Consider the following 60998-nt stretch of genomic DNA (forward strand, 5'->3'; position numbering starts at 1 on the left):
CCTTAAGATATAACCCTAGCCTTAAGACCTAACCCTATCCTTAAGACATAACCCTAGCCTTAAGACCTATAGGCCCTCAACATTTTCAAAGACCCCAGCCACCCAAGTCATAGACTGTTCTCTCTGGTACCGCACGGCAAGCAGTAAACGATGCAACAAGTCTGGAACTAACAGAATCCAGAACAGCTTCTACCCCAAACCCCAAACTGCTAAATAGTTAGTTAAAATAGTTAACCAATATCTACCCTCTCTGCATTGACCCTTTTTGCACTATCTCGTAAGACTCATCACATACATTGCTGTTACTGTTTATTATCTATCCTGTTACCTAGTCACTTTATCCCTGCCTATATGTACATATCTACCTCAATTACCTCGCACCCCTGCACATTTACTCAGTACTGGTACCCCGTGTATATTTCATGTTCTTGTTACTCATTGTGTATTTATTCCTCGGGTTATTATTTTTATATTATTTCTCTTTTTTTCTCTCTGCGTTGTTGGGAAGAGCCCGTAAGTAAACATTTCACTGTTAGTCTACACCTGTTGTTTACGAAGCATGTGACAAATAAATGTGATTTGATTTGAAACCCCGGGGGAGTCATATTGGTAGAAATAGTAGTAGGATTTTACAGTAGCCAAACATCTTGTGATTTCATTCGACCATGGTATAAAGATGTTACCAAATGTTATTTTCATACAAGTTTCAAGAGTTACAGGAAAACTATTTATTTTGGTATTTGTTGCATTAGTCCGTTGTTGATATAGCCCCAAAATGTTTTGCGGTCAGCAATCAACTGTTCAAGATATATAACTTTTTGTATTTTGAAAGTTATATATCTTGAAAACTTGATTACTGACGTGCAAAACGTTTTGGGACTATATCAACAATGGACTGATTGTCACGTTCCTGACCTTATTTTCCTTTGTTTTAACTTTGTTTAGTTGGTCAGGACGTGAGCTGGGTGGGTAGTCTATGTTATGTGTTTCTATGTTGGGTTCAATGTGTTGCCTGATATGGTTCTCAATTAGGGGCAGGTGTTTGACGTTTCCTCTGATTGAGAACCATATTAAGGTAGGTTGTTCACACTGTTTGTTTGTGGGTGATTCTCTTCCGTGTCAGTGTTTGTTACCACACGGGACTGTTTCGTTTGTCTAGTCTGTTCGTGCGTTCTTCGTTTATATGTAAGTTCTCATGTTCAGGTCGGTCTACGTCGTTTTTTGTTTTGTAATTTCTCAAGTGTACTTCGTGTTCGTCTTGACTAAATAAATTCATTCATGTCTTCACAACACGCTGCGTTTTGGTCCGATCCCTACACCTCCTCTTCAGACGAAGAGGAGGAAATCAGATGTTACACTGATGAAACAAATACCAAAAGATCGTTTTTAGGTGTAGTTTTCCTTTAACAATGTCAATCCACTAGTAAATAGTTGACTGTGGTTTCATAGCTAATGCTACTCATGTACCCAGAGTTCATTGGAGAAAACAGAAAGCTGAACGCTTCGTTTATGTGGAGAGTCATTTGTAAATGCCAGAGCTCTGGATTTACACTCACTGATTTAAGACGTAAAAAAAACACCATCTCATTTAAATTATAATGATCATAAAACAAATGCCTGTGGCACTGCAGACATATCAAACAACAAATGCCTTGCAATGCAGGCTGGAACAACCAACAAGAAAACAATTATGGTACACGACGTAATGCACGGTAGAAGTATGTCTGTGTAGTGTTAGGCTCATTGAGTCTGGGTGGAAGTATGTCTGTGTAATGTTAGGCTCATTGAGTCTGGGTGGAAGTATGTCTGTGTAATGTTAGGCTCATTGAGTCTGGGTGGAAGTATGTCTGTGTAGTGTTAGGCTCATTGAGTCTGGATGGAAGTATGTCTGTGTAATGTTAGGCTCATTGAGTCTGGGTGGAAGTATGTCTGTGTAGTGTTAGGCTCATTGAGTCTGGGTGGAAGTATGTCTGTGTAATGTTAGGCTCATTGAGTCTGGGTGGAAGTATGTCTGTGTAGTGTTAGGCTCATTGAGTCTGGGTGGAAGTATGTCTGTGTAGTGTTAGGCTCATTGAGTCTGGATGGAAGTATGTCTGTGTAGTGTTAGGCTCATTGAGTCTGGGTGGAAGCAGCGATGTCCTGTCATTTTTGTTGATGATTGATGTATGCTTTCAGGTGTAACACAGCTTTGGATAGCTACACTCAGACCCCCATTAACCCTCAGCTGTACCACGTGCATGTGCACGCACACACACACACGCACATGTACACACACACACACGTACCAATCGCTTTCTGATCCATCAAACAAATCCATCCACTTCACTGAGAACGTTATGATTGCCTTACATCAAACCTAGCAGGCAATTAAGGCAGACAAGTCATCATCATCAGGCCTATGTTTGTTGCCTGGTTTGATGCAGAAGCTTTTAATTTCTCAATGCGCTGGACGGCGAACATGAAAGCTACAAGCTTCAATCACAAATCAATCAAAGCACTCAATTAACCTCAATTGTGGATGGTCCAAAGCACTCTAAAGTCATTCTCCATTACATATGTACGGCTGCAGTTGACATGTATGAATGCAATTGACAAATGGTATCCATACGTACCTAACCATCGAACACACAGAAAAAGTAATATCTTTGGGTAACAATTAACATGTAACTATACTTTATAAAAGGTTTGTAAAGGCATTTATTTTGGATTTGTAAAGTCTACATAAGCACTACATAAATGTTTCAGGAATCCTTTAAAGACCAAGTCATACTACAAAATGTTCCTCCATCTGCTGCTTTCCCAAATGTGGTATAATCCTGTCTGGGTTGGCGCCCCCCCTTGGGTTGTGCCGTGGTGGAGATCTTTGTGGGCTATACTCGTCCTTGTCTCAGGATGGTAAATTGGTGGTTGAAGATATCCCTCTAGTGGTGTGGGGGCTGTGCTTTGGCAAAGTGGGTGGGGTTATATCCTTCCTGTTTGGCCCTGTCCGGGGGTATCATCGGATGGGGCCACAGTGTCTCCTGACCCCTCCTGTCTCAGCCTCCAGTATTTATGCTGCAGTAGTTTATGTTTCGAGGGGCTAGAGTCAGTTTGTTATATCTGGAGTACCTCTCCTGTCTTACCCGGTGTCCTCTGTGAATTTAAGTATGCTCTCTCTAATTCTCTCTTTCTTTCTCTCTCTCGGAGGACCTGAGCCCTAGGACCATGCCTCAGGACTACCTGGCATGATGACTCCTTGCTGTCCCCAGTCCACCTGGCCGTGCTGCTGCTCCAGTTTCAACTGTTCTTTCTGCGGCTATGGAACCCTGACCTGTTCACCGGACGTGCTACCTGTCCCAGACCTGCTGTTTTCAACTCTCTAGAGACCGCAGGAGCGGTAGAGATACTCTTAATGATCGGCTATGAAAAGCCAACTGACATTTACTCCTGAGGTGCTGACTTGCTGCACCCTCGACAACTACTGTGATTATTATTATTTGACCATGCTGGTCATTTATGAACATTTGAACATCTTGGCCATGTTCTGTTATAATCTCCACCCGGCACAGCCAGAAGAGGACTGGCCACCCCTCATAGCCTGGTTCCTCTCTAGGTTTCTTCCTAGGTTTTGGCCTTTCTAGGGAGTTTTTCCTAGCCACCGTGCTTCTACACCTGCATTGCTTGCTGTTTGGGGTTTTAGGCTGAGTTTCTGTACAGCACTTTGAGATATCAGCTGATGTAAGAAGGGCTATATAAATACATTTGATTTGATCATCCTTTTGCATGGCATTTGTATTTGAATGATTTGTGAATGATCTATATCCTAGGCCTTGGGTTGGTCATGAGAGTTTATGAAGGCATGGCTATTTTTAACTGGACTTTATTCATGTTGAAATCCAATGAGTAGTAGAAGGGTTATGGGGTTCTTTTCCACCTGGTGTCCTGCTTGTGTTTTCAGATGTCACTGCTTGTCAGACATCACTGTCTTAAATATGAACTTTAATCCTGTTAGTGTAATCAAAACTCACACAGCACCAGGCCATCTAGGATCACAGTACACACCACAGGTTATACAAAATACACACACGCGCATGCAGGCACACATACACACACACTGCTCTCACTGACAAAATAGCTTGCGGGCAGCAAACAATGCAAAGTGAAAGGAAATTAATATTTAAGTAGATCATTTGCAAGATTTGAGATAATTAGCAGGACATATTCATGTATTCAGGTTGGGGAATATATCACATTGAGACATGTCTGCTTATTCTAATCAGATACATGCAACCTGTCACTGGGTTCGCGTATGCAAATGACCATATGCTACTAATTACCTACGGCTGTCATAAGCTGAGACGTTCCCTCTCCGAACGCTGAAACTTTCTTATTAACTGTTCAACTGGACTCTTCAGATTCAACTAAAACGTTTCTGTCCCTAAGGTCCTATCAAAGCATGGCAGAAATGTGCACATCTCAACCAAACTGCAATTACATCGCTAAATAAAGAGACTCCCAAATGCTTTTGTCCTGGTCGCATTCCAACGTCAAGGTAACAAACTTTTGCCCTGGTCGCATTCCAACGTCAGGGTAACAAACTTTTGTCCTGGTCGCATTCCAACGTCAGGGTAACAAACTTTTGTCCTGGTCGCATTCCAACGTCAGGGTAACAAACTTTTGTCCTGGTCGCATTCCAACGTCAGGGTAACAAACTTTTGTCCTGGTCGCATTCCAACGTCAGGGTAAAAAACTTTTGTCCTGGTCGCATTCCAACATCAGGGTAACAAACTTTTTGTCCTGGTCGCATTCCAACGTCAGGGTAACGAACTTTTGTCTTTGTTAACTAGAGACTTTCATGCTGAGCTGCCAAGCTTATTCCATATACCCCTATTCTGCATTTAAAAACAGTCTAACCTGTCTGTGAAAGGTTAAGTCTGTATACTGTAGGATATCTACACTGAGTAATACAAAACATGTAGAACACCTGATCTTTCCATGACATAGACTGACCAGGTGAATCCAGGTGAAAGATATGATCCCTTATTGATGTCACTTGTTAAATCAACTTCAATCAGTGTAGATGAAGGGGAGGAGACAAGTTAAAGGATGATATTTACGACTTGAGACAATTGAGACATGGATTGTATACTGTATGTGTGCCATTCAGAGGGTGAATGGACAAGACAAAATATATCAGTGCCTTTGAACTGGGTATGATAGTAGGTGCCAGGCCGAGTGCACACCTGTCAAGAACTGCAAAGCTGCTGTTTTTTTCACACTCAACAGTTTCCCGTGTGCATCAAGAATGGTACACCACCCAAAGGACATCCAGACAAATTTTAAGAACTGTGGGAAGCAATGGCCAGCATCCCTGTGGAACGCTTTCAACACCATGTAGAGTCCATGTCCCGACAAATTGAGACTGTTCTGAGGCCAAAAGGGGTGCAACTCATTAATCGGAAGGTGTTCTTAATGTTTTGTACACTCAGTGTATATGTACTGTTTCACACGTGTATTTCATGATCTAGCGCTTCAGCCATGTTCTTCTCTGCAGCAGTCAGCAGGTCAAGAGATAAGAGATGGCAGGAGATGATCAACACGTTTATTTAACTGATCCAGTCTAACTACTCTCCCTTTTCGTCCCTCTCCCTCCCTTTCTCTCTCTGTCTCTCTCTTTCTTTGTCTCTCTCATCCTCTCTCTGTCTCTCTCTTTCTCTGTCTCTCTCATCCTCTCTCTTTCTTTTTCCCGCCCTCTCTCTCTCTTTCTCTGTCTGTCTGTCTCTCTCTCCTCCTCTCTTCTTTCTCTCTCTCCTCCTCTCTCTTTCTCTGTCTGTCTCTCTCCTCCTCTCTCTTCTTTCTCTGTTTTATGACATATTTTCTACATTAGTAACAGAGATGGAAACATTTCTGTCTAATTATTTCCTGTAGTTTACCTTGGCCCGTGTGTGTGTGTGTGTGTGTGTGTGTGTGTGTGTGTGTGTGTGTGTGTGTGTGTGTGTGTGTGTGTGTGTGTGTGTGTGTGTGTGTGTGTGTGTGTGTGTGTGTGTGTGTGTGTGTGTGTGTGTGTGTGTGTGTGTGTGTGTGTGTGTGTGTGTGTGTGTGTGTGTGTGTTAGAAGAGCAGTGTAGGGGAAGCTACTCTAAAAACATAGTTTACCAAGCTAACAATTACTTCCCACTGGAACAAGTTAAAGCTACACTAAAGCTGCCCTTAAGAAATAATATAGTTTACTTAACTAAAGTTACTTTGAAAAAGAAGTTCACTACATCTAAATAAACCACTGATCATATGTACGTAAATCTGTATTGTCAGAAATTATGTCCTATTTCACACCCATTTTATTTGATTTTTGCAAAAAAAAAGTAGTGTGTAGTTCCAGTAGTTAGCTACATCGCTACATGGCTAAAAAGTCATTAACTACTGAAAACACTACCTAGATTTCAACTACCACCAAACGACTGCAATTTGAAGTTCACTACGTGTGTGTGTGCGACAGTGGAGGCCGCTGAGGGGAGGACGGCTCATAATAATGTCTGGAACAAACGGCATATAACACATAGAAACCATGTGTTTGATACTATTCCACTGTATACTATTCCACTATTCCAGCCATTACCAAGAACCCTTCCTCCTCAATGCAGGTGCCACCAACCTGCTGTGGTACACGTGAATGTGCGTACTCTAAGTTTAAACCTAAGATTGGATGAATGAATGGAAAAATTCTAGACTGTAATTACATAGCTTTAGAGAAGATGTCTACTGCTGCTGACAGACTCTAGTTCAGTACATACAGAACATACACACACCACTTCCTGTCTGGGCTCCGCTGGGCTTGCTGCCTCTTCTATCACACATACAAACACACACATACGGTAGTGTCCAGTGGTACTTATTATGCTCGGGTTACAGTTTGGAATACTCTGTGTTTGTGTAAGACATTCATTCTGACTTTATTTTGCTTCAGCCTGATATTTCCCTAAACGCCACCACGATTACGTCTCTCTCTACACCCCTTCCCCTTTTCAATCTTCTCTTTCTCTAAAGACATTCCTTTTTCATGTTTGCCTTTCAGTTTATTTTCTTGTCATTTTCTACCCGCTATCCTTTTTCATTTTGGTCTTTCACGGCACTCCCTTTCTTCATCTTCTCTTACACTGCAACCATTTTTTCTATTTTGGTTCACCCCACCACTTTGATTCACCCCACCCAGAAAACCCCTGTTCATTTCCCCCTACGGCATTCTCCTCCTCTCTAACTAACAGAGTGTGTTGTACAGTACTTTTTGTGGTTGGGCCTGGTTTTCTGTTCCATTATTGGGTAAATGTAAGAGCTGAACCACCATAGACCACCCAGAGACACAATACACTCCTCATGGTGTTTACACACACATCCACACCTACACACATGCACACCTACACACATGCACACACCAGTGGCGCCTGGTGGGAGGAGCTATAGGAGGACAGGCTCATTGTAATGGTTGGAATGGAATAAATGGAACGGCATCAAACACATCAAACATATGGAAATCACATGTTTGACTCCGTTCCATGTATTCCATTCTAACCATTACAATGAGCCTGTCCTCCTATAGCTCCTCCCACCAGCCTCCACTGGAACACACACACAGTGTTGGAAGTGCAATGTGTTTACCCAACTCAAAGTTATCTTCATCAAAACAAATAACAAAGACCCAAAGCCAATCAATGAAATGTATTAATGAAAACTGAAATGCATTTTATTATTTTCTAATGACATGCTTTACAGCTCTTTACAGCGCTCAGTTAGACTGCAGATTAGTTGTTGTTGTGTGTGCGTGTTTGTATGTGCTTGTGTGTCTGTGTGACTGCCACAGTGTGTGCGTCAGTGAGGTTTCATAGCAGTGTTCTCTGGTCTGATACTGCCCCCTATTGTTCTCATCCACTAATCCTGTCACCTGTCTCTGCTGATGAAGTAAGGAAAGGATCATCCTGGAAGTATTCTGAGTACAGTGGATACATCTGAAATAGTCCGTTAACGACAGGGCCCTCAATTATGAACCCCCCAAAATATGAAAAGCTTAATTCCATGTCTGAAATGTTTATATATTATACATTTTTATTAAACACATCTATACCTCTTTTCTATCTCCTCCACTATCCCTTCTATCTCTCCTCCCCTCCTTCACTCCCTCCCTCACGTCTTCCCCTCCTTCGCTCCCTCCATCCCTTCCCTAGCTCCTCCTTTGCTCCCCCCTTACATCTTCCCCTCCTTCGCTCCCTCCATCCCTCCCCTAGCTCCTCCTTCCTCCCTCACTTCTTTCTGAATGGTCAGACACTATGACATTCTAGGCAGCTGCAGAATGGAGAGACAATTATTACTATGGGATAGGAGCTTTAGCTAGGGTGAAACACACACACACACACACACACACACAGGTTTCCTGCAGGGTAGAGGGTGATTGTTTCCTATGATGGATGTCACACTCTCTCCCGTCAAACACTGGAACCCTGCTGGTTTTAATTGTCCAATCAGGGGGCCCTGACATTTGTTATTAAGCCAAATGACACACACAAACACAACCACACACACTAGCGCATGCACACATACACAAACAATTACATACAATTATATCCCTGTATCTTTATCATTGTGATCATATATTGCATCCCTGAATTATTGAATTATTCTCATAACAGAAATCTGATTTTCACCCCTACTCTATACATTAATCTGCCTCTCTCGCCTACAGCCCTCTCATCCATCAGACTGGGAAGCGGTAGTACCATTGCCCTGAGGATGTAATAATCATTTGTGTTCTTTAATACAGTTTTCTGCATACGATGTTTATCATAAAGATGTCTCACACACAAGGTGGGCGCCTAGCAACCAGAGGACGGACAGAAGCCTGAGGAAAGCCTGGTAGTGGCAGGAAGGGATAAGACAACAGGGCCCTCTCCTCTCTCCTCACATCTTCCTTCACTCCCGTTGCCAAGGTGACATGAGACGGACGTTCTTTCTATTGGCCCTCGGGCAGTTTGTCACACACCCCCCCCCCCCCTCCCACACACACACACGCACACTATATGGTGCCATACTAGACAAAATGCACTTGATAAGGTTTTTAGCAATACAGTTATGATACAATGACTACAAACAGAGGGAGAAAATGTAATTTGTGGAAAAAGTGGATATTTTCCCCGAATCATCAATTAATTTCTCTATTCTTTATCTCACTTACGTTCACTGATCATCTTTCTCTCAGCTTTCTCTCTCTGTCTCCCCTTGATACTTCATACCGCTCTATCCCGCTCTCTCTCTCTCTCTCTCTTCCTCTTCCTCTCTCTCCCTCCACCCTCCCATCCCCCTCCTCCTCCCTTCCTCTTGACATGTATGACAGTGTGCTGTGCAGCTCTGCTGGGATAACTGCCAGATTACACGCTGTAGTGTTTCTATCCTGTAATATTAACCAGGAGAGCTTACAGCATCAAGGCCCACTGGAGACACACACACACACACCCCAGCTGAAACATGGAGACTAGTGCTGTAATGTGGCTCCTTTGATCTCCCCTAGCACTCATAATTACCCCGGTTACACACACACACACACACACACACACACACACACACACACACACACACACACTTATCTATATATATATATATATATATATATATATATATATATATATATATATATATATATATATATATATATATATATATATATATATATATATATATATATATGAACTTAAATGGCAGGGTAAACCATGAAATGGTGGGAGTCTGTAATTGTTCATTTACACCATAAGTGAGAGAGAAGTGAGAGAGAAGTTCTGAACCAGGGATGTTGACTGGTGACGATGATGTGTTAATAAGCACACACACTGTCTCTCTACAATAACATTGGTTGACAGTGTTTCCTTGTCTCCATTGGCATAGGGGAGGAGAAGAACACTGCTATGGATGTAAACAAACATCTATATGCCATAGTATAACAGCTGAAGATGCTACTGATGTTTATTTCCCTGTTATTATGTTCCCTCCTCGTGACTTCTGTTGTAAGACAGGACGTAGAGATGCCAGAGCACCGATAGATCCTGTATCCCGTTCCCTTTCTGTCCTCCTCTCCACCTAGATTTCATCTATTCCTACCTCCCTCTTTCTTCCATTCGTCCTCAAATGAAGAAAAAATTGACATTTATGGGGGTGATAGATTTATGGAATCAGCTCTTATAGTATAGACTCGTACACAGGTAATAGTTTAGTATTTAATAGTGAAGTATTAAACAGTGAAATTATATTTAAGTAAGTGGATATGTGTATTGTTTAACTTTGGACCACCCAGTAGCTGCCCTGTTGGGGTGAATAGCATTACTGTATTCCTGTAAAACCATTAGAAAGCTATTATAGTTCACACACACATGTGCACACATGCACACAGACACACACAAACACACATGAAAAAACACAAATGCACACACAGTGAGTACTTAGACTTTCCCCCGTGTGTCAACCTCAGCCCACCCAGTCGCCTCCTCTCCAAACAGAGAAACACGGTCTGAGGGTTTGAGGGTTTGGCTGGGACAATACATACTCATTAACTACAGTATGATCTGTGTGTGTGTGTGTGTGTGTGTGTGTGTGTGTGTGTGTGTGTGTGTGTGTGTGTGTGTGTGTGTGTGTGTGTGTGTGTGTGTGTGTGTGTGTGTGTGTGTGTGTGTGTGTGTGTGTGTGTGTGTGTATGTGTGCATGTTTGCCCTCGTGTGTGCTTGAGTGTGAGCTTGTGCGTGTAGTGGTGCGGACACTCTACCGTAGTGGTGAACTTCAATCCAAACTTGCTTCAGTTTTTTTTTATTCAGTGAATGTCAGAAGCTGTGAGTGGGATTGACCAGTCTGAGGTCCTACTGTGATTTTCAGATTGCTGTTGTCAAGCTGTGCTTCTCAATCACACCCAGCCTTTAAAGTGTGGCAACGGTCCACCGTCTAGCACCATCTATCTCCAACAACACACCCATATTACAAATCAAATATACACACAGGCCTACAGTACATACAGTCCTTTATACATGCGGTCTGTATACACATATAGGCTACAGCTATACGTACATACACACAAATAGGGGCTTTATAAAATACATTTGATTGATTGATTGATTGATTGACAGCTGGGTAAATGCTGAACGCAGGTTGAGATAACATGCGGTGAGTGATGAAAATGCTACTAACAATACTAATTTAGAAAAGCTTAATAAATGCTATTCTCCCCAAAAGATGTGTGCATATACAATGCTTCTAGGACTGTAGGCTATTGGGATGTAGCCAACAAGATTAGTTCAATGCGGTTTCAAAACTTTTCTTTATGCTGCTGCTCCACTAATCTAGTATGCAAAAAGAACCAAATATCAGCTTTGTTCTCAGTTTTCAACAGAAAGACACATTGGGATATTGGAATTTTCTGTCACTACGTCTTTAAAAAGTAATCAATGACATCCAGCGAGACACATGGAGAAACTAAGATGAGACTCAAAAACACCACATAAAAAGTTCAATAATAAATTAAATAACATGACAACCCTTACCCAAATCAACCATAGTTTAAAATCCTTTGTGCCTACCTTCCTCCCTGTCTCTCATAAGCCCCATCAATTACACTTCCTTAAACTAGGATTTGAATAGAATATTAGCATTCAATGTATACCAAAATACCACAGCCAGAGTGTTTACATCTATCAATGTGTGAGCAGCTAGCAACACGGCATGGCGTCCTCTCCGAGGTTGAGGTGCATAACAATCCAGCTAATTGGACAGGTGTTAACAGCCATTATCATATTAAAACGTCATGTGAGATGATTAGCCCGAAACAGCAAGATACCCAGAACCCGCCAAGGATTATCCATCTGTTAAAGATGGAAAATAGGGATTTAGGTCTGTCAGAATGGAGAGATAGAAAGATGAGGGGATGTGGAGAGAAGGAAGAGGGGGAGAGAGCTTAGAGGGAAAGCTCCTTCAGTGCTCAGTAAGCCACAGACAGACAGCTCCCTGTCACAGACTCCCTGTCACAGACTCCCTGTAGACTGCTTCTGCACCCCGAGGTGTGGGCTTGGTGTGTAAATGTGTGTGGGCTTGTGTGCGTTTCCCCACCACCTGCCTCTCTCCCCAGCTGTTATTGGACGAGGCAGCTTGGCCAGGAGATAGACCCTCAATGAATGGATCATTATTGATTTCACCTAAAAGGCATGTAGGACCAATTCAACTACTCACTGCAACATCACTCCTCTCTTCTAGCTCTGTTTCTACCATGAGCACACACACAATCATCCACTTTCACACTCTCGCTGTCTCTCTCTCACACACACACACCCCTTCTCCTCCCCCCAGGCCCTCCTAAATGACTCTGTGAAGTGGGGTGAGCCTCTTCAGTCCGTGAAGATGGTACAACACACGCCAAATATCCTCCTATCGATCGCCACCCCTAAAGGTCAACGAGGGAGAGTTAACACCAAACACTCTGGTGAGCTAGTGACTAGATGAGTTGACACACACACACACACGCACACACACACACTGTAATACACAGCGCTACAGTCAGGCAAGATAATGAAACTTAGCTGACAGAGACAACGGAGAGCACTCGTTTGTGTCGACGTTGCAAAGACAAATGAAGTCTCTCTCTTTCACTCTCTTTAACATGCGTACGTGCGCACATGTAGAGATGGGAAAAAGATACATCAAAATGGGTCTTGTTACAAATACAAGATACTCTTAAAACCATTGTATCAAACTAAAATAGAAAATACTTAAGTATTGTATTGTATTTAGATCAAATGGAGGTATTTTGTCATTTCTGAAATACAAAATGCATTTGCAAGTACATGCCTTCACTACGACAACATTGTAATGGTAACAACAAACGTCTGTACTTGATATGTACTTGTTTATCTACCTTAGTTGTGTCTGCTAAATGACCAAAATGTTCATCTAAATGTGAAAATGCCATCAGACTTCTGATACCAATGCAGAGGGAAAGGGGGCCACAAAACGGTGAACCGCAAACGTTTTTTTAATTATAGAAAAGTATTTTAAAAATATAAATTCCAGGTCTCGAAAGTACCTTGTTACAAATCCCATTGGATTGTAGCTCAGGCCAGTGAAAGACAATTTACAAAATATATTCGGTCACTTTTCTATACAATTTTTTTGTATTTGAAATATGTATTTTGAATACATGTAACAGAAATACTGCCCAAAGGGCAACATGGACAGAGACTTCACGTCATACTGCATGCAGCGTATGTGTCTGACAGGAAGTCTGAGGACATCACACTTCCAGTGGGGACCTAATGAAGGTGACAGCAGGCTGTCAACTCTCTCTTTAATTAGATGACATTACTCTTTGGGGAAGAATGTGTGAATATCAGTCAATTACAGCTGGGTAATTATATGAGGTTGTCAATGTCGTACTGCCAGTTCATATATTTTATATATAAGACACCATGAATACAATCACACGACAGTCTGGTGTATCCCTAACCCTAACCCAATCACACGACAGTCTGGTGTATCCCTAACCCTAACCCAATCACACGACAGTCTGGTGTATCCCTAACCCTAACCCAATCACACGACAGTCTGGTGTATCCCTAACCCTAACCCAATCACACGACAGTCTGGTGTATCCCTAACCCTAACCCAATCACACGACAGTCTGGTGTATCCCTAACCCTAACCCAATCACACGACAGTCTGGTGTATCCCTAACCCTAACCCAATCACACAGTCTGGTGTATCCCTAACCCTAACCCAATCACACGACAGTCTGGTGTATCCCTAACCCTAACCCAATCACACGACAGTCTGGTGTATCCCTAACCCTAACCCAATCACACGACAGTCTGGTGTATCCCTAACCCTAACCCAATCACACGACAGTCTGGTGTATCCCTAACCCTAACCCAATCACACAGTCTGGTGTATCCCTAACCCTAACCCTAACCATAACCATGACCCTTCCATAACCCTAACCCTCTCTACTTCAGTACCCCTAACCCTAACCATAACCACAACCCTTCCATAACCCTAACCCTCTCTACTTCAGTACCCCTAACCCTAACCATAGCCATGACCCTTCCATAACCCTAACCCTCTCTACTTCAGTACCCCTAACCCTAACCATAGCCATGACCCTTCCATAACCCTAACCCTCTCTACTTCAGTACCCCTAACCCTAACCATAACCACAACCCTTCCATAACCCTAACCCTCTCTACTTCAGTACCCCTAACCATAACCCTAACCCTACTTCAGTACCCCTAACCATAACCACGACCCTTCCATAACCCTAACCCTCTCTACTTCAGTACCCCTAACCCTAACCCTCTCTACTTCAGTACCCCTAACCCTAACCATAACCCTAACCCTCTCTACTTCAGTACCCCTAACCCTACTTCAGTACCCCTAACCCTGCTTCAGTACCCCTAACCCTAACCCTACTTCAGTACCTCTAACCCTAACCCTACTTCAGTACCCCTAACCCTGCTTCAGTACCCCTAACCCTGCTTCAGTACCCCTAACCCTAACCCTACTTCAGTACCCCTAACCCTGCTTCAGTACCCCTAACCCTGCTTCAGTACCCCTAACCCTACTTCAGTACCCCTAACCCTAACCCTACTTCAGTACCCCTAACCCTGCTTCAGTACCCCTAACCCTACTTCAGTACCCCTAACCCTGCTTCAGTACCCCTAACCCTACTTCAGTACCCCTAACCCTGCTTCAGTACCCCTAACCCTGCTTCAGTACCCCTAACCCTACTTCAGTACCCCTAACCCTGCTTCAGTACCCCTAACCCTAACCCGACTTCAGTACCTCTAACCCTAACCCTGCTTCAGTACCCCTAACCCTGCTTCAGTACCCCTAACCCTGCTTCAGTACCCCTAACCCTAACCCTACTTCAGTACCCCTAACCCTAACCCTACTTCAGTACCCCTAACCCTGCTTCAGTACCGCTAACCCTAACCCTACTTCAGTACCCCTAACCCTAACCCTACTTCAGTACCCCTAACCCTAACCCTACTTCAGTACCCCTAACCCTGCTTCAGTACCGCTAACCCTAACCCTACTTCAGTACCCCTAACCCTAACCCTACTTCAGTACCCCTAACCCTAACTCTGCTTCAGTACCCCTAACCCTAACCCTACTTCAGTACCCCTAACCCTAACCCTACTTCAGTACCCCTAACCCTGCTTCAGTACCGCTAACCCTAACCCTACTTCAGTACCCCTAACCTTAACCCTACTTCAGTACCCCTAACCCTAACCCTACTTCAGTACCCCTAACCCTAACCCTACTTCAGTACCCCTAACCCTGCTTCAGTACCCCTAACCCTAACCCTAACCCTGCTTCAGTACCCCTAACCCTACTTCAGTACCCCTAACCCTGCGTCAGTACCCCTAACCCTAACCCTACTTCAGTACCCCTAACCCTGCTTCAGTACCCCTAACCCTAACCCTACTTCAGTACCCCTAACCCTACTTCAGTACCCCTAACCCTACTTCAGTACCCCTAACCCTAACCCTACTTCAGTACCCCTAACCCTAACCCTACTTCAGTACCCCTAACGATAACCCTACTTCAGTACCCCTAACCCTGCTTCAGTACCCCTAACCCTGCTTCAGTACCCCTAACCCTACTTCAGTACCCCTAACGATAACCCTACTTCAGTACCCCTAACCCTAGCCTGATAGCTTTACCAAGTCGTTGCATATCAACAGAGTTGCAGTTAATATTTTCTTGAAAGTTTGAGCATATATTGACGTCCATGAGACTAAAAACATCAGTGGCCTTTTAGGTAACAGGCAATATTGAAGAGTTTCGGTAAAGGATCAGGCTCTTCTTTTCAAACCTCCGAAATGGTCATCATATAGCTCGCTACTCTCAACTATTCAACTACAACATCACAACAAAACACTCAGCGATACAAACACATCACCCACTACCAGCGAAATTACATCTTCTTCCATTTAAAAATCCATTAAAAGTACTGAGTTCTGAAGTAGGGGGCTTTGTATGAATGAGATTAAAGGCATGATTCATTTGAGAACGCAGCTCAATTTTTGGGAGAAGATGGGCCCTGACTTGGATGTGATATAGACCATCTTACGGTTCTCAGAAGGAGGGCGAGAAGAAAGGAGAGTGATTGAGAGAGGTTGGAAGGTACAAGAGAGCACTTGAGGAGATGGCTTCCTGCTAATTGTGGGTTTACCTGGCATTTGTAGAAATGCACTCTACACCCTCCATCTCTCTATCTCTCCATCCCTCTCTCTAGCCAGCCCCAATCATTAGGAACTTGCTCCTTCGCTCTCCAAATGGAGGGGTAATTGTTCACTGCCAAAACCTAGCTTTTGTTTATTGGTCCTCTGCCAGCAAAGCAGAGAGGGTGAAGCTTGGTTTGCCATCTACGGGTGATTCGGTCACATTGCGTAAATTGGTGCATTCAATATGCATAAGAAGGACTGGAGTCTTGAGTTACCTGGCTTTAAATTGTGTCTCATCTGGTGAGTTCCCCTCTTTAAGGCCCTTTAATCAAATTAGATCACTCAGGAAGAGATGTGTGGATGGATAGAGTTATAGAGAGAGAGAGGATTACTTTGATGAAAAGATGCGAGAGGGATGTGGCCTCGTGTCAATGTTGAGTGTGTGTGCATGTATGTGTGTGTGTGTGTGTTTGTGTGTGACAGATCAGAGGCCTCACCTCCGTTTGACATCAACATAAATAGCCTCATTAATAGACATGATAAACTAACATAAATATAATGTACAGTACATGTTTCTTCTCTGTTAGAAGAGGCCTTTACTGCTTTAGTATCCTGAGGTCAATGTAAAATAAAGATGTTTTATTGTCACATACACCAGATAGGTGCAGTGAAATGTGTTGTTTTACAGGGTCAGCCATAGTAGCATGGTGGCCATGGAGCAAATTGAAGTTAAGTGCCTTGCTCAATGTCACATCAACAGATTTTACACCTTGACGGCTCTGGCATTCGAACCAGCAACCTTTCAGCAACTAATATGTGCTGAGAGAAAGATAAAAGGCCTCACCTCTATTTAACATCAACTCAAACAGATACTAGTTCATAGAAAGTGAATAGAAAGCCTAAAGGGACATTGTTGTGATGTAAATGTAGATCTGTGTATGTTCCATTAGTTACTTAAACTAAAGGGACATTGTTGTTATGCAAATGTAGATCTGTGTATGTTCCATTAGTGACTTAAACTAAAGGGACATTGCTGTTATGTAAATGTAGATCTGTGTATGTTCCATTAGTTACTTAAACTAAAGGGACATTGTTGTTATGTAAATGTAGATCTGTGTATGTTCCATTAGTTACTTAAACTAAAGGGACATTGCTGTTATGTAAATGTAGATCTGTGTATGTTCCATTAGTTACTTAAACTAAAGGGACATTGCTGTTATGTAAATGTAGATCTGTGTATGTTCCATTAGTTACTTAAACTAAAGGGACATTGCTGTTATGTAAATGTAGATCTGTGTATGTTCCATTAGTTACTTAAACTAAAGGGACATTGCTGTTATGTAAATGTAGATCTGTGTATGTTCCATTAGTTACTTAAACTAAAGGGACATTGCTGTTATGTAAATGTAGATCTGTGTATGTTCCATTAGTTACTTAAACTAAAGGGACATTGCTGTTATGTAAATGTAGATCTGTGTATGTTCCATTAGTTACTTAAACTAAAGGGACATTGCTGTTATGTAAATGTAGATCTGTGTATGTTCCATTAGTTACTTAAACTAAAGGGACATTGCTGTTATGTAAATGTAGATCTGTGTATGTTCCATTAGTTACTTAAACTAAAGGGACATTGCTGTTATGCAAATGTAGATCTGTGTATGTTCCATTAGTTACTTAAACTAAAGGGACATTGCTGTTATGTAAATGTAGATCTGTGTATGTTCCATTAGTTACTTAAACTAAAGGGACATTGCTGTTATGTAAATGTAGATCTGTGTATATTCCATTAGTTACTTAAACTAAAGGGACATTGTTGTTATGTAAATGTAGATCTGTGTATGTTCCATTAGTGACTTAAACTAAAGGGACATTGTTGTTATGTAAATGTAGATCTGTGTATATTCCATTAGTTACTTAAACTAAAGGGACATTGTTGTTATGTAAATGTAGATCTGTGTATATTCCATTAGTTACTTAAACTAAAGGGATGGTTTCCTGGATCCAGATTGAACCGACTCCTGGACTAAAAAGCACTTTGATAGTAGAGTCTCATGAGCGTGCTTCAGAAAGGGATATGAAAGATAGAGGATGAACGATCAGTGGTCGTGTAGTGTATAGGGGCAAATTCATCATCAAATCCTCAAGTGTGAACCACAGTCTGGTTTATCATAACTGGACTGTTACGTCACTGTTTCCAGGTTAGTCATTAAAAACGAACCAAGTGCAAATCATTTACCTTTCAGTGGCATAGCGAAGCACGTCTTGTTCTCCAAATACCTCCAGATCTAATTATTTTACATATAAATTAGAATGGAACTGTCTTCATAAGTACATGTAAGCATGTCATTTATTTCATAAGACTATTTAAGTAGAACTTGGTTCATTATCATTCAGATTTCTGTAGACACACACACACACACACACACACAAACCTGCGTATCATTATACCCCACGCAACAACTTCTGCATCTCAATAGCAGTGAGCGGTGAGATTTAAAGTATAGTGATTTTACACACATGACTTCCTATCTTAACCAAGGTCTTTCTGAGCTCCTATCTGAAGGTTAAGTCTGACTGACTCCTTCGGCAGCTCACTGTGTGTGTATGTGTGCACAAAAGTGTGCGTGTGTGTGTAGGTGCGTGCTCTAACGTGTGTGTGTGTCTATGTTATGTGCTACGTGCTACCCTCATAGCTAGGCAGTAAAAGATATTAAGGAACAATTGGTAAAAGTGACAGGTTTAATAGAGAAAGATTACTCCTCGCTACATCAATTTGAATTGAATTGAATACATTTTCCACCACAGGTCGACCAGTGTTCTTGGATGGAAGAGCAGTCTGGATGTTTTTGTCTATGTGAGCGTGGAGAGGGAGAGAGAGAGAGGGAGAGAAAGGAGAGGGAGAGAAAGAGAGAAAGGAGAGGGAGAGAAAGAGAGAAAGGAGAGGGAGAGAAAGAGAGAAGGGAGAGAGAGAGGGACAGTGTGTCATCGAGTCTCCAGCCTGTTTGTATGATTCCTTCTTCATATAGGTAATACCACCACGGGAGTTAAGGTGCCAGAGGGAGAGGAAAACACAGACAGACATCAATCTTTTGTTGTTTTTTCCTTTTCATAAACAGTAGTGGTTCTAAATGCATTCTGGAATGACAAAAAGATTATTCCACCTTCCGCTGGTTTAGAAGAGAGAGACAGAGAGGAAATCTCTTCCCTAATCTAGAGTTGGTCACACACACCATTCAGTTTAAACTGTACCTATATTACTTCCAAAAAGAGGGGTGGGGGAGAGAAAGAGAGGGAGGGGGAGAGAAAGAGAGGGGAGGGGGAGAGAAAGAGATGGAGGGGGAGAGAAAGAGAGGAGTGGGGGAGAGAAAGAGAGGGGTGGGGGAGAGAAAGAGAGGAGTGGGGGAGAGAAAGAGAGGGTGGGGGAGAGAAAGAGAGGGTGGGGGAGAGAAAGAGATGGAGGGGGAGAGAAAGAGAGGGGTGGGGCAGAGAATGAGATGGAGGGGGAGAGAAAGAGATGGAGGGGAGAGAAAGAGATGGAGTGGGGGAGAGAAATAGAGGGGTGGGGGAGAGAAAGAGATGGAGGGGGAGAGAAAGAGAGGGGTGGGGCAGAGAAAGAGATGGAGGGGGAGAGAAAGAGAGGGGAGGGGGGGTGCATGCTTTTTCTCTCCCCCTCCCTCTCTTTCTCCCTCCTCTCCATTCCCTGAACCATGAATCCAAAGTGTGTGTGTAACATTATCATAAATAACAACCAAATATGAGTTAAAAGTTAAAGGGTTACTAAGGAAGGTAAACTAAGAACGTTGATTATTTCTAGCATGGTCAGATAGTGTTGACTGAGGGTTTCTAGCTTATTCATAATTACCATTATGGAAAGGCAGAGGACAGGCTTCACTGTCATTGTGGAATACTATAGAGTACTACTGCCATCTGGTGGCAGAGTTCTGTATGGCAAGCTTCCCCTTCTGGGCAGAGGAACTGTCTTGATCTGGAAGGATTGGTTGAGTATACCAAACATTAAGAAACACCTTCCTAGTATTGAGTTGCACCCCCCCCCCACCCCCCTTTACCCTCAGAAATGCCTATATTCGTCGGGGCAGGGACTCTACAAAGTGTCAAAAGCTCTCCACAAGGATGCTGGCCCATGTTGACTCCAATGCTTCCCACAGTTGTGTCAAGTTGGCTGGATGTCCTTTGGGTGGTGGACCATTCTTGATACACATGGGATACTGTTGACTGTGAAAAACCCAGCAGCATTGCAGTTCTTGACACAAACTGGTGTGCCTGACACCCAATACCATACCCTGTTCAAACGCACTTAAATATTTTCTCTTGCCTATTCATCCTCTGAATGGCATACATACACAATCCATGTTTCAGTTGTCTCAAGGCTTGAAAATCATTCTTTAACCTGTCTCCTCCCCTTCATCTACACTGATTGAAGTGGATTTAACAAGTGATATCAATAAGGGATCATAGCTTTCATCTGGATTCACCTGGTCAGTCTATGTCATGGAAAGAGCAGCATATATAAAGTATAGAAAAGGATTGAATATGTACATTATAAAATATCCACAGGGGGTATTGGGGAGGGCTTGATTGAAGATTGGGAACTTTTTAATTTAATGTAATTTTCTGCCATTGCCATCGTTCTCACCAAATCCACACCAAGATATGTATGGAAAAAATGTTAATTATTTCACTCCATCTTTCCTTCTCTCCTTTCATCCTTCCACCCTCCTTTCCTCCGTCCTTCCTGTGCAGGTAGATGTGACTGCTGGGTCGTAATACAGAGCTGTCAGTGTGAGACGAGCGGTGTGTGTGTGTGTGTGTGTGGGAGCGTGCGGGGAGGGGGTGTCTGAGATGAGATATGTGACCAGCATGCTAACACGCAGGTTTGTCTACTAGGGCCAGGAGCCAGGATCACATACACACACACACAGTGTCGTCATGCCCATAGAGGCACAATGGCACGTGCCCTGTCAGATTTGTCCTGGTTTTTTTTGTTTTTTTTCAGATGTTAAATTAATAATCCACGGTTTATCATAATTAGAGGGGGCACCCTGACTAGAGAGAGAGAGAGAGAGAGTAGAGTGACACACACATCATTTGATTTTATTTTAGCTTCTGGTAATGGGCTCATGAATGTGATCAAGCTCTGTAGCCATTTGATTACTTCCTGATGAATAAATAAAACTAAAATGTTTTGTTGTTTCTCTGTAATACTAGCCACTAAGCAATTTTATAAAGTTGTCTTTAGCTAACCAGCTAGAAAGGTTCCCAATCTTCCAACCTCATAACCAGCTAACAAGTCATTTTAGGATATCAATCAAGTTAGAGAAAGGAGAGGCTTGTCCAACTATCTTAGCTATTATAAACTGGGTGGTTCGAGCCCTGAATGCTGATTGGCTGAAAGCCACCATGGGTACGACCCAAAAATATTTGTACCGCTCTAATTATGCTGGTAACCAGTTTATAATAGCAATAAGGCACCTCAGGGGTTTGTGGTATATGGCCAATAAACCACGGCTAAGGACTGTATCCAGGCACACCGCGTTAAGTCCTACGTAAGAACAGCCCTTAGCCGTGGTATATTGGCCATATGCCACACTCCCTCGGGCATTATTGCTTAAATATAACCTATGCAGAAAAATGTACATAGATTTGTTTTAGATAGAATTAGGCATCATGATTATGGCTCTAGAAGCTGTTTAGGGTGTTTCAGGCAAAATTCTCCAACTTCCAGGTTCCAGAGAGGGCCGCAGCCATCCCTCCGGACCAACCCCCTCTCCGGACCAGCCATCCCTCTGGACCAACCCCCTCTCCGGACCAGCCATCCCTCCGGACCAACCCCCTCTCCGGACCAGCCATCCCTCCGGACCAACCCCCTCTCCGGACCAGCCATCCCTCCGGACCAACCCCCTCTCCGGACCAGCCATCCCTCCGGACCAACCCCCTCTCCGGACCAGCCATCCCTCTGGACCAACCCCCTCTCCGGACGAGCCATCCATCCGGACCAGCCATCCCTCCGGACCAACCCCCTCTCCGGACCAGCCATCCCTCCGGACCAACCCCCTCTCCGGACCAACCCCCTCTCCGGACCAGCCATACCTCCGGACCAGCCATCCCTCCGGACCAACCCCCTCTCTGGACCAGCCATCCCTCCGGACCAACCCCATCTCCGGACCAGCCACCCCTCCGGGCCAGCCACCCCTCCGGATCAGCCACCCCTCCGGACCAACCCCCTCTTCGGACCAGCCATCCCTCCGGACCAGCCACCTCTCCGGACCAGCCACCCCTCCAGGCCAGCCACCCCTCCGGACCAACCCCCTCTCCGGACCAGCCATCCCTCCGGACCAACACCCCATCCTCACGTACTTACTGCCTCCTCTAAAATAATGGGTGCATGACGTCCCTGCACACAGAGACATGCACACAACTACACACACAGAGACATACACAGAGACATACACAGAGACAGACAGACAGACAGACAGACAGACAGACAGACAGACAGACAGACAGACAGACACACACACCAATACAGCCATGAATGCACACCTCATATCCCAGACCAATACAGCCATGGATGCACACCTCATAACCCAGACCAATACAGCCATAAACACACACCTCATATCCCAGACCAATACAGCCATAAACACACACCTCATATCCCAGACCAATACAGCCATAAACACACACCTCATATCCCAGACCAATACAGCCATAAACACACACCTCATAACCCAGACCAATACAGCCATGGATGCACACCTCATATCCCAGACCAATACAGCCATAAACACACACCTCATAACCCAGACCAATACAGCCATGGATGCACACCTCATATCCCAGACCAATACAGCCATAAACACACACCTCATAACCCAGACCAATACAGCCATGGATGCACACCTCATATCCCAGACCAGTACAGCCATAAACACACACCTCATAACCCAGACCAATACAGCCATGGATGCACACCTCATATCCCAGACCAATACAGCCATAAACACACACCTCATAACCCAGACCAATACAGCCATAAACACACACCTCATATCCCAGACCAATACAGCCATGGATGCACACCTCATATCCCAGACCAATACAGCCATAAACACACACCTCATATCCCAGACCAATACAGCCATGGATGTACACCTCATATCCCAGACCAATACAGCCATAAACACACACCTCATATCCCAGACCAATACAGCCATGGGTGCACACCTCATAACCCAGACCAATACAGCCATAAACACACACCTCATAACCCAGACCAATACAGCCATAAACACACACCTCGTAACCCAGACCAATACAGCCATGGATGTACACCTCATAACCCAGACCAATACAGCCATAAACACACACTTCATAACCCAGACCAATACAGCCATAAACACACACCTCATATCCCAGACCAATACAGCCATGGATGTACACCTCATATCCCAGACCAATACAGCCATGGATGTACACCTCATATCCCAGACCAATACAGCCATAAACACACACCTCATATCCCAGACCAATACAGCCATGGATGTACACCTCATATCCCAGACCAATACAGCCATAAACACACACCTCATATCCCAGACCAATACAGCCATGGATGCACACCTCATAACCCAGACCAATACAGCCATGGATGTACACCTCATAACCCAGACCAATACAGCCATAAACACACACCTCATAACCCAGACCAATATAGCCATAAACACACACCTCACATCCCAGACCAATACAGCCATGGATGCACACCTCATATCCCGGACCAATACAGCCATAAACACACACCTCATAACCCAGACCAATACAGCCATGGATGCACACCTCATATCCCAGACCAATACAGCCATAAACACACACCTCATAACCCAGACCAATACAGCCATAAACACACACCTCATAACCCAGACCAATACAGCCATGGATGCACACCTCATATCCCAGACCAATACAGCCATGGATGCACACCTCATATCCCAGACCAATACAGCCATAAACGCACACCTCATAACCCAGACCAATACAGCCATAAACACACACCTCATAACCCAGACCAATACAGCCATGGATGCACACCTCATATCCCAGACCAATACAGCCATAAACACACACCTCATAACCCAGACTAATACAGCCATGGATGCACACCTCATAACCCAGACCAATACAGCCATAAACACACACTTCATAACCCAGACCAATACAGCCATAAACACACACCTCATAACCCAGACCAATACAGCCATAAACACACACCTCATATCCCAGACCAATACAGCCATAAACACACACCTCATAACCCAGACCAATACAGCCATAAACACACACCTCATATCCCAGACCAATACAGCCATGGATGCACACCTCATAACCCAGACCAATACAGCCATAAACACACACCTCATAACCCAGACCAATACAGCCATGGATGCACACCTCATAACCCAGACCAATACAGCCATAAACACACACCTCATATCCCAGACCAATACAGCCATGGCTGCACACCTCATAACCCAGACCAATACAGCCATAAACACACACCTCATAACCCAGACCAATACAGCCATGGGTGCACACCTCATAACCCAGACCAATACAGCCATGGATGCACACCTCATAACCCAGACCAATACAGCCATGGATGCACACCACAGAACAGTGATAGGAGCAGTCAGGTGAAAGGCCATGGAGCATATGTAAAAATATACTATAAATTCACTCGTACTCTTACAGTTCTATGTTCACTTTATCTATTTTGTATATAATGTATGTAAACTGTGTGAATTCCTCTGTATTCTGTCTCTAAATGTTGGCTATCACTAGCAGCACCATATCGTCAAGTAACATTCTGAGTATGTGTAAATCACAGGAGGTTGGTGGCACCTTAATTGGGGAGGACGGGCTCGTAGTAATGACTGGAGCAGAATAAGTGGAAAGGTATCAAATACATCAAACACATGTCTTCCATTTGTTCCGTTCCGGACATTATTATGAGCCGTCCTCCCCTCGGCTGCCTCCTGTGGTATAAATGCTCTTGGCGAATAAATGTCATTGTTATTTCTATTTAAACCATATGGGGGCGCCCCTTTCCCCTTATTTTCCCCGTTGTGGCGCAATGGATTATGCCGTTTGTGCATTTTATCATAACTTGTCCATGTTCATGTAAGAGCGTACAAAATGCAGCGTATAGCTTAGGTTACAATTCATTGAAAATAGTGTTCTGTTTTTATCAGAATATACAGTTACAAAAAATAGCTTACATTGTCTAATTTGTATACACTATTTGACAGTTTAAAAGGTCAATATAATAGTTCTGACATACAAACAATTGAATTTACACAAAATTTGAACATTTTTATATAATTTCATATTATAACAGTAATCTCAAAAGACTGAAAGACACTGAAAAGTTGATTAGGAACTAAATGTACGGTTAATTATATTTTTGACAAATACAGTATACTCCAGTTTGTGTATTTGTAAAGCACCACACCACAAGCAACATGGCAACACGTGAACATTAATATTAACAGACAATTATGTGTTCCAGACACAGTCCACTACTAATAAGTGCACTTTGAGTTACACATACTGTACATAAAGTACAAGCTGATAAGCAAATCTCTTGATCCATATTCAACGATGAGCCTACAGAAAGCTCAAATACACTCACAATTACACCACAATAAGAGAGGCTCTGAGTTTAGGAATAATCTAATGATTTATAAAGATGTTACAATTTACACCGATTATTCAACTTCAAGACTACCGAACTGGAGTGAAAACCTATGGCACTGAATAGGGGAGGAAACATTGAACATTTTACACCTTTACAAACATAGGGCAGAATGCAAACTTGAGATCCAAATTCAAGTTTTTTCATTTACAAGTTACAGGTGTAGATCTCAAATTCGGATTTGGACCATAGAAAAGGCTTTCTGCAATATTTTTGGCTGCATTCATGGTGGACAAACAGTATGTTTTGTTTGTTTGGTTATTCGGTGGTGGGGGCGGGTGCTGTACACTCAGAGTGGGGATTCGGCGGTATGTCTGTGTGGGAGGGGTGGAGCCAGGAGGAGGGAGGGGCTAGGAGAGGACTTCTCTGCAACCTGAGGCGGAGACGGGATGGGAGTGTCTGGAGACGGTAGAGAGAGAGGGATAGAGAGAGAGAGAGAGAGAGAGAGAGAGAGAGAGAGAGAGAGAGAGAGAGAGAGAGAGAGAGAGAGAGAGAGAGAGGGGGATAGATAGAGAGAGAGAGAGAGAGAGAGAGAGAGAGAGAGAGAGAGAGAGAGAGAGAGAGAGAGAGAGAGAGAGAGAGAGAGAGATGAGCCACACCAGAGGGGCAGAAAGAGTAATATGGAGCACTCATGGTGGAATATAATGAATGCTTGCCTGTCAATGCTCATGAATCTTGCCTACCGGAGAAACAACTGTGTGCATGCTTGTGTGTGTAGGTGTGTATTTTACCTATCTGAGTAGAGTGTGTAGCAGGCATAGTGCTGATGACCAGTGTGTGTAGGTGTGTATTTTACCTATCTGAGTAGTGTGTGTAGCAGGCATAGTGCTGATGACCAGTGTGTGTATTTTACCTATCTGAGTAGTGTGTGTAGCAGGCATAGTGCTGATGACCAGTGTGTGTCCAGTCAGAGGGTCCTGGGCTAACTGGGTGTGGCCTGGGTGGTGCAGGTGGGCGGGCTCTGCCGCCAGACCTGGAGATAAACAGACAAACCAGCCAATCAGGACACAGGAAAATATATTTGCTTGTGTCCACCGTTAATGTACACTCTACTACCCACCTCCAAGTAGCATCATAACATCTATATTGCTTATCAATATTATTGATGTTATGTTATCAGGGTTGGGGAGTAACGAATTACATGTAATCCGTTACATGTAAGGGATTACAAAAAACAGTAACTGTAATCCGTTACGTTACCAGCAAAAATATTGTAATCGGATTACAGATACATTTGAAAAACTATATGATTACTTTAAGTTTGTTCCACCTAAGCGTGTCTGACCACAAGTCAGAGACCACTATGATGATACACCAAATCATCATAGTGTATCATCATAAATAAATAAAATATTTTTGGCTAATCTATACCTCCATATCTACAAGTCCTATTCTTGAAGATCAAGGGGTATAACATTTATTGGAATGACTGGAATTCTAATCGGATTATTATTATATGTAGGGCGGCAGGTAACCTAGTGGTTACAGTGTTGGGCCAGTAATTGAAAGGTTGCTAGATTGAATCCACGAGATGACAAGGTAAAAATCTGTCGTTCTGCCCCTGTTCCTAGGCCGTCATTGTAAATAAGAATTTGTTCTTAACTGACATGCCTAGTAAAATAAGAATAAAATGATAATAAAGAAATGTAATAGAAAGCGATGGGCTAAAAGAAGCCTACATAACCAACTCAGATAACATGTGAGAGAGCAGATGAGCTTAAAAATAAAAAATACATATTTTTTAAAGGCTTAAAAATAGATACATTTAGAGTTAGACAAACCTTTTGGCAGGGACATATACAGGATGCTACCCTAGAAAACATAACCTTCATTATGTCACCAAGACATATACAGGATGCTACCCTAAACAACATAACCCTCACTCTAAATCAAAAATCCAAACCTACAACCTGATTTTGGATGGAATGACATGGAAGGCTTCCTACATTCAAGGATTATTATTCCCAAACTATATATCAAATACTCTGGCAAACAAGCAGGGACCTGAAAACCCCATCCAACCTGGAGCTGAGTGAGTAATACTTAGTCTGAAGCAGTTTTTTTAACTTTCAAAAGTCAAGAAGAAAAATACATTACAATTATATATTTTACTTAATAAGGACTGAATGCTCAGGCTACCAAGCTTTGCTAGGACAAAGAGATACAACTTCAATTAGCACTGACGTGTGAAGTGAGAGGTGTCAAAGCCTTTGAGCCCAACAAATGGCAGGCTACCCCACCCAGATCCAAAGGCCTTGAAGCCCCCCTCCTGCTGTTCAGAGACCATCCACAGGCATTTTCTACAAGAAATCTGCCTCCAGAAATATAAGCTTCTCCCAAGTGGGTGGGACACCTACTCCCATTGCTTGCTGTACTGCTTCTTGGATTCCACCTGTCGATTTGTACACTGTCTGCCCTAGCCTGTCTCCCTCTGTCTTGTACAGGTACACCCCCCCTCAACTACCTCTCTCAAAGAGTGCAATGTATAAAGTCAGAAAATCTGCTCTCAGCCACTGCCTGTCACCAAGGGAGTACCCCAAGGCCCAATCCTAAACCCCATAGCTCAGGCAGGAGGAAGCTCTCTCATAGATTTACAGTGGAGAAAACAAGTATTTGATACACTGCCGATTTTGCAGGTTTTCCTACTTACAAAGCATGTAGAGGTCTGTAATTTTTATCATAGGTACACTTCAACTGTGAGAGACGGAATCTAAAACAAAAATCCAGAAAATCACATTGTATGATTTTTAAGTAATTAATTTGCATTTTATTGCATGACATAAGTATTTGATATATCAGAAAAGCAGAACTTAATATTTGGTACAGAAACCTTCGTTTGCAATTACAGAGACCATACGTTTCCTGTAGTTCTTGACCAGGTTTGCACACACTGCAGCAGGGATTTTGGCCCACTCCTCCATACAGACCTTCTCCAGATCCTTCAGGTTTCGGGGCTGTCGCTGGGCAATACTGACTTTCAGCTCCCTCCAAAGATTTTCTATTGGGTTCAGGTCTGGAGACTGGCTAGGCCACTCCAGGACCTTGAGATGCTTCTTACGGAGCCACTCCTTAGTTGCCCTGGCTGTGTGTTTCGGGTCGTTGTCATGCTGGAAGACCCAGCCACGACCCATCTTCAATGCTCTTACTGAGGGAAGGAGGTTGTTGGCCAAGATCTCACGATACATGGCCCCATCCATCCTCCCCTCAATACGGTGGAGACGTCCTGTCGCCTTTGCAGAAAAGCATCCCCAAAGAATGATGTTTCCACCTCCATGCTTCACAGTTGGGATGGTGTTCTTGGGGTTGTACTCATCCTTCTTCTTCCTCCAAACACGGCGAGTGGAGTTTAGACCAAAAAGCTCTATTTTTGTCTCATCAGACCACATGACCTTCTCCCATTCCTCCTCTGGATCATCCAGATGGTCATTGGCAAACTTCAGACGGGCCTGGACATGCACTGGCTTGAGCAGGGGGACCTTGCGTGCGCTGCAGGATTTTAATCCATGACGGCATAGTGTGTTACTAATGGTTTTCTTTGAGACTGTGGTCCCAGCTCTCTTCAGGTCATTGACCAGGTCCTGCCGTGTAGTTATGGGCTGATCCCTCACCTTCCTCATGATCATTGATGCCCCACGAGGTGAGATCTTGCATGGAGCTCCAGACCGAGGGTGATTGACCGTCATCTTGAACTTCTTCCATTTTCTAATAATTGTGCCAACAGTTGTTGCCTTCTCATCAAGCTGCTTGCCTATTGTCCTGTAGCCCATCCCAGCCTTGTGCAGGTCTGCAATTTTATCCCTGATGTCCTTACTCAGCCCTCTGGTCTGGCCATTGTGGAGAGGTTGGAGTCTGTTTGATTGAGTGTGTGGACAGGTGTCTTTTATACAGGTAACGAGTTCAAACAGGTGCAGTTAATACAGGTAATGAGTGGAGAACAGGAGGGCTTCTTAAAGAAAAACTAACAGGTCTGTGAGAGCCGGAATTCTTACTGGTTGGTAGGTGATCAAATACTTATGTCATGCAATAAAATGCAAATTATTTACTTAAAAATCATACAAGGTGATTTTCTGGATTTTTGTTTTAGATTCCGTCTCTCACAGTTGAAGTGTACCTATGATACAAATTACAGACCTCTCCATGCTTTGTAAGTAGGAAAACCTGCAAAATCAGCAGTGTATCAAATACTTGTTCTCCCCACTGTATATGCAGATGATACAGTCTTATACTCAGCTGGCCCCTCCCCGGATTTTGTGTGACATGCTCTACTACAAAGCTTTCTTAGTGTCCAACAAGCTTTCTCTGCCCTAAACCTTGTTCTGAACACCTCCAAAACAAAGGTTATGTGGTTTTGTGGTTTGGTAACAAGAATGCCCCTCTCCCCACAGGTGTGATTACTACCTCTGTGGGTTTAGAGCTTGAGGTAGTCACCTCATGCAAGTACTTGGGAGTATGGCTATACAGGACACTGTCCTTCTCTCAGTACATATCAAAGCTGCAGACGAAAGTTAAATCTAAACAGGGTTTCCTCTATCATAATCGCTCCTCTTTCACCCCAGCTGCCAAACTAACCCTGATTCAGATGACCATCCTACCCATGCTAGATTACGGAAACATAATTTAGAGATCAGCAGGTAAGGGTGCTCTCGAACGGCTAGATGTTCTTTACCATTCAGCCATCCGATTTGCCACCAATGCTCCTTATAGGACATATCACTGCACTCTATACTCCTCTGTAAACTGGTCATCTCTGTATAGCCGTCGCAAGGCCTACTGGTTGATGCTTATTTATAAAACCCTCTTAGGCCTCACTCCCCCCTCTCTGAGGTATCTACTGCATCCCTCATACTCCACATACAACACCCTTTCTGCCAGTCACATTCTGTTAAAGGTCCCCAAAGCACACACATCCCTGGGTCGCTCGTCTTTTCAGTTCGCTGTAGCTAGCGACTGGAACGAGCTGCAGCAAACACTCAAACTGGACAGCTTTATCTCAATCTCTTCATTCAAAGACTCAATCATGGACCCTCTTACTGACAGTTGTGGCTGCTTTGTGTGATGTATTGTTGTCTCTACCTTCTTTCCCTTTGTGCTGTTGTCTGTACCCAGTAATGTTTGTACCATGTTTTGTGCTGCTACGATGTTGTGTTGCAACCATGTTGTTGTCATGTTGTGTTGCTGCCTTGCTATGTTGTTGTTTTAGGTCTCTCTTTATGTAGTGTTGTCTCTCTTGTCGGGATGTGTGTTTTGTCCTATATTTATTTATATAGTTATTTAAAATATATATATATGTATATTTAATCCCAGCCCCCGTCCCCGCAAGTCTTTTGCCTTTTGATAGGCCGTCGTTGTAAATAAGAATTTTTCTTCACTGACTTGCCTAGTTAAATAAATGTAAAATAAAATAAATAAAGTAAAATTGAATATCCATATATGGCCCGCTATGTAAACTTTAACATTGATTTATCCTGCAATAGATGTTGTTTCATTGGTAACATACATTTTTGTCTTCTTCTAATGCCTCTTAAGGGGAAAGTAATCTAAAAGTAACGGAATGTAATCAGATTACATTACCGAGTTTGGGTAATCCAAAAGTGACATTACCGATTACAAATCTGGACAGGTAACTAGTAACTGTAATGGATTACATTTAGAAAGTAACCTACCCAACCCTGTATGTTATCATACATACTCACCTCCCAGCAGCATCTCCTGCAGTAGGTTGTCTATCTTGGCCAGGCCACAGAGTTTAACAAACTGCAGTTGTTCTATCATCTGCCAGGTGATGGACTGTAGAGTAGGCAGCAGTAGCAGCAGCTCTCCAAACCTCCCTCTGGAGTCATACTGACGGTCGTTAATATAGTCCTCTAGACTCATCTGGACCTGCAGACGCATCGCCTTGATCTTAGACGGGTCACGCAGAGACTTGGCATCTGGAGAGAAGGAGGGATGGAACGATGATGGAGGGAGAGAAAGGATATGTGAATCAAATCAAATCAAACTTTATTTGTCACGCACCAAATACAAGTGTAGACATTACCGTGAAATGCTTACTTACAAGCCCTTAACCAACAATGCAGTTCAAGAAAGAGGTAAGAAAATATTTACCAAATAAACTGAAGTAAAAAATAAAAAAGTAACACAATAAAATAACAATAACGAGGCTATATACAGGCGGTACCGGTAACGAGTCAATGTGCGGGGGTACAGGTTAGTCGAGGGAATTTGTACCTTGTAGGTAGGGGTAAAGTGAACCAAAATGAGCCAAAATGAGCCTTTTGGCCCTAGACTTGGCGCTCCGGTACTGCTTGCCATGCGGTAGCAGAGAGAACAGTCTATGACTTGGGTGACTGGTCTTTGACATTTTTTGGGGCTTTCCTCTGACACCGCCTAGTATATACAGTTGAAGTCGGAAGTTTACATACACTTAGGTTGGAGTCATTAAAACTTGTTTTTCAACCACTCAAACTATAGTTTTGGCAAGTCGGTTAGGACATCTACTTTGTGCATGACACAAGTAATTTTTTCCAACAATTGTTTACAGACAGATTATTTCACTTTTAATTGACTGTATCACAATTCCAGTGGGTTAGAAGTTTACATACACTAAGTTGACTGTGTCTTTAAACAGCTTGGAAAATTCCAGAAAATTATGTCATGGCTTTAGAAGCTTCTGATAGGTTGATTGACATCATTTGAGTCAATTGGAGGTGTACCTGTGGATGTATTTCAAGGCCTACCTTCAAACTCAGTGCCTCTTTGCTTGACATCATGGGAAAATCAAGTAAGCCAAGACCTCAGAAAAAAATTGTAGACCTCCACATGTCTGATTCATCATTGGGAGCAATTTCCACACGCCTGAAGGTACCACGTTCATCTGTACAAACAATAGTACGCAAGTATAAACACCATGGGACCACGCAGCCGTCATACCGCACAGGAAGGAGACACGTTCTGTCTCCTAGAGTGTACTTTGGTGCAAAAAGTGCAAATTGATCCCAGAACAACAGCAAAGGACATTGTGAAGATGCTGGAGGAAACCGGTACAAAAGTATCTATATCCACAGTAAAACGAGTCCTATATCGACCTAACCTGAAAGGCCGCTCAGCAAGGAAGAAGCCACTGCTCCAAAACCGACATAAAAAAGCCAGACTACGGTTTGCATCTGCACATGGGGACAAAGATCTTTCTTTACTTTTTGGAGAAATGTCCTCTGGTCTGATGAAACAAAAATAGAACTGTGTTTGGAGGAAAAAGGAGGAGGCTTGCAAGCCGAAGAACACCATCCCAACCGTGAATCACAGGGGTCGCAGCATCATGTTGTGGGGGTGGTTTTCTGCCAGAGGCACTGGTGCACTTCACAAAATAGATGGCATCATAAGAAAGGAAAATTATATGGATATATTGAAGCAACATCTCAAGACATCAGTCAGGAAGTTAAAGCTTGGTCACAAATGGGTCTTCCAAATGGACAATGACCCCAAGCATACTTCCAAAGTTGTGGCAAAATGGATTAAGGACAACAAAGTCAAGGTATTGGAGTGGCCATCACAACGCCCTGATCTCAATCCTGTAGAAAATGTGTGGGCAGAACTGAAAATGCTTGTGCGACCAAGGAGGCCTACAAACCTGACTCCGTTACACCAGCTCTGTCAGGAGGAATGGGCCAAAATTCACCTAACTTATTGTGGGAAGCTTGTGGAAGGCTACCCGAAACATTTGAGCCAAGTTAAACCATTTAAAGGCAATGATACCAAATACTAATTGAGTGTAAGTAAACTTCTGACCCACTTTGAATGTGATGAAAGAAATAAAAGCTGAAATTAATCATTCTCTCTACTATTATTCTGACATTTCACTTTCTTAAAATAAAGTGGTGATCCTAACTGACCTAAGACAGGGAACTTTTACTAGGATTAAATGTCAGAAATTGTGAAAAACTGAGTTTAAATGTATTTGGCTATGGTGTATGTAAACTTCCGACTTCAACTGTAGGTCCTGGATGGCAGGAAGCTTGGCCCCAGTGATTTACTGGGCCGTACACACTACTCTCTGTAGCACCTTACGGTCAGATGCCGAGCAGTTGCCATACCAGGCGGTGATGCAACTGGTCAGGATGCTCTCAATGGTGCAGTTGTAGAACTTTTCAAGGATCTGGTGACCCATGCCAAATCTTTTTAGTCTCCTGAGGGGGAAAAGGTCTTTACGACCGACTTGGTATGTTTGGGCCATGTTAGTTCATTGGTGATGTGGACACCAAGGAACTTTGAAGCTCTCAACCTGCTTTGCTACAGCCCCGTCGGTGAGAATGGGGGCCTGTTCGGCCCACCTTTTCCTGTAGTCCACAATCAGCTCCTTTGTCTTGTTCACATTGAGGGAGAGGTTGTTGTCCTGGCACCACACTGCCAGGTCTCTGACCTCCTCCCTATAGGCTGTCTCATCGTTGTTGGTAATCAGGCCTACCACTGTTGTGTCGTCAGCAAACTTAATGATGGTGTTGGAGTCGTGTTTGGCCATGCGGTCGTGGGTGAACAGGGAGTACAGGAGCGGACTAAGCATACACCCCTGAGGGGCCACAGTGTTGAGGATCAGCATGGCAGACGTGTTGTTGCCTACCCTTACCACCTGGGGGCGGCCCGTCATGAAGTCCAGGATCCAGTTGCAGAGGGAGGTGTTTAGTCCCAGGGTCCTTAGCTTAGTGATGAGCTTTGTTGGCACTAACGCTGAGCTTTGGTCAATGAACAGCATTCTCACATAGGTGTTCCTTTTGTCCAGGTGTGGAAGGGCAGTGTGGAGTACAATTGAGATTGTGTCGTCTGTGGATCTGTTGGGGTGGAATGCGAATTGGAGTGGGTCTAAGGTATCCGGGATGATGCTGTTGATGTGTTTCCCTTTGTAGTTCATAATAGTTTTCATGCCCTGTCACATCCGACGAGCGTCAGAGCCGGTGTTGTAGGATTCTATCTTAACCTGTCTAGGATCAGCGTGCCGCTAGCGGCACACCCCCCCCCCCCCCCCCCCCCACTGAAAAACCAGTGCCGCGAAATTCAAAAAAAATATTTTTTTTAAATATTTAACTTTCACACATTAAAGTCCAATACAGCTAATGAAAGACACAGATCTTGTGAATCCAGTCAACATGTCCGATTTTTAAAATGTTTTACAGGGAAGACACAATATGTAAAGATGTACATCTATTACCTAAAAACACATTAGCATAATCCACCATCTTTTATTTGTCCACCAACACCAGTAGCCATCACCAATTCGGCTAAACTAAGATATTTATAGCCCCTAACCAAGAAAAAAACTCATCAGATGACAGTCTGATAACATATTTATGGTATGGGATAGGTTTTGTTAGAAAAAAGTGCATATTTCAGGTAGATGGCATAGGTTACAATTGCACCCACCGTCACAAATGGAATAGAAAAACTACTTAGAGCAACGTGTTTACCTACTTACTAATCATCAAACATTTCGTAAAAATACACAGCATACACGAATCGAAAGACACAGATCCTGTGAATACAGACAATATTTCAGATTTTCTAAGTGTCTTACAGCGAAAACACAATAAATCGTTATATTAGCATAGCACATAGCACATAGCAGCCCAGCATTGATTCTAGCCAAAGTGAGCGATAACGTCAACATCGCCAAAAATATATTAATTTTTTCACTAACCTTCTCAGAAATCTTCAGATGACACTCCTGTAACATCATATTACACAATCCATATAGAGTTTGATCGAAAACGTTTATATTTAGCCACCAAAATCATGGTTAGACAATGTGAAATGTAGCTCAGCTGGTCAGAAAATGTCCTTGCGCCACTTAGACAGTGATCTACTCTTATACATAAATACTCATAAACGTGACTAAAAAATATAGGGTGGACAGGGATTGATAGACAATTTAATTCTTAATACAATTGCGGAATTACATTTTTTAATTTATCCTTACTTTTCAATACAGTTTGCGCCAAGCGAAGCTACGTCAAAAAACATGGCGTCCTAAGCCACTAAAATGTTTCGACAGAAACACGATTTATCATAATAAAAATGTCCTACTTTGAGCTGTTCTTCCATCAGTATCTTGGGCAAAGGATCCTTTCTTGGGAGTAATCGTCTTTTGGTGGAAAGCTGTCCTCTTGCCATGTGGAAATGCCAACTGCGTTCGGGATGAACTGAAAAGCGTGCCCAGCTATTCACATCGTTTCAAAAATAAATGTCCCAAAATCGCACTAAACGGATATAAATTGCTATAAAACGTTTTAAATTAACTACCTTATGATGTTTTTAACTCCTATAACGAGTGAAAAGATGACCGGAGAAATATAACAGGCTAAACTAACGCTTGGAACAGGAGCGGGTCGACGCGCGTTACGCACCAAGAAAAGACTTGCTAGCTACAGGGTTTTTTCATTTGTAGTGCCTGTGAACGCGCAATCGACCCCATTGGAATCGTCATCACGTAAAGGCATCCAGGGGAAGACGTAAGAAGTGTCCGTATAGTCATAGCAATAACAGTGCCCTTTTAACTGACTTCAGAACAGTGGCCAACATTTCTGAAATCTGACTCCATGTCAGGGAAATTGCTGTAGAATGGGCTCTGTTCCACTTAGAGACAAAATTTCAACTCCTATAGAAACTATAGACTGTTTTCCATCCAATAATAATAATAATATGCATATTGTACGATCAAGGATTTTGTGGGAAGCCGTTTCAAAAATTACCCAATTAGCATAAATAGTCTCAACAGCGCCCCCATCCTCAACAGGTTAATCCTCTACTGACACTTTGCCTGTTTGATGGTTTGTCTGAGGGCATAGCGTGATTTCTTAGAAGCGTGCGGATTAGTGTCCCGCTCCTTGAAAGCGGCTACTCTAGCCTTTAGCTCAATGCGGATGTTGCCTGTAATCCATGGCTTCTGGTTGGGATATGTACGTACGGTCACTGTGAGGATGACGTCATTGATGAAGCCGATGACTGAGGTGGTATACTCTTCAATGCCATTGGATGAATCCCGGGAACATATTCCAGTCTATGCTGGCGAAACAGTTCTGTAGCATAGTATCCATGTCATCTGACCACTTACTTATTGAGAGAGTCACTGTTACTTCCTGCTTTAGGTTTTGCTTGTAAGCAGGAATCAGGATGATATAATTATGGTCAGATGTGCCAAATGGAGGGCGAGAGAGAGCTTTCTATGCGTCTCTGTGTGTGTAGTAAAGGTGGTGTAGAGTTTTTTTCCCTCTGGTTGCACATGTGACATGCTGGTAGAAATTAGGTAAAACTGATTTAAGTTTGCCTGCATTAAAGTCCCCGGCCACTAGGAGCGCCGCTTCTGGATGAGCATTTTCTTCTTTGCTTATGGCCTTATACAGCTGGTTGAGTGCGGTCTTAGTGCCAGCATCGGTTTGTGGTGGTAAATAGACGGCTATGAATAATATAGATGAGAACTCTCTTGGTAGATAGTGTGGTCGACAGCTTATCATGAGGTACTCTACCTCAGGCGAGCAATACCTCGAGACTTCTTTAATATTAGACATTAGACATCGCGCACCAGCTGTTATTGATAAATAGACACACATCCCCGCCCCTCGTCTTACCAGACGTAAATTCTCTGTCCTGCCGATGCATGGAAAATCCCGCCATCTCTATTTTATCCATGTCGTTGTTCAGCCACGACTCGGTGAAACATAAGATATTACAGTTTTCAATGTTCCGTTGGTAGGATAGTCTTGATCGTATAACATCCATTTTGTTTTCCAGTGATTGCACGTTGGCCAATAGAACGGATGGTAGTGGAGGTTTACTCACTCGCCTACGAATTCTCAGAAGGCACCCCGACATCCGCCCCCTTTTTCTCTACCTTTTCTTCACGCAAATATCCTTCGCGTTGGACTCGTTAAAGAAAAAATATTTGTCCAGTTCGAGGTGAGTAATTGCTGTTCTGATGTCCAGATGTTATTTTCGGTCATAAGAGACGGTAGCAGCAACATTATGTATATAATGTAATGTACATAAATAAGTTAAAAAAATGAGTTACAAAAAAACTAACAAATTAGGACAGTTGATTAGGAGCCCATAAAACGGCAGCCATCCCCTCTGGCGCCATTTTTGATATGATATGAAATGATATACGTGCAGGCTTTTTGGCGTCTGCTGAAACAGAGGCAACAGAGAACAGTCAAGTGTCAATGATTAACAAAACCATTCAAATCAACTTTGTTTGGTTGAATACGGAAGCTATTGTGTGGTATATGGGCGTGTAAAAGTGGAAGGCTGCCTGAGTCGGGGTTGTTAAAGTGCTTTACCAGGGTCAAAGAAGACAATGGCCTTGAGAGCAGCATACTCATGGTCATCTATCTGGATGTCCTGGAAGGGCAGGACCAGCTCATCTAGAACACGGTTAGCTACACGACCGATGTCCGGCTCCGCACTGCTACCATGGATCACACACCCATTACCTGGAGAGGGGAGGGGGAGGGAAATGTGTGTTTTGGGAGAGGGGTAGGGGAGTTGAGTGTGTGTTTCTCCACATGTTGCGGGGGATGTATATGTGTGTGTGTGTTTGTGTGTGTAGGTGAATGTACTTGAAGCATGTCACTTACAATCCCCATTTACATTACTTATCAATTATTTTGATAATTTTACCATCTACAAATCATCTGTAGGTGGCAATCCACAAAAAGTGTCTTCCATGTCTTTCTGTCTGATAAAGCATGTTTAAGTCAGAGGCCTCCAAAGACTTGAGTCAATGATTATCTGGTTGTATAACAGTCTTAGAGGGCAACCGACCTGTTAGCCTTGATATGTCAGCTTTAAATCAAGCTTAGCACGGCAGTATAGCAGGTTCTGATTGGATGTTACTGAGGCATAAAGGTGAGAGGTGATTGGTCAGTTCTTACCAAGAAGCAGGAAGTCCTTATAAGGCATTGACCTCTTGGCGACCCCTAGTAGAAGGTGTTCCCCTGCATGAGCCCTGAGCAGACTCACCTGGACAAACACACACAGACACACAGAGACACAGACACAGGACACACACACAGGGTGAGAAACAATGACATGAGTGACCAAACACAGGCTACAAACATATCTCAGTTCAAGACTCATTTGACTCTAAACCATTAGCTACGAACTGAAGCTAGATCCATTACTTTGTGTTTCTGGAAGGTCACAAGCACATTCAAAAGGCTTTAGAAGAGTCATGGCATAACTTTGGTAAGCACTGTTCTGTTTTAGTTCCAGTCACTACTAACTAGGTGGTCATGCAGCTAAGCCCAGACTAGTCAGGTTGCTTACCTGGTCATCCAAGGGCAGCTCACCGAAGGCAGGGATGTATTTGGCCCATTCCACCAGCACTAGCAGCTGTTGTCTCATGGAGTCACAGACATCCCCCACACCAGCTGACTTCTGTTCTGACACATCTACTGCACCCCTGGGACTGGATGCGCTGATCTAGAGTGGAGACAGAGAATGAGTAGTCATGCAGATGATTGGAAACACTGATGATGTGTGTGTGCGTGTGTGTGTGTGTGTGTACGTGTTTGTGTGTGCAAGTGCGGGTGCGTTTTACCTGTTGAGACAGTGACTCTGCCTGGGCCAGAACAGTGATAGGTGGGAGATCCTGATTGTCCTGAATGTTTCTTCTGGAGCTGATACGATCTCTCTCATTCTGAACCGCTGAAATACACACACACACATCCACCATCACACACACACACACACACACACACACACACACACACACACACACACACACACACACACACACACACACACACACACACACACACACACACACACACACACATCAGATCAGAGCTATTAGTATGATATTACCATGTTACCATTTCCAGAATCTAAGGTATAGGACTGAGAAACACATATATTCAAGTCCCAGTTTGCCCATCCCCGGAATTTGCTACAGTATCATAATAATCATTTGAATAGCTGACTTTTAGTTCAGACCAAACCATGCAGGGGAACAGGCTGTGTAGAGAGGTGAAGTCAAAAGTTAACCAATAGCAGCCCTGAACAACATGTCTGAAAGGCACATGATTGGGTGTCATAAAGCTCTCTGCCAAGGTTACAGGGCCCATAAACACACACACACACAAACACACACACAATCCTTTTCTGATATCCGTCATAAACACAGTGTTCTCTGAATAATCTTGTTTAGTTTATGGCAACCCTTGTTTCAGCCTCCCAGCCCTGATGCCTTCCTCACACTGACTGCTTGATTTGTTTAATTTGAGAGTACAGAGCAGGTGCTGGAGCAAAAGCCTGCACATTGATGGAGATTAGCGCCATATTCTATTGGTATTCAGTAATACTGATGGTTCTGGTTTGATGTGGCTAACCTTCTTTCTTCATGCCAGCTCTGAAACACTTGTGGAGTCTGCAGTACCGACACTGGTTCCTCTTGTCCTTGTCCACTACACACTGACGGTTAAACCTGGAGACGCAAAGACAGATTACTGTCAATATCTTAACTCTATGGGCCTACCTTGTAGTTCTGTTCGTTGCAATATGACTACACTCTTAGAAAAAATGGTTCCAAAAGGGGTTTTCGGCTGTCCCCATAAGAGCACCCTTTCTGGTTTCAGGTAGGACCCTTTGGGGTTCCATGACTTTCCACAGAGGGTTCTACCTGGCACCAAAAAGGGTTCCGAAGAACCCTTGTTGGTTCTAGATAGCACCTTTTTCTAAGAGTGTACTGTACCTGCAGGAGTGTAATGTTAATATTGTGTCTGTTAGTGTAGACATAGGCTCTGGCAGCTGCAGCTATAGGCTGGAAACACTACCTGCAGGAGTAGATGTGGTTCTTGCGTATGGAGCGTCTGAAGAAGCCTTTACATCCATCACAGCTGGAAGCTCCATAGTGTTTCCCTGTAGCCTTGTCTCCACATATGGCACAGTTAGAGTTCACAACATCTGCCTGGGACAGGCCCGGCTCCGCTGGCATACTGTCTGGAACACACACATTATCCAAAGACTGGGTTAGACCGCTGAGCTGAAGTCTATAGGTATTAGTGCAGGGAGCTAATACAAGTTTTATGGCCTTAGAAAAGGTTACTCATCATGCATGTACACACACACACACACACACACACACACACACACACACACACACACACACACACACACACACACACACACACACACACACACACACACACACACACACACACACACACACACACACACATCCTCCTGGCATCAGAAAACCTCCTCAATTGAAATAGAGAATCAATCATTCCTTTGTGCATGTGAAATCAAGGCATCTTGACAAAGGAAGAGAAGGACTCAGTGGGGATTCAGATCTGTACTAGCTGACTGGTATCTGTATGGTGACAGATAGGGAAATGGCTTGATTAGGAAAGCCTTTGGTGCTTTTATCTGGGATACATGTGAAGGACAGCAATAATATTAAACCTCACTCCAAAACCATGCAAGGTTAGGGTTGATCTAGTTTATCTATATCTCCATGGCTCTAGAGATGAGAAGAGCCTTCAACACTCAGAACCAGACCAAGTCCCAACCTCCACAGACCCAGACTTAGAACAAGAACCAGCGTATTGGGACCCAGACCCAGACCCCATGTGATGTCAAGACCAAAACCATGAGATCAAGACTTGTAAATATAGCAACAAAAACACACCAGAAAAATTCTTACATATACCAACCACGTCCAAGGTGGAGGAATACATCTACAGCCAGAGAAAAGAAAGTCAATGTTTGACCATGTAACGACTCCCACCGAAGGTGGCTCCTCTCCCTGTTCGGGTGGTGCTCGGCGGTCGTCGTCACCGGCCTACTAGCTGCTACTGACTTTTCCTCCCCCTCCCTTTTTGTTGATTATTTACACCTGTTTGTGGTTAGGGTGATTTGTGGGGCTTTATTACCCAGCAGCCCGGCCTGCTGGGTGTGCAGGATTGTTTTTGTGTACATGCTTGTGGGACACGGTTCGTGCACGTTATTCTCAGTGGTATTTCGTGTTATCGTTTATTGTGGTGGAGCATTCCTTTTAGAGTGGCGTCGTGTTCACCTGGTTGTGGTATTAAATTAGAACGCTACTCTGAACTCTCTGTCTCCTGCGTGTGACTCCTTCCTCCACTACACCCCGGGCATTACAGACCAACTTTCCTTTTATCCATCAACGTGTTGGGATGACAACTTCTCCTCTTACTGTAGGCCCACAATAAACCCGTCTTTATGACACACTGCAGATTCACATCCTAACAGACCTCTTATCACTCATGGATTATTCATTCATGGATAAATGCAATATTCAACTGTGTTTTAAGTGCAGTAATGAGTGTGAGTGTATAAGTAGAATGACAAACTACATGTCTACGTATGTAAACTATGCGTGTGTGTGTGTGTGTGTGTTTTTGTGTGCGTGTGGGTCCACTCACCTCCCCCACCATAGAGGACGTCAGCATGATCGAAGCCCAGGGTGCTGTACGTTGGGTCCAGTCCCTCACTGTAGTTGGCTACATCCATGTCCAACAGAGAGTTACTCACTGACACAGATGGATACTTCATCCCTCGCTTTCTTTCCCTCTGTCACTGTCTCTCTCTCTCCTTTTACTGGCTCTTCTCCCTCTGTCACTGTCTCTCTCTCTCTCCTTTTACTGGCTCTTCTCCCTCTGTCACTGTCTCTCTCTCTCCTTTTACTGGCTCTTCTCCCTCTGTCACTGTCTCTCTCTCTCCTTTTACTGGCTCTTCTCCCTCTGTCACTGTCTCTCTCTCTCCTTTTACTGGCTCTTCTCCCTCTGTCACTGTCTCTCTCTCTCTCCTTTTACTGGCTCTTCTCCCTCTGTCACTGTCTCTCTCTCTCTCCTTTTACTGGCTCTTCTCCCTCTGTCACTGTCTCTCTCTCTCTCCTTTTACTGGCTCTTCTCCCTCTGTCACTGTCTCTCTCTCTCTCCTTTTACTGGCTCTTCTCCCTCTGTCACTGTCTCTCTCTCTCTCCTTTTACTGGCTCTTCTCCCTCTGTCACTGTCTCTCTCTCTCTCCTTTTACTGGCTCTTCTCCCTCTGTCACTGTCTCTCTCTCTCTCATTTTACTGGCTCTTCTCCCTCTGTCTCTTTTTCTCTGCCCGTCTTTCTCTCTGTCTCTGTTTATTTGTTCCAATTTCTTTCACTATCACTTTCTGTCTTTCTTCTTCTTCTTAACCTTCTTCTTCTTCTTCTTAACCTTCTTCTTCTTTACTTTCTTCTTCTTCTTAACCTTCTTCCTCTTCTTCACTTTCTTCTTCTTCTTAACTTTCTTCTTCACCTTCTTCTTCTTCTGTCACATACAGTTCTTCCACCTTTCGGAGTGCAGAAGGTAACCTATGGTCCCTGCCATTTGATTGGTCACCTACAACGAAAGTGGGTGGGCCTTGACGAAGGCATCTCACCTAGTTACACATTACTTATCTCTTTCTTTTATCTGTCCTTATTTCCCTCACTTATCACAGGGTTGGAGAGATAGGGGAGAGATAGATATTCTCTGTTTGTGAGACATATTGGCAAGTTTGACAGGGTGGTGACGATGTCATTAGGTGTGTGTGTTTGTGGCCAGTATTCTGTGGCCTCCATAGCCTGCCTAATCTAATCAATGGCAGAGCAATACAACAGCATCTAATCTACAAAAAACATCACTGATACCACCCACTGACTCCCATTGACTCCCATCAACTTCCCTCTATCATTTTGTATTGCTGATCATAAACAAGACATGGTTGACCCTCTACTCCCACTATTCACATAGTTTCACTGCACTAAATACCTCTGTTAGAGATTGAATGCAATCTGATTGAGGTAATATAATGAATCTAACATAATTGAATGGCCTGCATCATTCCGTTTATGATTAGGGCAATAATCATGACGGTAGGAAGGAGGGTGTGGGGATATACAGTATACCAAGAGCAGTTAATCTAACTGTGGTAAATGTCTCCTAATGGCACATACAAATGTAGGATCTTAATTTGATCAACATTTAATTACTGAGAATTTTCTTGCACAGCATAAAATGCAAAATAACATATTTGATTTTTAAAACGGCTTCTAAAGTTTGTAATTCCACTTTTCAGAATTGATTTGCCCTGACAAAAAAAATAATCAACCCCTACAAAAAAATGTCCCTTAATTCAAATTTCCTGTTGCTGCAGGATAATTTTTCTGCTGTTGCAAACTGGCTCAAATTAAGATCCTACATTTATTTCACTAATCCACTACCAAGTGCATACATACAGCGAGAGAGAGAGAGAAAGGAGTTTTGTGTGTGTGTGTGTGTGTGTGTGTGTGTGTGTGTGTGTGTGTGTGTGTGTGTGTGTGTGTGTGTGTGTGTGTGTGTGTGTGTGTGTGTGTGTGTGTGTGTGTGAGAGAGACATAGACAAAGGTAGATAACATCACCCATAAGGTTACCTGATGAAGACCATGCTAGTGAACATGTCTTCATGACATTAGCAACAAACAGAGCTTTCTTTTCAAACGCAGCAGCCGAACCATATTACACTCTCTGTCTCTGCTGCCTAGCATCAATGCCTGTTTCTCCCGGAGCACACACACTGTAGTCACATGTCTGGTTGGTGTGTTAGCAACTAAAACACTACAGCAGGGCCATTAAGCCCAGAGCTAACAGGCTAGCACTGTGTGAAACACTCATAACCCTATCTGTCTGTTTGACATTTCAAACCTTTTAAACACTTTATAGCACAGGTATACAGACCACACACAATGCTAAAAATATGGAGCTATCTTGGTCTTCCTTTAGAGATTGTCATTAGAAGTGAGTCTGATGAAAACGATTAAAAAGTACCTTTTAGTTCAAGTAGAGAACGTGAAATGGGTTATCATGTGATCTTTACCATCCTGTGTACAACAAAGATATCTTATCTGTTTTACCACAAGAAAACACCTGTGTTGTGTACATACCGTCTCTCTCTTCCAACCAGGGGAGATTATTCTACATTATAAACTGGGTGGTTCGAGTCCTGAATGCTGATTGGTTGACAGCCGTAGTATATCAGACCATATACCACGGGTATGACGAAACATTTATCCACACTGCTCCAATTACGTTGGTAACCAGTTTATAATATAAATAAGGCATGAGGGGTGTGGTATACGGCCAATATACCATGGCTAAGGGCTGTATCCAGGCACCCCATGTTGCGTCGTGCTTAAGAACAGCCATTAGCCGTGGTATATTGGCCATATACCACACCCCCTCGTGCATTATTACTTAATTATCCAATTTAGATATTAGCACAAGTTGCAGCACTCCAACTTTTGGATTACTTTGAACAGAATATCTTGAATATCACACTTTCACTATTTCAAGCTGGTGTCATCCTTTCATCTTCTCACTGAGGGCCAATGGTCTCATATCAAAGGCATTGAATTGATTAAATGATCCTTTAAAAACATTGGTCTAATATAAGGAACTCATGGTCTAGCTCTACAGTTGATGGGTAGGTAGGTCTACATGCATTGAGAATGAGCTTGACTACAGCCATACGCAAACAAATGTTTTATGGAACTGTATGAGGAAGTTCTCACTTCACACAGTTTTACAATTCACACAAGTAAAGTAAGCTATGGCGTAGCCCAACTACTATCTTTAGTTGTTCTATTTGGGGAAAGGTTTATCCTCCTCAGAATGAACTACATGAATTATATTTCTTTTAGTAGGCAATTCATGGAAAGGTTCTGTTTTATGTCTGTGGGATATAGGCTAGGCTACCTGAAAGCTAGCTCACTCATACTGTAACTCCCATAATCTAGCCTACCTGTCCTGTCCTATCCTGTGCAGGTGGGGTAACACCCCACTAGACAAACACAGGACCACGTGACAAGTCAATGTATCTAGTTGGAGCGCTACGACCCAAATCCAGCTGAACCGAAAAGGTAAGGTACGAACGCAGCTGGTGTGTCACTTTTGAACACTCAACAAAGTTAATTATTATCGCTGTGATAATGTCACTGTATACGAAGTAGGCTACAAACATCATGTTCATTCTTTATATTTTCAAAGGAGACCGCTTACCTTTTTTTTGTCCGTCAGCTATGTACATTAATTCAACAGAACGTGAGTCCACCTGTAAACTAGCCACCAGCTTTGAAGCGACACTTGTCCCACGGTGTCACCGCACGAAATGGGAGAGTCGTGGGCGAGGAGCTGCAACAAAACACGCAAGGTTGGAAGGGAAAGCTATGGGCCTATAATTCATTGAGCGACACATTTGATGGCGCCGGCATAGGCTCTCATTACATCGATTTACTAAACAAACTGAAAGTAGGGTGGGGACGTTAAACAGTAACTAGCCTCCATAAAACTCAGAGGGAAAGGAATATAGGTGTGTGTGTGTGTGTGTGTGTGTGTGTGTGTGTGTGTGGTGTCAGCATTGCCAATTCTGTCGAGACGGGGGAAAGATGAAGAGGAGGTAATGTTTCACAAAATAATAGTAGAACAGTAACATTTTAGCAATGTATTTATTTATTACAATATTTAGACCATATGTAGCCAGATCTCGCCCTTACAAATACTTTTGGCAAACATTGAAATCAACATATAGAGAGAAACATCATTGGCACAAGTTATTTTAAATTCCAATATGATAATAAATAAATTATAGTGAAGTCTACTATAGACATAGACTATCTTGTGTAGCTATATGAATACGCAGCAGATGGCGCTAAAGTACTGTTTAAAAGGGAAACACTCTTACAGCAAGTTTTGGGTCTGAGTTTGTGTGAGAAGAGGTCACACAGTCCGTGCTCTGTTACGCATATAGCAGTGTCCCCTCCGTAGGAAGGTAAGCATGTCGAAACAGCTGAGGGCCGTGAGACTGAGGAATATCTCGTTAGTGTTCTGCAGGTACAGGTGTCCCAGGTAGTACATCCTGAACACGTGATAGGGGACAAAACACACCAGCAGCACCAAAGCAAAACACAGGCTCTTCAGCTGAGCCCAGAACTCCTGGTGAGACATGCAGTCTCGCCCATACTTCCTGATCAGAAGGACCATGACATGACACTGCAGTGCTGTCAGCACACAGGCCACAATGATGATCACAGAGCTCATGATGTAGTTCAGCACCCTGACACCAATGTGTCCTTCCAGGTGGTTGCCGAACTGGAAACAGTGGGAGTCATTGGTGGACATTTTGTTTGTCTTGTTGTTGGTGGTGTTATCTTGGAAGTCTGTGCCGTATTTGAAAAAAAGGATGGGGGGAATGACCGCAAACATCACCACCCACACTGCCACGCTGGCGCCAAAAGCATGCAACTTCCTGTAGAAGAGAGGAGACCCTTAGTGATTTTGTGAGAAACAGATATTTGCCTTTCCCATCCCCCATGCCATGACACACATTGAGAGACACCTCTCTACCTCTACAACACAGTTAACTACCATTATAAACTGGGTGGTTCAAGCCCTGAATGCTGATTGGCTGACAGATGACAAAGCATTTATTTTTACTGCTCTAATTACATTGGTAAACAGTTTATAATAGCAATAAGGCATCTCAGGGGTTTGTGGTATATGGCCAATATACAATATAATATTTGTGCTATATGGCCTGTGGAACACACTGTTAATACCTGTAGAACACGCTTAATTACCTGTAGACCACGGTTAAGTTAACTACCTGTAAACCACGGTTAATTACCTGTAGACCACGGTTAATTACCTGTAGACCACGGTTAAGTTAACTACCTGTAGACCACGGTTAACTACCTGTAGAACACGGTTAACTACCTGTAGAACACGGTCAAGTTAACTACCTGTAGACCACGGTTAAGTTAACTACCTGTAGACCACGGTTAAGTTAACTACCTGTAGACCACGGTTAATTACCTGTAGACCACGGTTAATTACCTGTAGACCACGGTTAAGTTAACTACCTGTAGACCACGGTTAATTACCTGTAGACCACGGTTAATTACCTGTAGACCACGGTTAAGTTAACTACCTGTAGACCACGGTTAATTACCTGTAGACCACGGTTAATTACCTGTAGACCACGGTTAATTACCTGTAGACCACGGTTAATTACCTGTAAACCACGGTTAATTACCTGTAGACCACGGTTAATTACCTGTAGACCACGGTTAAGTTAACTACCTGTAGACCACGGTTAAGTTAACTACCTGTAGACCACGGTTAATTACCTGTAGACCACGGTTAATTACCTGTAGACCACGGTTAATTACCTGTAAACCACGGTTAATTACCTGTAGACCACGGTTAATTACCTGTAAACCACGGTTAATTACCTGTAGACCACGGTTAATTACCTGTAAACCACGGTTAATTACCTGTAGACCACGGTTAATTACCTGTAGACCACGGTTAAGTTAACTACCTGTAGACCACGGTTAAGTTAACTACCTGTAGACCACGGTTAATTACCTGTAGACCACGTTTAATTACCTGTAGACCACGGTTAATTACCTGTAGACCACGGTTAATTACCTGTAAACCACGGTTAATTACCTGTAGACCACGGTTAATTACCTGTAAACCACGGTTAATTACCTGTAGACCACGGTTAATTACCTGTAGACCACGGTTAAGTTAACTACCTGTAGACCATGGTTAATTACCTGTAAACCACGGTTAATTACCTGTAGACCACGGTTAATTACCTGTAGACCACGGTTAAGTTAACTACCTGTAGACCACGGTTAACTACCTGTAGAACACGGTCAAGTTAACTACCTGTAGACCACGGTTAAGTTAACTACCTGTAAACCACGGTTAATTACCTGTAGACCACGGTTAATTTAACTACCTGTAGACCACGGTTACATTAACTACCTGTAGACCACGGTTAATTACCTGTAGACCACGGTTAAGTTAACTACCTGTAGACCACGGTTAAGTTAACTACCTGTAGACCACGGTTAAGTTAACTACCTGTAGACCACGGTTAAGTTAACTACCTGTAGACCACGGTTAAGTTAACTACCTGTAAACCACGGTTAAGTTAACTACCTGTAAACCACGGTTAAGTTAACTACCTGTAGACCACGGTTAAGTTAACTACCTGTAGACCACGGTTAAGTTAACTACCTGTAGACCACGGTTAAGTTAACTACCTGTAGACCACGGTTAAGTAAACCACGGTTAAGTTAACTACCTGTAGACCACGGTTAACTACCTGTAGACCACGGTTAACTACCTGTAAACCACGGTTAAGTTAACTACCTGTAAACCACGGTTAAGTTAACTACCTGTAGACCACGGTTAAGTTAACTACCTGTAGACCACGGTTAAGTTAACTACCTGTAGACCACGGTTAAGTTAACTACCTGTAAACCACGGTTAAGTTAACTACCTGTAGACCACGGTTAACTACCTGTAGAACACGGTTAAGTTAACTACCTGTAGAACACGGTTAAGTTAACTACCTGTAGAACACGGTTAAGTTAACTACCTGTAGACCACGGTTAAGTTAACTACCTGTAAACCACGGTTAAGTTAACTACCTGTAGACCACGGTTAATTACCTGTAGACCACGGTTAAGTTAACTACCTGTAGACCACGGTTAAGTTAACTACCTGTAGACCACGGTTAACTACCTGTAGAACACGGTCAAGTTAACTACCTGTAGACCACGGTTAAGTTAACTACCTGTAAACCACGGTTAATTACCTGTAGACCACGGTTAATTTAACTACCTGTAGACCACGGTTACATTAACTACCTGTAGACCACGGTTAATTACCTGTAGACCACGGTTAAGTTAACTACCTGTAGACCACGGTTAAGTTAACTACCTGTAGACCACGGTTAAGTTAACTACCTGTAGACCACGGTTAAGTTAACTACCTGTAGACCACGGTTAAGTTAACTACCTGTAGACCACGGTTAAGTTAACTACCTGTAAACCACGGTTAAGTTAACTACCTGTAAACCACGGTTAAGTTAACTACCTGTAGACCACGGTTAAGTTAACTACCTGTAGACCACGGTTAAGTTAACTACCTGTAGACCACGGTTAAGTTAACTACCTGTAAACCACGGTTAAGTTAACTACCTGTAGACCACGGTTAACTACCTGTAGACCACGGTTAACTACCTGTAAACCACGGTTAAGTTAACTACCTGTAGACCACGGTTAAGTTAATTACCTGTAGACCACGGTTAAGTTAACTACCTGTAGACCACGGTTAAGTTAACTACCTGTAGACCACGGTTAAGTTAACTACCTGTAAACCACGGTTAAGTTAACTACCTGTAGAACACGGTCAGGTTAACTACCTGTAGAACACGGTCAAGTTAACTACCTGTAAACCACGGTTAAGTTAACTACCTGTAGACCACGGTTAACTACCTGTAGAACACGGTCAAGTTAACTACCTGTAAACCACGGTTAAGTTAACTACCTGTAGACCACGGTTAACTACCTGTAGAACACGGTCAAGTTAACTACCTGTAGACCACGGTTAAGTTAACTACCTGTAGACCACGGTTAACTACCTGTAGACCACGGTTAAGTTAACTACCTGTAGACCACGATTATGTTAACTACCTGTAGACCACGGTTAAGTTAACTACCTGTAGACCACGGTTAATTACCTGTAGACCACGGTTAAGTTAACTACCTGTAGACCACGGTTAATTACCTGTAGACCACGGTTAAATTAACTACCTGTAGACCACGATTATGTTAACTACCTGTAGACCACGATTATGTTAACTACCTGTAGACCACGGTTAATTACCTGTAGACCACGGTTACGTTAACTACCTGTAGACCACGGTTAACTACCTGTAAACCACGGTTAAGTTAACTACCTGTAAACCACGGTTAAGTTAACTACCTGTAAACCACGGTTAAGTTAACTACCTGTAGACCACGGTTAATTACCTGTAGACCACGGTTAAATTAACTACCTGTAGACCACGATTATGTTAACTACCTGTAGACCACGATTATGTTAACTACCTGTAGACCACGGTTAATTACCTGTAGACCACGGTTACGTTAACTACCTGTAGACCACGGTTAACTACCTGTAAACCACGGTTAAGTTAACTACCTGTAAACCACGGTTAAGTTAACTACCTGTAAACCACGGTTAAGTTAACTACCTGTAGACCACGGTTAAATTAACTACCTGTAGACCACGATTATGTTAACTACCTGTAGACCACGGTTAATTACCTGTAGACCACGGTTACGTTAACTACCTGTAGACCACGGTTAACTACCTGTAAACCACGGTTAAGTTAACTACCTGTAAACCACGGTTAAGTTAACTACCTGTAGACCACGGTTAATTACCTGTAGACCACGGTTAAGTTAACTACCTGTAGACCACGGTTAACTACCTGTAGAACACGGTTAATTACCTGTAGACCACGGTTAAGTTAACTACCTGTAGAACACACACTGTTAACTACCTGTAGACCACGGTTAACTACCTCTAGAACACGGTTAAGTTAACTACCTCTAGAACACGGTTAAGTTAACTACCTATAGAACACGGAGGGTTCACTACCTGTAGATCACGGAGGGTTAACTACCTGTAGATCACGGAGGGTTAACTACCTGTAGATCACGAAGGGTTAACTACCTGTAGAACACGGAGGGTTAACTACCTGTAGAACACAGAGGGTTAACTACCTGTAGAACACAGAGGGTTAACTACCTGTAGAACACAGAGGGTTAACTACCTGTAGAACACAAACTACCTGTAGAACACGGAGGGTTAACTACCTGTAGAACACAGAGGGTTAACTACCTGTAGAACACAGAGGGTTAACTACCTGTAGAACACAGAGGGTTAACTACCTGTAGAACACAGAGGGTTAACTACCTGTAGAACACAGAGGGTTAACTACCTGTAGAACACAGAGGGTTAACTACCTGTAGAACACAGAGGGTTAACTACCTGTAGAACACAGAGGGTTAACTACCTGTAGAACACAGAGGGTTAACTACCTGTAGAACACAGAGGGTTAACTACCTGTAGAACACAGAGGGTTAACTACCTGTAGAACACAGAGGGTTAACTACCTGTAGAACACAGAGGATTAACTACCTGTAGAACACGGTTAACTACCTGTACAATGAGGTTGACTTCCTGTAGAACACAGTGGGTTAACTACCTGTAGAACGCAGAGGGTTAACTACCTGTAGAACACAGAGGGTTAACTACCTGTAGAACACAGAGGGTTAACTACCTGTAGAACACAGAGGGTTGACTACCTGTACAATGAGGTTGACTACCTGTAGAACACGGTTAACTACCTGTAGAACACAGTTAAATGAACTACCTGTAGGACACAGTTAACTACTTGTAGAACGTAGTTAACTTCACTACCTGTAGAACTCGTAGCGATCCTTCTTGCTATGGAACCCCAGCAGTCGTATGACGAGGATAACCACGTAGAAAACAAAAGCCATGTACATGTGTACGTGGATCATGGCACTGACCACCTTACACAGCATCTTCCCCAACCCCCAGTAACCAGCAGCATAGTAGTAGATCCTGAAGGGTACGGTGAGTAGGAACAGGAAGTGGGCCAGGGTGAGGTTGAGCATAGCGATGGTGATGACTGATCGCATGTTGGATTGGAGGAAGTGGATCATCAGGGCCAACCCGATGACCCCAATGACCAGGACCAGGCTATAGATGGACACCAGGGTAAGACGATAGAGGACGGACAGGGGTTCCAGCTCATCGGACATGGTAGAGTTAGAGGAAACCTGAGACACCAACTTCGCTGGGGAGAGAAGAGAGAGAACAGAATACAGTAAAGCAGACACTCTTATCAATAGGAGGGGAAACAACCAACCACACAATATTATTATTGTAGGTATTGACATTATATATCAGTGTTGTGTTTAGAGGTCGACCGATTATGATTTTTCAACACCGATACCAATTATTGGAGGACCAAAAAAAGCCGATACCAATTAATAGGCATTTTCTTTTATTTTATTTGTAATAATGACAATTACAACAATACTGAATGAACACTTATTTGAACGTAATATAATACATCAATAAAATATTGGATGTTCTTATAGACACTTTAGTATTGCCAGTGTAACAGTATACCTTCCGTCCCTCTCCTCGCCCCTACCTGGGCTCGAACCAGGAACACATCGACAACAGCCACCCTTGAAGCATCGTTATCCATCGCTCCACAAAAACCGCAGCCCTTGCCCTTTGCAAGGGGAACAACTACTCCAAGTCTCAGAGAGAGTGACGTCACCGATTGAAACGCTATTAGCGCGCACCCCGCTAACTAGCTAGCCATTTCACATCGGTTACACCAGCCTAATCTTGGGAGTTGATATTCTTTAAGTCATAAACAGCTCAATGCTTGAAGCATTGTGAAGAGCTGCTGGCAAAACGCACGAAAGTGCTGTTTGAATGAATGCGTACGAGCCGGTTGCTGACTCTGCGTGCAATGAACTCAAGAGAAGTGACACAATTTCACCTGGTTAATATTGCCTGCTAACCTGGATTTCTTTTAGCTAAATATGCAGGTTTCAAAATATATACTTCTGTGTATTGATTTTAAGAAAGGCATTGATGTTTATGGCTAGGTAAAGTCGTGCAACGATTGTGATTTTTTCGCAAATGCGCTTTTGTTAAATCATCCCCCGTTTGGCGAAGTTGGCTGTCTTTGTTAGGAAGAAATAGTCTTCACACAGTTCGCAACGAGCCAGGCGGCCCAAACTGCTGCATATACCCTGACTCTGTTGCAAGAGAAGTGACACAATTTCCCTAGTTAAAATAAATTCATGTTAGCAGGCAATATTAACTAAATATGCAGGTTTAAAAATATATACTTGTGTATTGATTTTAAGAAAGGTATTGATGTTTATGGTTAGGTACACGTTGGAGCAACAACAGTCCATTTTCGCGAATGCGCACCGCATTGATTATATGCAACAAAGGACACGCTAGATAAACTAGTAATATCATCAACCATGTGTAGTTAACTAGTGATTATGATTGATTGATTGATTGTTTTTTATAAGATAAGTTTAATGCTAGCTAGCTACTTACCTTGACTTCTTATTGCATTCGCGTAACAGGCAGGCTCCTCGTGGAGTGCAATATAAGGCAGGTGGTTAGAGCGTTGGACTAGTTAACCGTAAGGTTGCAAGATTGAATCCCCAAGCTGACAAGGTAAAAATCGGTCGTTCTGCCCCTGAACAAGGCAGTTAACCCACCGTTCCTAGGCCGTCATTGAAAATAAGAATGTGTTCTTAACTGACTTGCCTAGTTAAATAAAGGTGTAAAAAAATAAATAAAACATTTGGCCAAATCGGTGTCCAAAAATACCGATATCCGATTGTTATGAAAACTTGAAATCGGCCCTAATTAATCGGCCATTCCCATTAATCGGTCGACCTCGACCTCTAAAGCAAGACCGATTCAAGACCAAGACCCGAGAAAATCAAGTCAGAGTCAAGACCGAGACTGGGAGGGGGACAATGAGTCCGAGACCAAGGCAAGACTGAGACCAGAAAAATTCAAGACCATGATTATAATTTTGTCAAATCACCATCATAATAAGAGTTGAAAATGTCCAGTATTTCTGTGTTCATATTTCAGAACAACATATGGATTCTTTACACATTCAGAATAGTGAAAAGATGTATGCTGAGGGGAAATAGAGTCACTCTACAAATGATTACTAACCCAAACACAGTGGGGAACAATGGGCTTTCTACACCTTCTGAGAAGATTTCTAAAATAATGATTATTATAATTATACTATTTTCAATGATGTTCTGATTTAAATCTCTTCCGTTTGTGTTGGAAAGGGTTAATGCTGACGAGGAAAAAAAATCTGGATTTTTGTTTGCTGGTCTCAGGGGAGATAAATCTAGCTTCCTACGTCAGCTATTGGCTAGGCCATCAGAAGCTACTGTAGATAAAGCCATGTGCCATTCAACTGTATTAGGGCAACATAATGGGTTTGACCGTTTTTACAAAAACATTTGCAATCTTCTGCCTTCTTGAAGGCCAACCTGCCACAGGGCAAAAGCGAGCAATAGTTTCCCCACGGTCTAGCTAGATAATTTTTGTTGTCGGCTAGTTTGCAGTTGCTGCAGCAGGTGTTATCAAAGAGGTTGTTATTGCTAATTTGTTAGCTTTCTCCTTTTCAAGAATAACTTTCAACAAGAAATTCTTAGAAAGTAAAATTTCAAATTATCATAATTTTGTGAGTGGAACTGTGTTTTTTATTGCAGCGCGCGTGCTGTTAGCCATCTCTTTGAAAATAACTTGTGTGTGAAACATTGTTTCATTTAAAGTGGAAATGACAGCTTTTTAGCAACATCAAATCTTATTCAAATCTGTTCATATACACTCCCTGGAAAAATATGATACTTAAAAAAATAAAAAATGACAAGTGACCACTTAGATGTAGTCATTTTCAGATTTTCATAAATTCTTAGAATGTTTTATGAATTACGTATACTAAGGCATTTGTGAAAATTCTACAGCAATATAGAGTGGGAAGCGGCCGTGCGTTTGGACAATTAATAAACACTGCAGTAAATAAAACGAATAAAAACATCTGTTTTGTCTAGGACCGGAGTCTACACAGACTGTTGCGCTATATCCAATCAGAGCTACAGTAGACCTTTATACAAATAAGCCATTTGCCACACAGGCCCGCCATCATTCACTTTGAACTGGACTGTGTGTTTACAGTCAGTTACAACAGCGCGACTTTAGATCCTTAGAACGCATTCGCCAAAAGCCGCAAAATACACCTGAATGGATTTCTGCAAATATGTTACTTTACATTTGGGAACTTTACAGTTCTATTGATTAAACAACCATGAAAAGGTGTGCTCTCTCTCCCTCAGTTATGCACATCAACAACAACAACAACTAATGTTAACCAGAACAAGATTAGCTAAAATCTAACAAAGGAACATTAGATAAACCCTCTCAAACTTTTTCAGCTAGTTGGCTGTCAAAATTGCACTGATAAACGATGTGGAATTGTAGCCTCCTCGTCCTTCTGCAGCATGCCTGCCAATGCATTCTTGTCCCAACCAAGCACCCAAGCTAACTGGCTAAAGTTGTCTAGCTTGCTAGCCAACTACTTCCAGACACAATTGAGAGAACACCTTACTCTGACCGTTTTACTCACCGTAGCAGAGCATGTTATCTAGTGTTCGTGACTAACTATTACATTTTTTTGCATACGTTTACTGACACCGGTCATATTCAGCGGGTGTTGCACATTCGTAAATTCATCAGTTATTCTGCTCTCTTGCACACTCAGACGAGAGTGCTCTGAAATCAGAGTAGATAGCCAGAGTGAATTTGCGAACGCAAGAGATATGCTAACTGGATAACAATCGTTCAAGTTCTTGCTAGCTAACCAAATGACACCTGCATCTAAAGCTGTGTATAGCCACCGAAAAACTATATGAGGGGGAAAAATCAGTCACTCACCCACTCCTCCAATGGCATGACATGACATCCTCCTAGCAGCTAGCTAGCTATCTAGCTACGGTTAGGCTCTGTGTTTTTAGCTTGAGAACAGAGCTACATAAATAGATGTGCTCGCCTATTAGCTACGTTATGACTGACTTGTGATCATTGTCCTTGCTAGTTTGATTGTATTGACATTCCCAGCCTTAGTTACATTCATCTGTTTTTGTCCAGAATATTGAATCGTTGAAACTGAAACAGTGCATCCCGGATGGATGCAGCAAACAATGTACCAGGCCAGCTGGGATTTACAACCTGATAGCAATATTTGTTGGAGTATCAAGAAATGTATTGGTGAATTATATGAATCATGCATTGAACTGCATCCATCTATTCTGCCAACAATGACTTAGTGTACGTCATGGAACGTTGACTCAAATATAACCTATTTTTAATAACCTTTTATAAAGTTGGTTTTGTAGGATAAACTGGGAATTTGAAATTTTTGACTGATATTATGATTCTGTTTGTTTCATATCTGCAAAGTAGTTAAAATGCTGTCAGTTCCACTTTAAACTTTACGTCACTGGTTACTTTGTACTAAATGTGAAATGTTTTTTGCAATGGGAAGTTGTAGCTGCACATTTCGATTGGGAAATGCTTGATGGTTGTGTTTTTGTATTTTTATGATTGAAACCTACTGGCTTATTATGTCAGAGTTTATGGACTGCTTATCCTTTAACACCATGCTGTGTGTGACTGCTGTCTTTCCATCGGCCCTATGTAGTGATGCCTGGAGAAGGTGGTATAGTCTAATTTTGTCAAAAAGTTCCCAAACTGCCCACCCAGCAAAGGAAAGGTACCCTGTGTGGAAAAATCTCATGTTTTGTTTATTTCTTTGTGAGTTTTCCGATACATTTTTCAGATTTTCACTCTCAAAATGACACTTTGTTATAGAGAAAATACACACATTTGATGGTCTAAGTCCACAACAATGCTTAAACCACATCAATCTGATTGGGTGGGCCTGTCAGGGTGTGTCCACCCAGGCCCCGTGATACAAACAGGCATGATGACAATTGCACATCACAAATAGCCTACTAACCAACACTTCGGACTAAACTTTTCAATACCTGGTTTACACACCCATTGTTGCCTTAGTTAACATTAACATTTACTGGTAGATATCATACGTTGAAACGTCTTTCCTACCCACCGGGCTACCGAGGTCGTTCTTCTGTGAGCTGCTCCATGGCAAAACCAGCTGAGAGCTGCACACTCTTGCTGCCTGCAGATGATATTCAGCTGTAACTAGGCTATGTGTGCGGCGCGCATGTGAATATATTTAATGGGCTTTGCGATTGGGTTGGCTACTTTGTGCATGATTTATCTATTGTACTACGTAATTGATAAGTTGTATACCTCCACTACACTACTTTGATACGCACCAGTAGGGATTAAGAAGTCAGTATATGCAATGGCCACTGAAATAAAGTGTTTATACCTGCGTATACCCTCCACTACACCACTGGCCCTTTGTGTTTTACAAAAAGTGCATTCTCCTACATGAGTGCGCTGGTATTATGGTTGCTGTCCTTTCAGAATCACCAACCTGTCACACACTAAAGGCCTTATGGGTTCGCCACTGCGCAAACAGGTCTATAATAGATATAAAGACTGTTAAGATATTCATGTTTCAAGAAGGGTGTATATATTTGGCCTGGTGAAGCGGTTTTATGCGCTGACTGAAAGGAAGCTGATAATTATGAGTTTTTACTCTGCTGGTTTTGGCTGGTCTCGGGAAGAAATTACCAGTCCTCACTGTCCAAGACTGAGTACAAAAGTATCCAACACTGAGACACTCAATATGTGGTCTCGGGTACTACAGCACTGCATTATATACATACTGTTGGTCACAGTGGGCACATATTGTAATACAGTGACTGATTGTACCTGTCCATATCTACTGGTAGTGACAAAATAATGAAAATTCATCTATTAGGAAAACAACCAATGCGCAACACAATCCTCCTCACAACCTTAAAATCTATCAAGTAAGTCTCATGTCATTACAGAAGTCTTACGTTCTGGAAAATGACAATAGAATATATAGCAATATCAAATAATTCTTTAGACCTACCTTCTGATGGAGCAGGTAAAAACTTCAGGACGTGTTTGTGAGTGCCAGGGCATAGAGTATGTGTGTGAGAGAGTGTGACCCCTGCACTTTTATCAGAGCTGCTTTACCTACCGCTTTTCTTTGTAAAAACGTACAGTGCGTTTGACAGGTCCTTTTTACATACTGTCTGCAGAGTCAGAGGCACACACAACACCACATTCATGAGAAGGGATTACACATATGGCAGCACAGCCACAGAACTGTCAACTTCCTCTGACCAGCTCTATGCACCCACACTGACAGAGAGAGAGAAAACTTCCTGTCTTTCTCTGGGAGGACTCTATACTAAAGTCTTTCTATAGGCCTTTTAAAGGGTTTACAAAGACTGTGAGCAGCTCCATACATTATTATTCAGCCTCATAAGATAGAATGTGTATGAAGAGTGAGTGTGTAATCCATGTGGTGAGAGACAAGTCTGTTCAACATAACTGAAACAGGATGTGGTGAAAATTGAGAGATATTCTCAGACGTGCCAAATTAGCCAAGACTTTTCTTCCAGTAAACAAAATCATCACCATCATTGTTCTCAGAAAGGGCTGATATACACTCACTGGCCATCTTGTTAGGTACACTACCCCGTACACAAAATTGGATCGCTCCTACAGACAGTGAGTCACGTGGCTTGCTATATAAAGTAGGCATTGAGGCATTCAGTTGCAGTTTGATTGAACGTTAGAATGGGCGAAATTAGTGACTAAGTGACTTTAAGCGTAATGTGATCATCGGTGCCAAGCGCCGGATCAAGTATCTCAGAAATGGCCACCCTCCTAGGCTTTTCACAAATGACAGTGTCTAGGGTTTACAGAGGATAGTACAACAAACAAAAAACATCCAGTCAGCGGCTGTCCTGTGGGCAAAAACAGCTTATTGACGAGAGAGGTTGAAGGAGAGTGGCAAGAATCGTGCAAGCTAACAGGCGGGCCACAAACAGACAAATAATGCCACAGTACAACAGTGGTGTGCAGAACGGCTTCTAGGAACGCACAAATTGTTGATCATTGTCTTAGATGGGCTATTGCAGCAGACGACAACACCGGGTTCCACTCCTATCAGCTAAAAACAAGAAGAAGCGGCTCCAGTGGGCACGCGATCACCAACACTCTTATGTCAAGTGTTATTGAAGTGTTGTGGTTGCAGGTTCACATGGCACATCTAAATCCTTTTATTTTGGGGTGTTTCTATAGGCCACCAAGTGCTAACAGTCAGTATCTAGATAGTATGTTTGAAATGCTTGATAGTGTGTGTGATGTAAACAGAGAGGTCTACTTTCATGGGGACCTGAATATTTACTGGTTTTCGTCCGTTTAAGGGGAAGCTTATCACTGTAACCAGTGCCTGATATCTGGTTTGGGATATTAATCAACCTACCAGGGTGTTACAAACACTACTGGAACAAGATACTCCACATGTATTGATCATATTTTTACTAATACTGTAGAAATTTGTTCTAAAGCTGTATCCGTACCCATAAAATAGTGTCTAAGAGATCATACAAAAGATTTTGCTGTGACTCTTATGTGTATGATGTTAAACATATTTGTTGGTCTGATATGATTCATAAGGAGCATGCTGACGCTGCACTTCATGAATTTATGAAATTGCTTCTTCCAATTATTGACAAACATGCACCTGTTAAAAAAGTGACTGTTAGAACTGTTAAGGCTCCATGGAAAGGAGTGGCGAATACAGTGCCTTTGGAAAGTAGGTTAGGTTACAGCTTTATTCTAAAATGGATTAAATAGTTTTTTCCCCTCATCTACACAATACTCCATAATGACAAAGCAAAAACAAATTTAGATGTTTTTTTATAAATACGCAAAACTAACTGAAATATAACATTTACATAACTATTCAGACCCTTTACTCAGTACTATGTTGAAGCACCTATGGCAGCGATTACAGCCTCAAGTGTTCTTGGGTATGATGCCACAAGCTTGGCACACCTGTATTTGGAGAGTTTCTCCCATTCTTCTCTGCAGATCCTCCCAAGCTCTGTCAGGTTGGATGGGGAGCATTGCTGCACAGCTATTTTCAGGTCTCTTCAGAGATGTTCGGTCAGGTTCAAGTCCAGGCTCTGGCTGGGCCACTCAAGAACTTTCAGAGACTTGTCCCGAAGGCACTCCTGTGCTGTCTTAGTTGTGTGCTTAGGGTCGTGGTCCTGTTGGAAGGTGAACCTTCGCCCCAGTCTGAGGTCCTGAGCGCTCTGGAGCAGGTTTTTGTCAAGGATCTCTCTGTACTTTGCTCTGTTCATCTTTTCCTCAATCATTACTAGTCTCCCAGTCCCTGCTGCCACCACCATGCTTCACTGTAGGGATGGTGCCAGATTTCCTCCAGACGTGACACTTGGCATTCGTGCCATGGATCATCACTAGAGGCTTCGTGCCATGGATCATCAC

The 60998-nt window shown here is 42.9% G+C and overlaps 3 protein-coding genes across 6 annotated transcripts; 1 reads left to right on the forward strand and 2 right to left on the reverse strand.

Annotated features, from left to right (window-relative positions):
• Nucleotides 1–21631: 21631 nt before the first annotated feature.
• On the forward strand, nucleotides 21632–22609 carry LOC129823316 (uncharacterized). The gene is made up of 2 exons (XM_055882244.1): nucleotides 21632–21635; nucleotides 21957–22609. The coding sequence occupies exons 1-2, from the start codon at nucleotides 21632–21634 to the stop codon at nucleotides 22607–22609; spliced, it is 657 nt and encodes a 218-aa protein (XP_055738219.1).
• Nucleotides 22610–25660: 3051 nt separating this feature from the next.
• hnf4g (hepatocyte nuclear factor 4, gamma) lies at nucleotides 25661–46221 on the reverse strand. 2 transcript variants are annotated; one of them, XM_055881592.1, is made up of 10 exons: nucleotides 46038–46221; nucleotides 40799–40964; nucleotides 40355–40449; nucleotides 39565–39671; nucleotides 39291–39446; nucleotides 38897–38984; nucleotides 38303–38455; nucleotides 31676–31912; nucleotides 26836–26955; nucleotides 25661–26381 (listed from the first exon to the last, which is right to left on the reverse strand). In XM_055881592.1, the coding sequence occupies exons 1-10, from the start codon at nucleotides 46063–46065 to the stop codon at nucleotides 26272–26274; spliced, it is 1260 nt and encodes a 419-aa protein (XP_055737567.1). In that variant the 5' UTR covers nucleotides 46066–46221; the 3' UTR covers nucleotides 25661–26271. The 2 variants fall into 2 exon arrangements, with proteins under 2 accessions (XP_055737567.1, XP_055737566.1); XM_055881591.1 differs by lacking the exon at nucleotides 46038–46221 and adding an exon at nucleotides 42413–42978.
• Nucleotides 46222–46464: 243 nt separating this feature from the next.
• LOC129822976 (probable G-protein coupled receptor 141) lies at nucleotides 46465–58796 on the reverse strand. 3 transcript variants are annotated; one of them, XM_055881594.1, is made up of 3 exons: nucleotides 58564–58796; nucleotides 52329–52731; nucleotides 46465–47283 (listed from the first exon to the last, which is right to left on the reverse strand). In XM_055881594.1, the coding sequence occupies exons 2-3, from the start codon at nucleotides 52694–52696 to the stop codon at nucleotides 46755–46757; spliced, it is 897 nt and encodes a 298-aa protein (XP_055737569.1). In that variant the 5' UTR covers nucleotides 52697–52731; nucleotides 58564–58796; the 3' UTR covers nucleotides 46465–46754. The 3 variants fall into 3 exon arrangements, with proteins under 3 accessions (XP_055737569.1, XP_055737570.1, XP_055737568.1); XM_055881595.1 differs by lacking the exon at nucleotides 58564–58796 and adding an exon at nucleotides 57640–57862; XM_055881593.1 differs by lacking the exon at nucleotides 58564–58796 and adding an exon at nucleotides 56445–56753.
• Nucleotides 58797–60998: the final 2202 nt, after the last annotated feature.

This window comes from Salvelinus fontinalis, chromosome 25 (assembly GCF_029448725.1).
Source record: "Salvelinus fontinalis isolate EN_2023a chromosome 25, ASM2944872v1, whole genome shotgun sequence".
NCBI classification, from domain to species: Eukaryota; Metazoa; Chordata; class Actinopteri; order Salmoniformes; family Salmonidae; genus Salvelinus; species Salvelinus fontinalis.

Coding starts and splice junctions, on each gene's coding strand:
- LOC129822976 (XM_055881593.1), bottom strand. CDS start 56,472: ATGTCATGTCATGCCATTGGAGGAGTGG. Junction 52,732..56,444: donor TCATGCCATTGGAGGAGTGG/GTGAGTGACTGA, acceptor TTCTCTCCCCAG/CGAAGTTGGTGTCTCAGGTT. Junction 47,284..52,328: donor GATCGCTACGAGTTCTACAG/GTAGTGAAGTTA, acceptor TCTCTTCTACAG/GAAGTTGCATGCTTTTGGCG.
- hnf4g (XM_055881591.1), bottom strand. CDS start 42,542: ATGAAGTATCCATCTGTGTCAGTGAGTAACTCTCTGTTGGACATGGAT. Junction 40,450..40,798: donor AACCACATCTACTCCTGCAG/GTAGTGTTTCCA, acceptor TTGCGTCTCCAG/GTTTAACCGTCAGTGTGTAG. Junction 31,913..38,302: donor CATTGTCTTCTTTGACCCTG/GTAAAGCACTTT, acceptor CCTTCTCTCCAG/ATGCCAAGTCTCTGCGTGAC.